General features: G+C 41.2%; 2 protein-coding genes across 3 annotated transcripts in view; both read right to left on the reverse strand.

The window, feature by feature from the left end:
• Positions 1-23930: 23930 nt before the first annotated feature.
• Positions 23931-59257, reverse strand: cdca2 (cell division cycle associated 2). 2 transcript variants are annotated; one of them, XM_078565500.1, is made up of 14 exons: positions 59141-59257; positions 55443-55524; positions 52997-53109; positions 52353-52413; positions 46825-46879; positions 45615-45959; positions 44695-44958; positions 42379-42497; positions 41447-41576; positions 40155-40396; positions 38856-38946; positions 36580-37286; positions 26891-27083; positions 23931-25547 (listed from the first exon to the last, which is right to left on the reverse strand). In XM_078565500.1, exons 1-14 carry the CDS (start codon positions 59224-59226, stop codon positions 24085-24087), a joined length of 3951 nt encoding a protein of 1316 aa, XP_078421626.1. In that variant the 5' UTR covers positions 59227-59257; the 3' UTR covers positions 23931-24084. The 2 variants fall into 2 exon arrangements, with proteins under 2 accessions (XP_078421626.1, XP_078421627.1); XM_078565501.1 differs by lacking the exon at positions 52997-53109 and having other exon boundaries at positions 23931-25550; positions 59141-59161.
• A 3156-nt stretch (positions 59258-62413) lies between these two features.
• Positions 62414-72089, reverse strand: part of ddx56 (DEAD (Asp-Glu-Ala-Asp) box helicase 56) — a 17108-nt gene continuing 7432 nt past the window's right edge. Inside the window, exons 11-14 of the mRNA XM_078565502.1 lie at positions 71409-71498; positions 71127-71232; positions 66645-66742; positions 62414-63256 (exon numbers count right to left, since the gene is read on the reverse strand). Of these exons, the coding sequence (XP_078421628.1) occupies positions 63185-63256; positions 66645-66742; positions 71127-71232; positions 71409-71498 (366 nt within the window). The 3' untranslated portion in view covers positions 62414-63184. The remainder of the gene's footprint in view (positions 63257-66644; positions 66743-71126; positions 71233-71408; positions 71499-72089) is intronic.

Below are 72089 nucleotides of genomic sequence, written 5' to 3' on the forward strand. Positions count from 1 at the left end.
ATTCTTCCTCAATTAGCATACCAAATAGGATGTCACAATTGAACCCAACCCAGTTTTCCTTTTATGACCCCGCACATACACTTTCAGCAGGAGTTGTTGGAGACTAATGAGATTCAGGAATCTTGGCTAATTTTTTTCCTCCCAAGTCAAGTGAAGCAGTACTCCAGTACTGCTGCAGCTAACAGTACCTAATTGATTACAAACCAGAAACCAAACTGGCAACTTTTCTGGTCGAGAGGGCAGAGTTGCACAGTATCCAGTCTCTTTACCACAAAACTAGGCAGCTTTTCAACAATCTTATATGCTTTGTTTTTATTCCTAGCTTTTTCCGTTTAAGTATTTTGTATGAATATTCCATCTGGCTGTGGCATTAGATTGCTTTTGGTAGCACAAAAACAACAAATACAAGGTAAACTGGCACAGCACAAAAAAATCTGGCATTGAACCTTTAGTTGAATGGGAAAATATACGGTGTTGATGAGTTCTACAGGTCACAAGGTCCCAGGGTTCAATATATGTGAGGAACCATCCTTCATTTATTTTTGGTGGTACAATCTGGGAAAGGAACTCCCTGCATTTCTTCAAATATAGGATGTTCAACATTCAACTGAACCACCAGAACAAGCAGATAGGCTTTCAGTTAAATATCTCACCTGAATGATGATGCCCACAGAAGTGCTGCTCAGTATCTCACTTAAATATGAACCAAACTTGCCTTCAGTTGGCTCCCGGTTAAGCAGTGCATTGATTTTAAAACTTCCATTCTTGTTTTAAAATCCCCTCATGGCCTCATCCATCCATATCTCTGAAAGTTGCTCTAACCCAACTACCCCTCTTTTCCCCCTCCCCTGCACACCCCCCTTCCCCGCCTCCGAGATTTCATCACCTCCAATTTTGTTCTCTTGTGCACCTCCTATTTTAATGACTCCACCATAGGATTACATGGCTTCAGCTGCCTGAGCCCTAAGCTCTGGAATTCCCTCCTGAAACTCCTCTGCCTCTCTACCTCTTACTCCTTTACGGGATGCCATAAACCCGTCTCATTGACCCAGCTTTTGGTCATCTAGCCCAATATCTCCTTATGTGGCTCAGTGTCAGTTTTTTGATAATGCTCAGGTGAAATGCCTTGGGATGTTTTGCGACGTTCAAGATGCTACATAAATGCTAGTTGCTGGTGCTCCACTGGAAGTTGGGAGAGACTGAAAAGCAAACACTCAGTACTATCACAGGGAAAGTATATAGAGGAAAACTGGACATGATATACTGAAAAGTTTCAATATAATAAGAATCAAATAGAAGAAATAAGTTCAAGCCAAATCAAGCCTTAACAGGTTAGAAACAAGGTAAAACAAAAATGTTTGAAGTGTTTTTTTAAAAATTGGGAAAATGTAAATAATTAAGAGGTAATCTGCGATGAAATGAGAAAATTGCAGAAGTAAATGTCAATTAAGAGTGAGACGAACAAAATAGAGGAAGGTATGAAATATCAACAGGGCCCCTTAAGAGCGAGAAAGGAAATGGAAGGGATGTCTGCAGAATAAAGAAACTTTCAAAATGAATTCACAATAATTTTATGGTTGAAAACATTGATGATATTCCTAGCTCAGTCAATAAAGTGTAGGAGGTTGGACTAGCGTCAAAGGAGAATATACAAACCAGCAATTGAAGCATCATTAAAAAATCAAAGTATTTCAAGTTTCCGTCAACATGTATCCAGATAAAATGCATGTTGGAAAGAAGTCTCCAGTTTCGCTTCCAGATCTGTGCCAAGTTAGCTGTGCTTACGCTAGTGGGGTTCAACACAATCTCAGCAGCCTTTCAGTGGGGGGAGCAATAAAAAGGTTACGTTATTCATGTTTCTGATTGCTTTTCAGTTGTAAGTATATGTGTGTGGAAATCCAATTTGTACAGGAGCATGTTTGACAGTGATGCTTCCACAGTCAAATAGTACACACCTCAAGACTAAGTGTGAAAAATGAGAATCAGGCAGTTGGATGAGATCCTGGTTAGTGGCCACCATGGATGAAACCCAACCACAGTATAGTCTACAGAGGAGGAGGAAAATAAAACAAAAAATTAAACTGAAATGCAGCAATAAGAATTTGGCAAATTTCGAACAATAAACAAGTGACAGAGAAACAAGAAGTGGAGTGTAATCAAGGTAGACGATGGACTTCTCATATGGTGGACAACCTACACCCAGAAATGGAGATAGGGAGAAGTTGAGAAAGCTAATGGTCAGAGATGGACTATATTGAAGGTGAAGAAGCATGAAAATTAGATTCAAAGTTGATTAAATTTTTCAGCTTGGGCAAGAGCAGAAATAGCAGTCACTAATGTACCAAAAAAAAGTTGTCAGGTGTAACGACGATGCCAGGGTTGAACCCAAGAGAGCAAATTCAAAGGGAGATAGATTAGATTGAGCGAGGGGAGCAGATAAATTAAGACAGATGTAACGCTATCGATTTCCAATGAAAACATCAAAAGCGTGAAAGAGGGTTTCTGAGAAAGAAGAAAGGATGGGGGTAGTCTCCTAGTCGAAGAAGTGGGCATGAAGTGAATTCGATGAAAGAAGAACTCACCACGTCAAGCTCAAAGCTCATTTAAGTAAGAATATGGTGGTGAGATCTTTATTGAGAACTGATCATTCAGGGGAAGAGAAAAATAATGAAAGTGTGACAAAGGATGAAAATAGAAGGAAGAATGGGGATGGAGGATTGTGAAAGGGAAGCTTGAAATCTATAACAAAGTGAGTGGGTACATACTTCGGCATGCTCACTGTTAACTCACTGGCAGTACCATCACTGTGAATGGCAACAGGAATTTCAATAACTAAAATTGAGAACAAGTCTGAATTATTTCTGTCAAGCATTCATGAGGCAACATCAATATTCTGCCCAGTCTTGAAATGAACACCAGATGTACTTTTGAATCCAACTCTATCCTGCTATCATGACAAAAAATCTCCCAGATTTAAAAAATGAATAAATCTAAACAGCATACTCATCTTGAAGTAAGTTGGGTTAAGTCAATTCCACAAAACAGTACATATTCTAGGCCAATAACTCAGCACATAATCTTTTGCCAACATAACAGTCAAAGCATTCAAAGTAACAGTGCATGGGCAGCATTTTGAGATGTCATCAGATGCTTTATAAGTACAAGTCTTCTGTTCTTACTGAGAGTGCAGCATCATTAAAGGCATGGGCCTTCAGGTGACACTTGAAATTAGGCTCTCCTGTTTGCCTACTCAGGTAAATATTAACAATCCAACAGTACCATTCAAGGAGCATCAAGTTCTCCCAGTGTCCAACATTCCTCTTGCCTTGACTAAATCCACCAATAAACAGAACAGTTGGCCATTCCATTGCTGATTGCAAGATTTTGCAGTACCTAAAATGACTGCTCAATTCGCCTAAATACCAACAGTCTTTGCATTCCCAATATAATTCTTTGTTAAAGTGCTTAGGGACCTTTCTGAACTGTAATAAGAGGCTATGCTTCATTTTTTGCAAGCATGCACAGGCCTCCTGTCTCGTTTCAAAAACCACCCATTTATACAGCAGATCAGTTTTGGAATCAATTTGGAGGCAGGTTGCACTTTGTGCAGTGTTCTTTTCCTGCTGTACCTTAGTGCTCACGAGGAAATCTTGGAGATTGAAAATGATTGGCTCTTCACAATGATTCTTTCAGCATTTTTTTTCTAAATCTCAGGTAATAGAACGAATAGGCATGAATTTCCTGCAGGCTTCAGTCTCAAATGGGCATCAAAAAGCCTGCACAATGTGGGCTTTCATGTGTCACTTTCTAAGGATTGGCCAATTGCTGGCCTGAGGCCAGGCTTCTTGTACAATAGAGTGCCCTCCAACTTGGAAGCAGAAACAAAGTGTCAAGGGAGACGACATCCCAAAATGGAGATGTCCTCTCTCCAACTTTTTCAAGTTTCAAGTTAGAAATATATTTAGCAGCCAGGCTACCACTGTAGTGGTGGTGGTAAAGGGGTGGGGTGGGGTGGGGATGCAATGTCTAGAGAACCTCTCTGCAGAGCGACCTATTGCTGCTAATTAACCAACGCAGGTGCTGTCTGGAGCACTGGTCCCTCAGCCTGTCATCAGGGAGTGGCCTACAGGTAGCTAAACTGTACTTGCTGCTTGTGGGAACCTGGAAGCTGACTGGAAAATTCCAGTCAGCCTCCAACAAGTGGCTTTACATGGCCATTGATTAGCTGAATTAGCTCCCTGCTGTTTACGGGCATCCTGCATTTCAAACATTCCAGCCAGCGTTGTCGCTGCTGCAAAGTGCTTTGACATGTCCACTGGTCGTGAAAAGCGCTATATAAATGCGAGGTTTCCTTTTTTTCCTTTGTCTCTCCAGGAAAATGACCCGGAGGTGAAATTGAAATGCGAAACCTGCACACAGCCAATGGCACTATTTTTAGCACCTGCCCACTTCTGTACCCAGTCTCGTCTGGGAGCTAAAAATTCTGCCCATGAGAAAGAAATTAATAGCAACGTGTATGAATGCTCATAGGAACGACAGAGCAACCAGGGTTGGCAGCGACCCTGGGATTTATGGCTACAGAATTTCTGAGTGAAATTGCATTTCCAAGTTTGGGGTTAGCTTAGGAGTCAAACCAACACCAAGTTTAAACAGAGAGCGATTACGAAGCTTCAAAAAAAAATCTGAAAATGTGCATATAAATACAATATATACTAATTGCTGAATTCAACTGTATTACTTAATTTTTAAAAATGCACTCAGCTGGCCTGTGCGTCACACCAAACCACAGAAACCAGAAGGTCCCAGTTCTCATTTCCTGGTCTGCATCAAGTCAGCTGATCTTAACTGGAATGGTAAGAAAATTCTTCAATTGGCTTCAGTGCCTCTGGGCTATGAAGGTAAAAAAAACAACGTTTGCACTAATGATTGCTGTACAGTAACTGGGTCAGCACAGATTATTATCTTGGCTCATGATAAAGAGAAGTGTTAAAAGGTTCTGGGTGCTTCGGGAACTATATTCCAGATTGACAGCTGGGGATTTCAATAGTAGGGGACGATCTCGGGCTGAATTGCGATGCCCCTCATTGTGGAATGGCACACCAAGCCACGGTTCCAATATGTACAACAGCACATTTTGTTACAATAGGTTTAAAGAGATCTGCAGTTTAGGCCTGGTTAACAATTGTCCAAAGGAATTAGTAACTCAAAAACTAAGCATAGATTTTGCCTGTGCATGCTCCCAATGAACATGCAACTGAAGGTGGAGCATCTAAATGCAAATATGACATGTTCATAGATTCTGATCAAATGTTGGAACAAATTACCTTCCTTTACTGATATTCAAAACAAACTCAACTCTTCACTGTGACAACAAAGATCAGAAACTCATCCAAAAAGGATGAGAATAGATAAGAAACAAAGACAGAGACAATGAAAAAAACTGAATGGAAGGAGGGCGAGAAAATGCGAAAACTTGAGAAGCAAAAAAGGCCATAAGGGATGAATGAGGTAAATGCAAGAGATCAAGACACAGAAAGAGGTTTGAGAGATACACAATATAGACATGGATGAGGCATCCACTCGAAAGTGTGTGAGAGAGAGAGCGAGAGCGTGGGCAAGCAAGAGTGTGAGCGACAGAGTGTGGGCAAGGAAGAGTCAGTGTGTGGGGATGTGTGTGTGTGGGAGAGAGAGTGGGAGAGAGATAGTATGTGAGAAAGATAGTGTGAGACAGCAAGAGAGAGAAAGGGCAGAGCCACCCACACATATTACAAAATCTGGCTTTCACAAACAAAGCCAGTAGAAACTTTTAAACTCAATGACCTTCCTGGGCAAGGCTGGATTCTTGTATATTTGCCAGTGTAGGAATGAACCCTAAAATATTCCATAAACCAGACAGTATGATAAAGTATAGTAGAAAATAGTGGTGGGACTGACCCTTCATTGTAAAATATCACCTCACTTGACATCATAGACTACCCCCCGTGCACATCCATTTATTCGGGAATGAAGCTCAATCTATGGTTAATTGCACATGTGGCTACAATAAGTGGATCTCTTGGTTTTATGCAAAAGTTTGATGTTGGTGTGTGAAGGCATCAGTCCCTCATTGCTGGCATGTTCAGATGGAAGCAGTAAAACGTAGCAGATTTTATTACCGTGAATGAGTGTGTGGGAGGGGCAGCCAGTGATTACTAATCACCCTACAGAACTTGTACTAATTGCTGAATTGTTAAAATACTGATTTAATTGATGGTTGATTGGGTAACCAACTGTATAACTGAAATATATTCACCAGGTAGATCTCAGGTTTGAACAGATGTGGTTTCAGTGTACCCGGTCGAAGGAGGCAAGACTCAGTCAGATTCTGCTCTAATGCTCCAGGCTCAGAAACAAGTGTGTGAATGGGAAATAGAATATGAATATAGTGTGATGACATTGTCATGAAAATGCCTCTTCATTTTGGAGAAATTATTTTTTGAAAAACTTTCAACTGACTGGGAATTCGATACTTTAAAAAAGAGACAGCAAACTGCTTTAAAAAGTGAGACCCCTTCCAAGTGAAGGTGAGGGAAGCAAACAAGAACCCCATTCACAAGGAAGTCTGAGAAGAGAGACATTTCAAAGGAAACCTACAGACATGAAAACCCAACACTCTAAGGAAGAGTTTAAAAAGTGCAGAGTGTTGAATTTTAATCAACAATAAAGACCAAAGGAACCGCCGAGCAGCCAGACACACCCGACAGGCACTCAAACCTCACTATGGCGGACAAAATAACCCCATCTCCTGTTGGTTTATGCTACCTTAAAAGGTGACAAAAGTTTGAGATGAAATATCAAAATTATTTGTCCTCCAACAAGACAATTCCTTTTTTGGGAATATACAGACAGGAGGTTTTAAGAACTGGTTTTGCCAAGCCAGACACAAGTAGTAATCAAGGTCATCTGGAAAAACTGCTGAAGGGAGCAGTAAGGAATCTCTCTGTCCAAAGTTAAGCAAAGCCCTATCGCTATAGCATAAAAATCCAACCCAAGAGATGGTGACTGTCCATCAGAAAGAACCTCAGGAGAAACCCATCAATTTCTGGGAGACCAGATCACGGATCCAGCAAAGTCAATTCAACTCCGGGATCTTAAATGGAGCTAGCTAACTGTAAACAGCTGCAAAATTCGACAATCTATGTCTCAAGGACAAGCAAAGGACTTAATCGTATATTCTTTAAACTTTTATTTGGACTCGAAATTTTCTTACTTGTGTGTGTGTGTGCGCGTGTGTGTGGTCGCATCTTTTATTTTTAGTAGCTAATAAACTTATTCTTTCTTTCTTTGACTCAATAAAACCTGGTTTGATTGCCTCCTTATTAAAAAGTTAATACATTTGGATTGGAAAAGCAATCTACGGGCAGAAGAAATTTTAAAATGTTTGTTGCAACCAACCAAGGAGGCTGAATAAAGGGGAACCAGTTTGTCCTTCCTCAACTGGTCATAACAACATCCACAATCAAATAACCAAGAAGCACTCAGTAAGTATGAAAAGTTAAGAATGATAACTTGAACCTAGTCCAGTGGAAGAAAGAAAAGGAGTCACATGTAGATCACTTAAAAGAAAGAGATGCAATCTCACCCAACATAATAACATACAAGGCTGAATTTTACCATCCAAGAGGAATTCCCGATCTAAGGCTGCAAATCACTTCATGTGGCCACGTGCGCAGGCGGCTGAGCAGGAAACCATTCAATTAACAGCAGACAAGGGAGCACCAGAGTGCAGTCAGTGGGCGGGCAGAGATGCAGGCCAGCTCAGATGGACAACTGAGAAAGAACCCCAGCAGGCACATTGAAAATGCTCGGGACAGTGAGATGAGCTTGATGGATAAAGTGCCTGCACGAGGCTCCAAAAGGCCCTGCCACACAGACTTCTCCCTCCAGAATCACTCATGGGTCGGCTGCATGCAGCTAAACTGCTAGGGGGGCGGGGGGATACAGAGGGAGGGCTCACAAAGCTTGCCAATGAAACTGAAAGACAACATTACACATTATTCAGTGAAAGCGAATATGTTTGCAGATTATAAAGTGACAAAACATGTTCAACCGTGGAAAAAGAGCGAGTGCAAGTCCTGCAGCTGAAATTGAGGTACCACATTTAAAGGGCAGGAGGCACTTGGATCAAAGTTTTCAAACACTGAGGAGACTGAAGTGAGGCCAAAGAAAGGAGTCTTTGAAGTAATAGTTGCAGATAGAAGGGTGGAGCCCAGATTCAGTGAAGACTGCATGGAGGTGCTCCTCCAACCAGCGTGGACATAGATGGAAATCCTCTGTCCAGTGGAGAGGAGGATGCAGCCAGCAAACCAAGCCAAGACAATATTACAGGAGATCGCAGAGGAAGTCAGCAGCTGCTGGGTAGTCATATGGATATAGTTGCAGTACCGCAAGCAATTCAATGATCTGACGTGGTCAAGCAAGGTAAATGGACTTTCCAATACCAAGCTCATAGCCCTGAATATCACAAAGGGTGCCTACGAAATATTAAAAGTTGCTGACCCAGGTATTGGCATGGCCAGACAGCAGCGCTCAATGCGAAACAAAATCTGCCTCACAGATGAGGCCCTGGTCAATCAGAATTCCTGCAGCATTACTGAAATGGGTGCTTGCAGAAGGCATCCCAGTGACACAGTGCTGGACATGAAAGCTGGCACAGACAGACAAGTGCAACTGGGCCATGAAGGACAAGTGACAATGTGCATGTCTATTTTTGCTGAAGACATCTCTCAGCACCAGGGAACAGCAGCAGACTGGAGATGAATTGCCATTTCTGACAATACCGACACCGATGGAAAAGAAAGAAAATGGGAGGGATGGCAGCAGGTCGGCCTCTCACTGAGAACGAAGTAGGTGTGGATGCGCAAGAGAAATTTACGAACTACGTGGAAGAGATCATGAAGCTTTCTGATGAGCACAAAGTATGGTCCATCTGTGCCCATTACTGAACTCACAGAGCTTCAGCAGTAGAGTCATAAGATGTTGAAAAACACAGTGCCCTTACGTCATTCTTATCTCCCTCATAGGTCAATCTGAAGAGAGGCACAATTGATGGCAGTCGTAGTTCTTGAGACCTGAAGAGGAGGCAGTGTCATTGCTTTCCCATGCATCCTCCACCAGCACTTAAACTCTCATGTGCGCTTTTAGAAAGGGTGGCACCGACTGGTGAGCAGCTAATAGATGCAGTGACACCATGCCGCCACTCTCACTTTGGAGAACTGTGGAATGGCACAACAATGCTCAACTTGAGGCCAATAGTATTCCTTAGGAGTCATCACCATAGTGGAGCGGCAGCATGAGATGTGTAAACATCTGTCAGTTACAAGGGGCTTTGGCTACTCATGCACAGATGATGGAGGAGTCCATCCATGCCAGAGAGTGGAACCATGTCTCTGGCATATGAGCATGTTGTTCCCCCATTGAGATAGTGGTGACCCTTGGACAGCCACATCCAGCATACCACCCAGTGGATGCAGGTGGCGTGCACTGAGATGAATACCATCACCTTATCCATAATCTGTATGAGCTAGGTGAGATGGGCCTTAACTGCCCAGATCTTTTCCCTGAAGCTTAGATAGCATAAAATGAGGCTATTTGGCTCATTGAATAGCTCTTACAAAGAGCCAGCTGAAGCACAATGTCCAGCTCGCTTGCTCTTTTGCCTGAACCCTGTAAGTGTTGCCTTTTCGGCACTGACGGGAATTCAATTAAATGATCCAGCTGAAGCTTAACTGCTGATTTATGGAAGGTTTATTATAACTTTCCTGGCTTTTGTATTCTATGCATGTATTCTATGCATCTATTTATTAAGCTTTTATTTCTATAAACAGCCTTCTCCCAATTCATGCCCAACTTGTCCTCTTGTCAAATAATTTAGGATATACCATCTTAATTAAAAGCATTGTATAAGTTAGCATTGTTGAATCCAGTGTCATTGCTTCAACTTTCTTTCCTGCAAACCCTAATCCAGATTTTGTTCACTTTTTGTGCAAAAGAATACTTTTATCCCCCTTCCATTTGAACTGCATGATAGGCCATCACTTATTACATGGCAAGTATTCCAAAAACTTGCTAATGCTCAGTAACAGAACTCTATTATCATCTGCACAAAACACAGGTCATGAGGAAGATGAGGACTAAACAGTATGTGAAAGGCAGAATCTAAGCTAATGAGATCAAAACAGCAAATAAAAACAGACCTCCCAAGAGAGGCTGTTGTCAGAGCTGCACAGGGTGCACTATCAGGCTGCAGCCTTAGCAGCTAATAAGGTGTCATGAGATTCCTTGAAGGTCTGTTATTATTGAGAAATCTTCATCATTTAAACCTGCATTAGGATTAATATTTGCATAGGTTTGGGACCAAGTTCATTAAATCCAATCTGTCTACTGTACATACTAAGATAATGTTCAATCAACAGCACAGTGGGTGATTTTACTGCCCAGTGCATCACTACCACGCAAACCAAGAAGGTCCCAGCTTCCATCCTTGGTCTGCGTTGACATAGTTGATCTCAAGGCAGCAATTAAGACACTGCAATTAGCCTCATCACTGCTGAGCTAGTAAGACAGAAAAAAAAATCAGGCAGTATTGCAATCACTATCCAGCAAGCTGCTGCAAAATGTGCATCCAAGGATTTTGAGTCAGGGCAGTACAGCCCCAGCTGTGACCTTATACCTCCTCATGGTCGAATGGCCTGCTGATACTCATTCTTTATGTGCACCTTGGCAGAACTTAGTGCCTTCAGGGACAATTGAAAAGAACACAAAAGATTTGCTGCTGAGATCCGACAGATCATGTGATACCATGTTTTTTTTCATTCATGTACAAGGTCTGGTGAACGGGTTCCAGTCCAGTATTTATGTGGTCACAATCAGCCTCAGTATTGTCTGCTGCTGTGCAGAAAATGTCTGCTTTCTTCTCACACCTACTTGAAAGTCACATTTTCTCTTTTTGGTCCTTTTTCTCCACACATTGAAATCATGCTCCAAGCTCTGCACATTATTGAGGCTGATGGAACAGCGCAGTGCTCAGGGAGCACTTCATTGTCAGATCAACTAGCCTAGAGACCTATGACCCCAATTTTAACTCAAATCTACCCAGCAAAAACAGGTCAGGATTGAGCCAGACAATTTACATCCTGTCCAATGTTAACCCCATTGAACTCACAGCATAGAATGTTGGTGGAGGTGGGAAATATGGCTTTGAACCAAAACCACTCCTCTCGCTGGGTTGGTTAAATGAAAATCATGGGCCTTAAATTCAGGTCACATCTTCCTATTCCATTGGTTCAGGTGGAATTTCAGACCCCATTTCAAGAACATAGAGTTCTTAAGGTATTTAGGTAAACATTCCTCTTTCAACCGCTGCCACAAGAACTGGTTATTAATCTCATTGGTATTTCCAGTTTCTTGTGATGCACAACGTGACTGGTTTTTGTTTAAATAGTTTATATCCAGAATTGAAAGTGTACTTTCCCTTCAGTCACCTCCCCAACTCTTCTATTTCCTGAATGGTGTCTGAATCCTCCTGCCCCTGCTCTCTTCAAGTCTCTTGGAACAAGTTACTACATTACATCAATAGCTCACAAGGGCAAGTTTCTATTTTTTGCAGTCAAACTGTATAATGTGAAAAGTCATCAAAATCCAAGGTTCAAATATTCAACATTCAATTATTCAAAGGCAAGGAGGAATGGGCAACAAATGCTGGCCGATTAGCGATGCCCAGATTCTGTGAAAGAATTAGAGATGCCAGCTTCGTCTCTACCCAATTTAATACCACATACAAATGATGGTAAAGGGAAAAACAAATTAAAGGGTCAAATACAACAAACATCCTGTGGCTCGATTTAACAGACTCAGTTTACCTCAACTCTAAGTGAGGTGGCAGATGGCACAGTCCCATTGCACTTTGTGACTGCATCTGTTACCTTTATTAATTACTTGCGTACTGTTGTACACATGCTACTTAACTGAAGAAACACTGTCTCCTCCTCCCCTCTTCCATATGATTTAACTATTTCTTTCTAACCCTCCACCTTTTCTCCCTTTGCTTCCATCTATTCACATTTGCACTGACCAGTTAGAGTCACTGGACAGTGATCAAGATCAGGAAAACTAGTTGAATTTCTCCTCCCTGGCCGAGAAGTGTTGGAGTCATCTGCAGTATACCTGCTGCTGTCCCAAACCACAGGCTGAGCCTTGGACCTTATGGCTCATTGCTGCTCTTAATCATTTAGATGCAGAGAGGCTGTGTGGCAAATTGATAAGAGTCAGTGGAAATAAGTAACACCCTCGATCCTGGCTCAAAATCTTTACTTTTATGAACAGTCTGTTATAATTAAGCAAATTTGCAATTTTAAAAACTTAATACTGAAAAACTTTGGCTGAAGGATCCACAATGCAAATGACACCAATGTCTAAAACCTTGAAGAGAAATAGAAAACAAAATAAAACGAACAACGATGTGGCAACACCAGCTCAGGCTTCAGTACTCCGTAGATTGTAGAAAGGAGGTTAAGTAACTTCATAGTTTTGCAGTCCTAAAAATAAGTTCAATTAGGAGAGAGTGCAGTCAGGTCTCAATTTCAGCTCAAAGGGTTCAGAGAAGAGCAAGGCCATCCAGGGTTGTAGGTGTTTAGAATGAACAACAGAGCAAAGGTAAAAGGAGCTTTGACTACTTATATGTGTCAAAACACAGACAGATATTGAGGGGTAAAAATTATACAAGGATCTCCTCCTTAGTTTTGCATGCAAGAACCTGTGTTTAAGGATGACTTGATGACACCTGATGGCCATTTCAAGGCACTGTCTGAGTGTGTTAATTGAGAATTTCTCCCAGACTCAAATTAAGTCAAAGAAAATCAACTTGGGGAGAAGATTGGCTGATAAATTGTTCCATGACATATCAGCAATCAGGAAAAAGGTTCACCAACTTGAGAATACAACACTGCAGCATCTAAATGGAACTGGACTGGACAGTCAAACCCATGTAATCCCATTCATAGTTCTAGTTAAATAAATAACTTGTGTACAAAATGCCTTTGTAATTGCTTGCCAATTAATCCTCGGTAATAATGCAGCAACATCGTCACAAAGGGAGTTAAACAGTCTCTCGTGAACGTCAGTGAGCACATCTCAGAGACCAGAACTCTCCTGACAATTGTAGGAAACAGAAGATCTAATTTTTTTCATTTAACAGTGTAGGTTAAAAAAAAAAGATACCCTCAAGACGTCCTCAGCACATCACAAACAGCTGTTGAGATGTTGAATAATGTTTTTATGAGAGGATGTACCTTCCAGGTACCTGTGGCTGAACAGTATTTTACAACAATCTTTATAAGGTTCTGAGGGGGAAATCAAATAGTTTGACCTTCTCTGCAGTCATTCAACACAAACATTAAACAGGAAAAGAGAAATCAGGTAGAATGACGAGGTGGACACGGGATCTTCACTTCTGTCATCCAAGCTTGAATTTATCCTGGACTAATCAAATGAGAGTCTCTCCTATTTGCAAGGAGTCTATTTGAAACGAGTTTATGTCATTTCAATCTAGTTCTTGATAGGCACCTACCCACAGGTGGACAACTGCTACTAAATTGCTTCACACAAAAGCCACAGCATTGCAGTTACAGGGAATGGAGATGTGTAACATCATGGTTATCCGTGAGGTTATCAGATTTGTGTTGATGGACTTGTTTGCTGCCTACCAATAACAAACATCTGCTACACGGTAGAGTGTGGTCCTTTTGGTAGCTGACAACGATATTCTGAAATTATGATGGGAGGGGTCCCTCAGTGATTTATTATTTGCAACTATTTGATAAGTATAGCTGTAGGCACGTTCTTGAGGCAGAGCAGCTGAAGCTTTACTTTGCATCCAAGCTGTACTAGACCGAGGAGTACAAAGCATTCACGTGTTATGGCTTCATTTATATGCCTCACCTTATCAGTACAAAAAAATGAATTCTTAAGTAAGGTACATGATCAGAGAAGACAAGAATCAGGGTATAATTAATAAAAACTATTATGTCGGGTGAAGCGGTGTCCTGGAGAAAATGGCATCTACCGGCCACCTGTCAGAAGCTCAAAATAGGCAAATAATTCTCAAGTTCATGAATAATACAAGAGAGTAAATAATGGTGCTTTTCCATTTTACAGCTGTAGAAGATAGGCTGCTATTCCTTCCAGGAACCACGACAGATCCCCTTGCCTCCAGACTATCTTGGGTGTTGTCAGCGATACAATGATCCACCCGAGCAGTTTAAATAATTACAATACCAGCAGAAACTATGGAACTAAATCTAGACCAGCCTGATTCCTTCGTACAAATGAAAAAATTCAAGTTAAGAAGCTTAAGCTGTGCCAGTCAGCTCATAGGATCATGGGCTGATTGCATTGGCTCCAATTAAGCTAAATTTGTAGCTTGTTCCCTGGTTTGAACATTTCCTGGGGCCTTTTCCTTCTACCACTTATCACTTGAATGGCAGGCTAAGAACCACCACATAAAGCTCTCTGAATAAATGGTTTGAATGGACTTCCCAAGAACTTCGAACTGGCATTGCAAAGTTAGTCTGACCAGCCCATCCCTTCATCTCTCAAGGTGCCCAAAACCCCCATGGAAGGGTACACGCCAGTAGAATTTCTTTTTTTGAAGTAATGTATGATTAACTGCTTGTTGGAGTTAGTATCTCAGAGCTAATAAACATGACTTAGAAACAATTCCTTTTTTGGACAATTAGTATTCACAGTTAATATTGTCATTGTAATTAGCTTAGGTGGTCAGAAGAAATGAAATGCTTTGAAAATAATTTATTACAGCTTAACACTCAATGCCCACTCTTGCACTGGGAGATTCCACCCTCGAACACATCAGAATCAGCTGTGCACACTGGCAGACAGGCAGCCAATTACATGCGCTAAATTAACACAAAGCTGTAAAAAAAAATGTTCAATCCAGTCTGTGCGAATTTCCCTGATCACTAAGGGCAGCAGGTGAGGCATTATAAGAGACCACTGGGCAAAGGTGTGGGGAGAAAAGCCAGCCAGAATTGTTGCACCTGCTCCACATCCACGCACCCCTGTTGGAAAGCATGCATCTGTGGTTGTCTCACAACAACGGGAATTGATTTCCTTCTACACAATAAAAGCCTGACAATTAGTGACTAGTTCCACTTTCTTACATGTAACTAAGAGTGGGAAATAAATGCTGGCCTTGCCCGCAATGCTCAAATCCAACAAACTAATAAAAAATAAATAAGTAATAGATCAAGGTAGAGGGGTAGGGGAGAGGGAGGGGGGGGGGGGGGGGGCGCGGCTCAGCAAGCAGTCAACATTTACAGGAGTAAAATGAAGAGTGACAATACAAATGACAACTGTATATTCTTTTATAAACACTGCTCAAATCCTTTTATTTGAATGGTGCACTCAAACAATTCTGTCTCTTAAGTGCATTTAAGAGTTGCTAAACTCAGTGCGGTCATGCAAGGGATAGTGTCATGAGATTAGCTTGTGTGTTCACGTATCAGGTTGCCAGCCTCATCCAACAAGTTACATGACCACTTATGTGCTGATGGCCATCAACAAGTGTCTCACATGGACATAAAAGTAGTATATAAACCACTGGATTATCATCATACTGACATGGATCGAAACCAAACAAGTGGCTGGCTCCACACCTGCAAAACTTGCAACCATTTCAAGACTTGGTTCTTCAACATTCCTGTCAAAAACCTGAGGAATATATGACCGAGGCAATGCTCTTCACAATTTCTGAACTTGTCCTTTGATAAATCAGTTTTAATTACAATTGCATAAGTGAAAGTGTCTGGGGGAAGGAGGTAAGCATGGTGAGGGATGAATATTTGCTGGCCACCTCCATGAAGATTTTTCCAGGGCTGCTTGCCCCTTAGGCTGAGGAAGAATTAGAATTAACTCTCATTTGAAATAATCAGTGTTCCCCTCCATATGCCAGTGGTGAAGTTGGACAGTAAACCAGGTTAACCTGAAACGCCTTTCACACTGCATCTGGATGTACTGAGCGTTTTTCAGACCTTCGCCAATACAGTTGTACGGTCTTTAAACATAGCTTTTTGATGGCGAGGATGTTGTCAATGATTTCCAGTGTGAAGTCAATGTGAGATCATGAAATTAGTTGTACTTCCCAACTTCCCAAAACAACAATGTTTCATCCTGAAGTTCTGTAATGCTGTTTATTTCCATAAATGTTTGCAATCAGACACAGCTATCAATAGAAACCCATTATATACAATTGTGTATAACTATACCTGAGGCATCCATGAAACTTTTGATCTGGAGCACATTTGAAGAGTCAGAGTACACATGCTGTGCTGCAATACAGCAGGCAACGAAAACAAATTTATTTTCAAGTCCTTCATGAAAATTACTACAAAATTGAATTGGATAAGCAGACCATACCACATTCTGATAAACTCTATTCGAACATATGAAAATGATGGCCATGAGAAGACCAGCGAGTGCATCTAGCTTTATCCACATTCAATACCTGGAGTACCTCCCTCAGAACTCCATCTGACAATTCGAGATCTCTCTCAAAAACTCCCCCGGTGCCACTGCAACCATGTGGAGTGAGTTCCTGTACCAGCTCAAACAACATACAAGCCACGCACTGTCTGCTTTCTTGCCCTTGTCTCCGATCAGCCTGGAATCCCACCTATCCATCCAGCAGAGGTCTCCAATGAAAGCCCCTCTAGGCTCAAGTCCTTCTCAGCAGCATTCAGGATTTGGGGTGGAGCCATTCTATTTACTTGTTTTTCTAAAAAGAAACAAGTTTATGATTTTCTAGGTTGCTTGGGATTTTTGCACCAATAATGTATATCATGTCTAAGTGGAGACAAAGACATTGCAGCCTTAACAGCATGCTCCTCAACTTTTAGTTGCATTCGAGGTTGACACTTGATTTTTGGCAAACCAACATAGAGGGGGTGGGCAAGTCAAAAGCTCTTTGTGCGTCGGTTCCTGGTCCAATTAAGGCAGCAATTTATAGGGTCAGGATGGGTTGGTTCATGAGGGTGCCCGCCTGCATCTCTTCAGCAGTATTCTGTGCCTTGGTGAGCAACATATGGTGTCTGCCAAAATGGTGGAGGCTTGAAGGGTAAAGTGTGCATTACAGACATGCAGAGCAACATGATCACTTAGTGGGCAAGATTCCCTTTCCTTTGTTGGGAATTATTTTTCTTTATGTACAAGTTCTTCTAAGTTCAGTTGACCATATGTTTTCTCTAATATTCATGGCTCCCAGAACAACAAATGAAAAAGAATAAGAGCTGAAGGTTAACCAGGAGATCATTCAGGCTTACAATCAGGTGGAGGATTGTGCCAATACTTCAATGATGTTCCTTCCATCATAAGGTCAGAAGTGGGTATGTTCACTCATGATTGCACCATGTTCAGCACCATTCGCGATTCCTCAGATACTGAAGCAGGCCATGTCAATATGCAGCAAGGCTTGGACAATATTCAGGTTTGGGCTGATAAGTGGCAAGTGACATTTATGCCACACAAGTGCCAGGTAATGACTATCTCCAACAAGAGGGAATCTAACCATCTTCCCATGACAATCAATGGCAATTACTATTGCTGAATCCCACACTAACATCCTGAGAATTATCCTTGACCAAAAGCTGAACTGGACCAGCCATATAAATACTGTGGGTATAAGAGCAGATGAGGGGCTGGGAATTGTGTGGTTAGTAAACAAAATCCTGACTCCCCAAAGCCTGTCTAATTAATATCTACAAGGCCCAAGTAAGGATCTGTGATAGAATACTCCCCACTTAACTCGACAAGTGCAGTTCCAACAACAAGGAGCTCAACACCATCCAGGACAAATCAGCCCGCTTGATTGGCACATCCATCACCTTCAACATTCACTGCTTCCACCGAGACACAGTGGCATCAGCGAGCCCCATCTACAAGATGCACTGCAGCAACTCACCAAGGCTCCTTCAACAGCCCCTTCCAAACCCACAACCTCTACCAACAAGGATGACAAGGGCAGCACATGTATGAAAACACCACCACCTGAAAGTTGCCTTCCAATTCACGCACCATCCTATTTTGGAACGATATCACTAATGCTTCACTATCAATGGGTCAAAATCCTGAAATTTCCTTCCAAAAGTACAGTGGGTGTTCCTACAACACATGGACAGCAGCATTTCAAGAAGGCAGCTCACCACCACCTTCTCAAGGGCAATTAGGGATGGGAAATAAATGCTGGTCCAGCTAGCGACACCCATATCCCATGAACAAATAAATAATAAACAAAGCAAAATATTGTGGCCATTGGAAATCTAAGATAATAGAAAATGCTCTGCAGGTCAGACAGCATATGTGCAGACAGAAACAGAGTTAACATCTCAGCTCACTGATCTTTCATCAGACTGGCAGACTGGAAAGTGGTAGGGATAGGGAGTGCTGGAAGAGAATAAAAAGCGAAGTCTGTAACAGGATAGAATACATTAGTGATGAAATAACAAATCATTACCAGCAGCTGACATAAAAAAAAATGGGGCCAGGGATTATGATTTAACATCATTCCAATCACATCTTCCCATGCAACTTCAGAAGATACAAAACCATCCCTTTCCCTACTCCCTTCCCAATATTCCAGGCAGCAAACATTACTTCCGAACCTAACTGTGGTTTACTAGCACTTGAAGTTTGTTATACTGCATTTGCTACTTCCGATTGTGTCCTCAAAACTGGGGAAGCCAAATGCAGACTACAGGGTCACTTTGCTGCCACCTGTGTTCAGTTTGCAAGCTTGACCCCAAGCTGCCAGTCACCTTTGATTTTCATTCACTATTCCCCCAACCTAAACTCTGCTCCTCCACTGTTCCAACAAAGCTCAACGTAAGCAAGAGGTACAGGAGCTCATACTTCGATGGTATTGCAGACTCACTGATTCCAACAATTTCAGATCATTTTAATCTGCCCCTATTTTTTCCAGACAGCAGTTGTTAGTTATGCTGTTTCCATTTACATCACCTCTCGACCCAACTTCAGTTTATTTATGTGTCTCAGGGCCATCTTCTTTTGCCTTGCACCATCACTCGATTATTTTAAATCTCCTGCCTTCCACTGAATCACAGACCTTTTTGTTTTTCCCTGAAAACACCCACCTGTCCCTGTCTCTTTACTTGGTTGAAAACATCACAAAATTGTTAAAGCACAGGAGGCAGCCAACCAGCCCTTGGTGTCTGTGTCAGCACTCCAAATGAGCAATGCACCCATTGCTATTCCCCCACCTTCCCCAAGTAACACTTTATGTTCTTTCTTTTCAGAAAATAAACAAATTTCCTCTTGAATGCCTCGATTGAACCTGCCTGCACTACACTTTCAGGCAGTGGATTCCAGGTATTAACCGCTTGCTGCATGAAAAAGTTTCTCATGGCTCCATTGCTTCTTTTGCCAATTACCTTTTATCTGTTCTGAAGTCATATTGGACTCAAAATGTTAACACTGTTTCTCTCTCCACAGATACTGCCAGACCGGAGTTTTTCCAGCATTTTCTGTTTTTATTATCTTAAGCCTGTGCTCTTGCATTCTCGATTCTTTCACCAGTGCGAGTGGGAATAGTTTTTCCCTATCTACTCTGCCCAGACCTCTCATGATTTTGAATGCCTCTATTCCCCATCTACTCTGTCCAGACATCCCATGATTTGGAATGCCTCTATTCCCCATCTACTCTGTCCAGACGTCTCATGATTTTGAATGCCTCTTCTCAAATCTCCCCAAGCTTTTGTTCAAGGCAAACAGTCCCAACTTCTCCAATTTATCTACGTACTTAAATTCCTCATCCCGGAACAATTCTTGTGAATGTTTTCCAAATTAATCCAGTTCTAACAAAATCTCATCAATTTGTTTCACTCTCCACGGATGCTGCTCGATCTCCTCAGTATTTATCAGCATTTTGGATAAATGTGAGGTGATGCACTTGGGCAGGACAAACAAGGCACGGGAATACACGATGAATGGTAGGACCCTGTGAAGTACCGAGGATCAGAAGGACCCTGGTGTGCACATCCACCAGTCCCTCAAGGTAGCAGGACAGGTAGATAAGGTGGTTAAGAAGGCATATGGGATACTTGCCTTTATTAGCCGAGGCATAGAATATAAGAGCAGGGAGGTTATGCTGGAACTATATAAAACACTGGTTAGGCCACAACTAGAGTATTGCGTGCAGTTCTGGAATCTGCATTATAGGAAGGGTGTGATTGCAGTAGAGAGAGTGCAGAGAAGATTTACCAGGATGTTGCCTGGGCAGGAGAGTTTTAGTTATGAGAGATTGGATAGACTGGGGTTATTTTCCTTGAAGCAGAGGAGATTGAGGGGGGGGGGGGGGTATGATTGAGGTGCATAAAATTATGAGGGGCATAGATAGGGTAGACAGGAAGGAACTTTTCCCTTTGGTGGAGGGATCAATAACCAGGGGGCATAGATTTAAGGTAAGGGGCAGGAGGTTTATAGGGGATGTGAGGAAGAATTTTTTCACCCAGAGGGTGGTGGGAATCTGGAACTCACTGTCTGAAAGGGTGATAGAGGCAGAAACCCTCATAATATTTAAGAAGAATTTGGATGTGCACGTGCGATGCCATGCTATGGACCTAGTGCTGGAAGATGGGATTAGAATGGTTAGGCACTTGTTTGACTGGTGCAGGCTTAGTGGGCCGAAGGGCCTTTTTCTGTGCTGTAGACCTCTGTGACTCTATTAATTTATATGTGGTGATTAGTGTTTGCTGATTTTGGGAAACCGAGTGTCACCCATACACACATAAATATGCCCAAATAACATGATTGCCTTTGAACCTATGCATTTTGAAAGCTGCTTTACATCACAATAAAAACAGTAGTACAACTGGGTTGTTGCAAAGTCATGAAATAGTGCCAAATGGCTGAGTCTAAACTGTGATGCACCCTGTCACTAGGAAAAATACAACCCATGTCATGAGTCAACCAGAACAGTTAAGCTTTTAAACTAATCAGTTTATGGGCTCAGTGCTGCATGGTCAGGGGTGCCATCCTTCGGTTGAGAAACAAAGACACAATCGGTTTGATCCAAAATTTGAAGAGCCGTTTTCTGAACAACACTGCTCCCTCAAACAATACCACAAAAAACTTAACATAAACAGCTCCAAATTGCACATGTAATCATGCTACAAGCTAAATAGCTGTCTTGTACGACACATCTTCAACTAAATGATTATACAAGAAAGGCTTTAACAATTTTAATAAGGTGTACACAATGCTGCCAATCATGGGTTTAGAGGCCAACTGCTGTAACAAGAGTGCAAACAACCAACGTTTAAAAAAATTCAGCGCAAGATTCAATTAATGTTGGTTCTGGATCAGCAACAGAGTCTTGGTTCTCTCGAAAAGCTTTCCCCGACTAACAAAAAAAAACTGATCTTGCTTGACACCTGGCTAGATTCTGGATCGGATCGTCACACCCTGTATGCCATGACGTTATGCTGCTGTGAATTGCCCAAACCAAATAATTTGGTTTCTGGAGTTTGAGTGTAGATATTTCATGAATGGTATAATGTTGCCATCTGGTGGTAGTGGTTAAGAAACATATGCATAGTTTGGGTCAGTGGAGAAAAAGGGAACTAAATATATATCACCTGATTGCATCTCAAGAAATCCCAAATGACGGATGTTTTTAAGAATATGAAAGAGTTTGATACAGTAGATGTAGAAAAGTTGCAGGTGACTCCAGAATTAGCAGTCATAAATATAGTTACGCATAAATCCAGTAAGGAATTCAGCAAAAACTGCTTCACTGAATGGTTAGCACGTGGAACTCGTTACGACAAGTAGTTCAGGAGAACAGCATAGACGCATTTAAGAGGAAGCTAGTTAAGGACCTGAAGGTGAAAGGACTAGAAGGATATGTTCATGAGGTCATGGTCATGGACCAACTGACCTGAATGGCCTGTCTCTATGCTGTAAATTCTATGCAATACTTCACATGCAATAAAGTACCTTGGCATGCAGTGACTGTCATTGTCTGTATGAAAGGCAGCCCTTTTGTCCACAGCAAAGAAACCACTTAAATCAGATTTTGGTGTTGATTGAAGGGCAGCATTCGTTAAGAAACAGAATAATCTATGGTCTTATCCACCAATAAGAAACTCCACTTCAAAAGACGTATCAGGCCCCAGGTAAAGTTATGAGTGAAGGACAGCACAATACTCAAATCTCAGCGTGCAGCTTTAGCACACAAACTTCAGGCTCAAAGCACTCTAGCACTCAACCTATATTTGTTTCACTGGTTTTATAATGCTGCCCTCATGACAACAATCCTGCATCAACATGATTAAATCCCCAGACTTGGAATGTCAATTATCTCACTTGCTCTGAGGAAACAGAGACTCAGTCATCCTCCAGCAGCTCAGCCACTCTGGTCATACCCACCAAGATAAGTGCAAAGTAATCAGGGCATAACTTTGCACCAGTAACTGCCAGCCTGAAGCGATTTCATCACATGAAACCAAACAGCTGGTAGGCTATGTACGCAGGAGGCTTACCTATTCAAGGTAGTCAGATATGAACCAGAAAACTTGTGTACAACGGAATATTGACTGGGGGGAAAATTAAGTATTGGTATGCTCCTTTATTTCATGAATTACCTCAATCATTTTTTCCAAATGACCAAGCAAGAGCAAAAATACTTTACACAAATAAAGTGTCAAATTTATATCACTTCCTTCAATAGAAAATGCATTTCAAAACGTTTTGTATTGTGCAGTAGAGTTAAACAAAACTATCTTTTGAGTTGAATTAGTTGTGGATCTGCTAATGTTGGGATTCAGTACCTGTTCCATCTTTCACACTGGTACACTGGCAGAGAATATGCAAGGAGCACGACCAACATCTTCTAAATAACCAAGCTGGGTCTCTTTCCAGTTGCTTCAATTTGAGTCATCTTCCTTAAACTGTTGTCAGGGTACTCTATGTTACACAATTTTCATTTCTTCAATTCCTTAAAGAGAGCCAAAGAATTTTATTTGACTCAAAGGTAAACTATACAATAATTTTAGGTGGTTCTATCAAACCTACAGCTCCCCAATGGACTTGTGGCTAAAGCAAGAGCTCAATATAGCACTCAGTATAGATGCTTGATTCAATTCCTGTTCTACGTTAATTAATTGACTGTGGCTAGTTTGGGGTTTTGCTACTACAGCTGGCCTCAGTGCCACTGGAGGCCAAATAGAGAAGCGTGGTGGTAGGTGGCGGGGGCTGCAAGTCAACCATGGTTCTTACTCTTAAGGTTTCACGGTCAGAAAATGTACATGAAGGTTGGGGACAAAAGCAAATTTCTATCACTGATAAGTTACCAACACAGTCTCACAAATGAATGTTTTTTTTGGAGTCAAGATTTCAAGCACACTTAGAACTCAAAGACTAAGTGCCAACAAGGAAATTGGAAAAATCAGAATGAAAGCAAAACAAAACCAATTGTCCCAATACGAATTAACATCTGAAAAATATTATTTTTGGCCCATTTCAGGAGACTGACCTGTATTCATTCATTTCCATTTATTACCGTGTAATGGAGTCAGTCCCCATCATACTGCTCATATGGAGTTTCAAAAGCTCAGTTAGTATTATTTACTTTTATCAATGCAATCATTGACCTGCCTTTCTTGTGCATCTGCTTATTGTTACTTCACTACTAATCTGTTGCTTTACATCATTGGGTGTAGACAAAGAACTGCACATCTGCACTCAAGCTAATATGCATCTTGTGTGTTCAACAAATTCACCCGAAAAATTTAATCCACCAGTGACAGACCTCTGCCCATCAGTACTTCGTACAGTCACAATACTACATCCAGACATGACACAAGTTTAAGAACAGAATCTATAATTTTATTGCTGAGTATTTTTCAAATTAGCAGAAAATGAAAATTTCACACACTTTAATAAGCCACACTAATATCCAAGTGAAACAACTTATTTTTCCAGATATATGAGAATACCTTTGTATTGTTGAAAGTCACCTTAGTTCAATACAATGCTTTTCTCAGGAGGTTCCTCCAAATCATCAATGGCAATATTTCTGTTACGCCTAAGTGACCTTCGGCTCAGTATCCTGATTCTTGATTGGGATTCAGTTTTGCTCCCAACCTCTTCTGTACTATCTGGTTTTCCCCATGGTTCATTGAGCCTGAAAGATTTTCTGGTTAACTTAATGCTCTTGTTTGTTTCCTCTAACTGTTCAGGGCTGGTCCTTTCTATCCAGCTCAGTCCTTCCATGTTTACAAAGCCAGACAGCCGGGCACTACGCCTCACCTTCTTCTTTTCAAGTACTGAATTCTCTGTGAAAACATCTGAATATTTTATTCCAATTTCAAACTGGTCAACAGTCTCAACCATATTTGTGTTTATCTGCTCTAAAGAACAGCAGTGGCCAGAATTATCAAGCAGAGTTTTGGAGTTGCTTTTTACTTGGATCTCACCAACCTTATTGACATAATTTTTATGACTGGGAACAATTCGTTTGGTGATCATCTTGTCAGAAAAGCTCTCTTCTCCTTCCTTTTGTGTCACATTCTCAGCTTGGTCTCCATTTTCACTGCTTGCATCTATGATGTGGTGTCCTCCAACATGCACAGCAGCTGCCTGTTCTGACTGTTTTTTACACGCCAGTTCTGCTGCACTGAATAATTTGCTATTTCTACGTTGAGATCTGCTATGAAACACTTCCCGAGCACCTGGAGGTAAAATACATACCTTTTGCTCAGGAATTGCAATCAATGACTCAAGTGATTTTACATGGGATTCTTCAGCTATATTATCCTTACTGACAGAGGTCAATTCCTTCCTTTCATCTGGCCCTGTTTGTAGTTGCACATCAGTCGCTTCAACAATATTTGATTTAAGTTCCAGAAAAGAACATAAGTAGTTGCGATCACTAGTTTGAAGTCTCTCCTTGATACATTCTTCAAATCCAGTTTCTTTTGGGCACTGTCCTTCCATTAGGATTTGTTCACCAGTTATTCCTTGTTGATTATTTTCCACCACAGCAAACTCTTCACAAACATCCCTCTTTTTTGAAGGTTTCCTTTTCATGAATGTTGGCTTGTGGTCATTGACAAGATTCTTACCACTTGATCTTTCCAGTGCTTTCACTCCACATGCTCTATCTCCTGTGCTTTCACATAAAACATTAGATGTTTCATTACTTCCACTTAAAAGATCATAATTTAAATTCTTGTTTAATTCCTTGGGCACATTGCAGCAATCTCTGACATTCCCAACAGTTCCTTTCTGAGTTCCACTTTTAACACATTTCTGAATACTCCGGTCCTCCTCAAAGTAGTGCATACTCCTCTTTCGCAGTCTTCTGGATCTGTGTTTTTTTTTCCCTGTGAACTTGTAAACTGTACTCTTAGCAGCTTGTCCTTCAGCTGAACATTCAGATTTGAACATGCTTTGTTGACTTTCTCCTCCAATATCAGTACCTGCTTGGCAATGAAATAAGACTATTAGGAAACATTCCAGATTGCTGTTCGGTGGTACAGTGCTGAATTACAGTTAGGTAACCCAGATGCGATAGCAATCGCAATGACTATTCAGACTCTAAAACAAATGAAATCAGCATTGAAAAATTATTTCAATATTATAAACAGTCAGTATGTTTTCTGAGGATATTTACCATCAATGTTATCACAGCTCACCCTTATTCTGTCTGCACCTGTCTACCCACACAACAATTTCTAGCAGAAGTAATTGAACAATGGCCAGTAACTGAATCTAGGCTGATTATTCCCCTTCCGAGCTAAACTAGTGAGCTTAACTTTGGTGCTCCTAAGTGCTACCCCAACTAGCTCAACTAACACAATGCAAAAATCTAACTATTACCAACTAATCCAGCAGGGAGCCAGTTTGTTAGTGATGTTTAATGGTGAAGGGAGAAAACAACCTCTTGCATGCTATGTATAATGGTACCATTTATTTCAGCTAAGAACATTCTTTCAAAGCTGATGAACATATGTGGCGCCATCCACCTAAATACTTAGCCAACTGTGTGCTGAATACTGGGGCTAAATAACAATGACTTTCCAACCCAGAGGAGCACTAAAATCCAAGTTAGGTTAGATACCTATCAAGCATCATGGAGCTGCCACAGGTGCCGAGTGTTCCGGATGAGAGCTGCACAAGCCCTCAGATTATCTTGTTTCAGCATCATACTATGACTATAGTTAAAATCTTAAAGCTGCCATAGAATTGGAAACTTCCAGGTTGTATCAGTGAGGCAAATGATCTGATTGGACAGTAATGGAATTAGGAACTGTGGAAGCAAATAGCTGTTATGGAGGCTTTTCATTTGGATCTTTCTCCCTTTGTACAAACTTGTTTCAAGATCTCAATTATATAAAATAAAACCACTATAAACAGCAGCAGGGAAACCACGAAGCAGTCTGACTGATGCTCTGGAGTCACTCATGAAGTTAGGGCTCCAAGTACAGATTTCTCAGTAAGCAGCAGGGCTACCTTTAGCCCAGTTTCAAGAAATACCCCTTCCCTTCTTTTACACTGGGCCCCTCTGGTATCCCCTGTAATTGGCACCACAAGATCAACCCAGTCAAAAGGGATATTCTACTGCTGCCAAAATATGTTCAACTCTTTTTTTTGCACAAGAATTGTATTCTAATATATTAAACAACGTGCTCTTCCCATTGAGACTCCTTGAACCAACTCCCTTGCAATATTTGATTAACCTCTTTCGTCTCTAGTAACTCGGGTAGGAGAAACCTTGAACAATTTCAAATTTATTTTCCCAAGAAAATTACAAGATGCTTACTCTCAAGACAGAGATGACTGATTCTCCTCGAAGGTGCGCATTCCAGTTTTCCATCACTATCAAGAAAATCTGCTGATTCAGACCAGATATCCAAGACCTCTGCGATTGGGCTCAGTAATGGCTTCCTTGAAGCATATTCACGTTTTCCATAAAGTTCCTTTTTGAATTTTTGTCTAAATTTGCCTTTAGTTACCTGCAAAACATTTTTGCTGTTGTCAGTTATATTCACCTTCATTTGCCATTTGAGACGTAGGCAATCATTAATTACGATTAACTCAGCAGCACTCTTCCCCCAGCGTCTCAAGGGTTGAGGGACCACAGTACTTCACACATCACTTACATTGATAATCAAGTGTACTACTTTGGTGCATTGAGAGATGCAATCCTTACTGTTGCTTGATGGACCTAGCTTTATGCAAATTACCAGTCACATCTGCCTACAAAATGATAGTAATTGTACTTAGAAAGCAATTTATTGGCTATTATCCACTTCAGAATATTCTGAGAGAATGTGAAATGTACGATGTACTTGGAGATTCTTTCCTTCTTGGTTTCAAAATTTTCACCCCTGTGCTCAAATCCTTCCACATCGCTGAACCTCCTCTAGCCCAAAACCTTCTTCGAGGTCAACGTTCCTCTAATTCTGGCCTCTTGTGCATCCCCAATTTCCTTCACCCTTCCATTGGTGGCCATGCTTCCAGCTTTCTAGGTCCCAAGCTCTGGAATTCCCTCCCCAATCACCTCTTGGTTCTTCCCCAAGATGCTCCTTAAAACCTGCCTTGAGCAAAACTTGAGGTCATCATGCCTAATATTTCATGAGGCCAAGTCTCAAATTGTGTCTAATAATACTCCTTGTGAAGTCTCTTGAAATATCTTGTTGTACAAACACAAGTTGTTGTTCATTCTTGCCCACCACTAATTGTTCCTCACATTTTGCAGGTCTCCTCAAGCACAAGACAACTTTAGAAGGACAAAATCTCAAATTGTGCAACTGGATAGCTTTCCCATTTCAAGTCTGAAAATTCAGACTAGACAAACAAGGGGAAAAATAAAAGAGCAACACAGCAAGTAAAAACCTACTGCAGCCAGGTCTAAACAGCCATTCTGCCAACAATGAACAAGACGTAACACTGCAACAGAATCCATAACACAACACTGAGTATCTTACGAAATACATACCATAAAGCATTCTCTTTACTGATTTTTTTGAATGAGTATGAACAACTGAGAAGAACCAAACTCAATAAACAGGTTTGCACATCTGCCTTTTCGTTGGCTTGCCACCTGCCAGAACTGATCAGTAGATTTGTTGGCTTCAGTTACAAAATCTCTCAACTTTCAGAACAGGAAATAATTCATGTCATCACACCATGCTAACGCCTTCAACTGAACCACTTGCTCATCTCACTGGAGAGAACACATCAATTTCCATGCAAAGTGTTCAGATTTGTTTGACATCTATCTCCAGGCTGCGAGAGGAGACAAGACTTCCAGCAGGCTAGGAGACTTCAAAGAGAATGAGAGGGGGCCAGGCATTCAGCTGGCCTGGTGGCTTAAAAAAAAAGCATGGGGCAGTGGGGGGGCAAGACTCCGAGCGGACCCAGAGGCTTCCATGAACTCAAGGAAATGAGACTTGCAGCAGACCTTGAGGCTTCAAAGAGCGCGAGACTTCCAGCAGACCCCGAGGCCTACAAGAACTAGGTGGTGGTGATGGGACTCAGTTCATGGACTGTCCATGTGATGTCACATGGAACAAGCTAAGTGGTTAGTTGGTGACTATTTTGCTCATTTGTCTTTGGTATAAATGGCAGTAGTAAAGATTTTTGGGAGTAGGAGGGCTTATTAAAATTAATTAAAATGTGATAAAATAATTAACACAATCAAGATGGCAGGGTAGGCGATGTGTTGCGAGTGTGGAATGTGAGACTCCTGGTCACTAGTGTGATCCAGGGCAAACATCTGCACTAGGTGCCTGTGGCTTAAGAGCTTCAGCTCAGAGTTATTGAACTGGAGGCTGAGCTGCAGACACTGCAATTTATCAGGGAAGGGGAAAGTTACCTGGACAGTTTGTACTAGGAGGCGGTCACAACACTTAGGCTAGGCAGATCTTTAGAGTTGGTCACTCATCAGGGACAGGAGGGTGCGACAGCGAGTCAGGCTGGTGTAGAGATCCAGCAGGTAATGATGGAGGAGCCTCAGCACCTGACTTTCCCCAACAGGTATGAGGTGCTTGCTACCTGTGCAGATGAGGAGGAGGATTATAAGGTAGATGAGTAGAATAGCCATGGCACCACAGTGAAGGAGTTTAGTAAAGTGGGGGGAGCAAAGAGGAATGGAGTAGTGTCAGGAAACAGTATAGTCCGTGGGGATACTGTTCTCTGAAGCCACAACAGGGAGCTCCAAAGGTTGTGTCCCCTGCCTGATACCAGGATGAAGAATATATCCTCATAGCTGGAGAAGACTCGGAAATGTGGTGCAAGAGGTGGTGGTGGTGGGGGGTGGGGGGGGGGGGGGTCTTCACATGGGAACCAATGATAGAGGTAGACCTAGGAATGATGTTCTGCAAAGAGAATTTGAAGTTAGGGTCCAAATTAAAATGCAAAAAGTCAAAAGTAATAATCTCTGCATTGCTTCCTGAGCCACGTGCCAACTGACATTAGGTCAAGCAGATGGATCAATGTGTGACTCAAAGAGTGCCGTGGGAAGATGGGGTTTCCATTCATGGGGCACTGACTTCATTACTCAGCGAAGAGTGAACTATTCTCTAGGGTTGAGCTGCACTTGAACCGGGCTGTAACCTGTGTCCTGCCAATCGTAAAACTTGGGTTCTGGACAGGGCTTTAGGGGCAGAGGTGGTGGTGGTGGTGGTGGAGCAAGGGTTCAGGTAAAGGGAGATTTAGCAGGGAGGAGTAGAGCAATGTGGTAAAGACAAGCAGAATAGGACAATAAGGGACAAATAGTTTAATAAAAATTGTACATCAATAAATAAAAGAAGTTCAGTGGCATGGAGTGCAGCTGGTGCTATGTGGAATTACAGCAGGTTTGGTGAGTAAGCGAGTTCGGTGTGGAGGGGAGGAAGGTGCTTTCTTTTCTATCTTTCTCAGGCTTCCAGAGACAGGAGTTGAAAAGCTGCACCTAAGGGCCGAGTTTGAAAAAATCTAACAGTGACATCAAAGGAGAAACGTTTATCGGTTGGTGAGAAACTGAAAAAAGCTGAAAATTAGAAAAACGCATTCTTCTTAAATCAAGTTTCTAATTGGATTTATTAAGAAACACAGTAAATGGGGAAGTAAAAATAAGTCAAGGCCAGGTAAAAGAAAGTATAAGTAAACGAAAGTAAAATAAACTTAACATAGGGGAAGAAAATTCAAGCCATGACAGGACAGCTTGGTTGTGTGGAATGTGAGTGCTGTAACATGTGGGAAGTCGTGGATGTTACCCATGTCCTAGTCTACCACACGTGTACTAAGCTGTAGAAACTGGAGGTCTGGGTTTCGGAACTCAAGCAGCAGCTGGAGTCACTGTGGCGCATCCGCAAGGCTGAGAGCTATGTGGATAGCACATTCAGGTGGTCACACCGCAGCTTAGGAGGCTGGAGGCAGAAAGGGAATGGATGACCACCAGGCAGTCCAAGAGAACTAGGCAGGTAGTCAGCAGTCCCCTGGAATCCTGCTCGCCAATTGGTTTTCCATTTTGGATACTGGTGAAGGCATTGGCTCCTCAGATGAGTGCAGTCAGAGCCAAGTTTGTGGCGCCATAGGCACCTCTGTTGCAAAAGAGGGGAGTAAGAAGAAACGAAAAGCAGTCATGATAGGGGATTTGTTAATTAGCAGGCGTGACTCCAGGATAGTATGTTGCCTCCCTAGTGCCAGGATCAAGGATGTCACAGAGCAGCTGCAGAACATGGTTCTCAGGGAGAGTGATCAACCAGAGGTCGTAGTTCACATTGGTACCAATGACTAAGTTAGCAAAAAGGATGAAGTCTTGAAAGCAGGTTTCAGGGAGCTGGGAAGAAGATTGGAAAGCAGGACCTCTAAAGCAGTAATCTCAGGATTACTCCCAGTCCCACACACTAGTGAACACAGAAACTGGAGAATTAAACAATTGAATACATGGCTAGAAAGCTGGTATCGGAGGGAGGACATCAGATTTCTAAGACATTGAGACCGGTTCTGGGGAAGATGGGACCTGTATGAGCCGGACGGTCTACACCTGAACAAGACTGAGACGAATATCTTCGCAGGGAGGTTTGCTTGTGCTGTTAGGGTGTAAGGGGGCGAGGGGAAGGGCTGTGTTGGGTTTTTTAAACTAGATTGGCAAGGGAGGGAACCTGGAGGCAAATTCAGAACAGGGAACGGGAGGTGGAAAATTAGTGACTGACTGAAAGACAGAAAAAGCACAGCTTAACAAATATACAGCACAGGAATGTGGCAGGGTTTGAAGATATATCTGCAAATAAAAAGGGTATAGCAAATAAAGCCGATGAGCTGAGGGCACAGATGGACACGGCAGCGTGATATCATCACTACAACAAAAACTTGGCTTAAAGAGGGGCAAAAATGGGAGCTCAACATCCCCGGATATAGGGTTTTCAGGCAGGATAGTGAGGGGGATAAAAAAGGTGGAGGCGTAATATTATTGGTTAAAGAATCAATTATAGTTGTGAGGAGCGATTATACGACTAAATGAATTATCAAATGAGGCCATATGAGTTGAGCTGAGAAATAAAAAAGGGGCAGCCACAAGACTAGGTGTGTACTATAAGCTCTCAAACAGTGGAAGGGAGTGAGAAGAGCAAATGTATAGGCAAATTTCTCTTAGTGCAAAAACAATAGGGCAGTGATAGTTGGAGACTTCAACTACCCGAATAACCAACTGGGATATGAATAGTGTGAAGGGCACAGAGGGCACAAATTTCTTGAACCGCATTCAAGAGAACTTATTTAGCCAGCATGTAACAAGCCTAACGATATGGGGCACAATTCTCGATGTAGTCTCAGGAAATAAAGCTGGGCAAGTGGATGAAGTACGAGTGGGGGACCTTTTTGGAGATAGTGACCATAACATGTTAGATTTAGCATCATTATGGAAATGGACAAAGATAGAACAGGAGTAAAAGTTCTAACTTGGGGGAGGGCAAAATTTACAAAGTTAAGAGGTGAACTGGTGAAAGTAGACTGGATACAGCTACTGTAAAGGAAAACAGTGTCAAATCATTGGGGGGCATTCAGAAGCGAGATTCTATGTAGAATGTAGACATATTCCCACAAAGAAAAAGCCAAATCTAGAGCCCACCCTGGTTATCCAGAAGTATACAGGTAAGATAAAGCAGAAAAAGAAAGCTTCTGGCAGTCAGAAAAAGCTTAATCCTGTAAAAAGCCTAGAGAAGTATTGAATGCACAGGGGTGAAGTATAAAAGGAAACTCAGAAAGCAAAGAGAGGATATGAAAAACTATTGGCAGGTAAATTAAAAACCCAAAGATGTTTTACCAGTACATTAAGAGCAAGAGAATAGCTAAGGAAGAGGTGGGGCCTATTGGAGGTGTACGTGGTAACTTACGCATTGATATAGAAGATGCGAGCAGGCTTCTCAATAAGGACTTTGTCTCTGTCTTCACAAAGGAGAGGGATGATGCAAACGTTCTAGTTAAAGGAGGAGTGTGAAATTTTAGATACAATCAGCCTAATGAGGGGGAAAGTACTGGAGAGACTGACATCCTTGAAGATGGATAAATCACCAAGACCAGGTGGATTGTATCCCAGGCTGTTGAATGAAGCCAGGGAGGAAACAGAGGACGTTTTGACGATCATTTTCCAATCGTCACTTGACACAGCCGAGGGGCCAAATGATTGGAGGTCGGCAAACATTTTACCATTCTTTAAGAAGGGTGCAAAGGATAGGCCAGATAATTATAGGCCGGTCAGTCTGGCTTCAGTGATGGGCAAATTAGTGTAATAATTCTGAGACAGGATAAACTATCAGTTAGAAAGCCGTGGATTGATCAGTGATAGTCAGCATGGTTTTGTTAGGGGGCGAGCGAGTCTTACTAACTTAATAGGATTTTTTGAGGAAGTAACAAGGAGGATTGATGAGGATAGTGCAGTGTATCTATATGGATTTTCTTAAGGCATTCGACAAGGTCCCACATGGCAGACTGGTCAAACAAGTTAAATCCCATGGGATACAGGGGAAGGTGGCGAATTGAGATTCACCATTAGCTCAGTCACAGAAAACAGAGATGGATATTTTGCAAATGTAAAACAGTTTCCAGTGGCATTCCACATGGCTCAGTGCTCAGGCCTTTACTGTTTGTTGTTTAACTGTGGGAGACATGATTGGGAAATTTGTGGATGACACAAAAATTGGCTGTGTAGCTGATAGTGAAGGGGATTAGCTGTTGTTTCCAGAATTATATCAATGGTTTGGTTGAGTGGGCAGAGAAGTAACAAATGGAATTCAATCCTGAGAAGTGCTTAATAATGCATTTGGGGAAGGCAAACCAAGCAAGGGAATACTTAATAAACAGGGAGATATTGAGAGGGGTTGAGGAAGTGAGAGACTTTGGAATGCATGTCGACAGCTCCCTGAAGGTGGCCCAACAGGTGGACAAAGTAGTAAGGAAAGTATACAGAATGCTTTCCTTTATTGGACGAGGTATTGAATACAAAAGTAGGGATGTAATGTTGGAACTGTATAAAACGCTGGATAGACCACAGCTGGAATTTTGTGTACGATTCTGGTCATCACATTACAGGAAGGACATAATTGTTGTGGACAGAGTACAGAGGACATTCACAAGAATGTTGCCAGGCCTTGACAATTGCTGTGAGAAAAGATTGGATAGGCTAGGGTTGTTTTCCTTAGAACAGAGAAGGTCGAGGGGTGACCTAATTCAGGTGTACAAAACTGAGGATCTTAGAGAGGGTAGACAGACAAGAACTGTTTCCCCAAGCTGAGGTGTCAACTACCAGGGAGGCCAGAGATTTAAAGTGATTGGTAAAAGGATTAGCAGGGACATGAGGAAAAACCTTTTCACCCAGAGGGTGGTGGGCATCAGGAATTGGTCGAATTGGTGGCTGAGGCTGAAGTACTCAAGTCATTTAAAAAAGGTACCTGGATTTGCACCTGAAGTGCTGTAACCTCAAAGGCTATGGACCAGGTGCTGGAAAGATGAATTAAACTGAGTGGCTAGTTTTTCTTAATGGCCAACACAGACATGACGGGCTGAATGGCCTCTTTCTGTGCTGTAACTTGTCAATGGTTTCTATGGCTCTATGAATGAATAAGGTCATTGCAGGGAACAGAAGTAAAAAAAATGAAATTAAAAGTTCTTTATCTGAATGCATGAAGTATCTGCAGTAAGATTGATGAACTAGTGGCACAAATAGAGGTAAATGATTCAAATCTAATCACCATTACAGAGACATGGTTACAAGGTTATCGACGTTGGGAAATAAATATTCCAGGGTACACAATATTTCAGAAAGACAGAAGATATGGTAAAGGAGGAGGGGTAGCCCTGATAGTAAAGGATGACACAAGGACTTTAGAAAGAAGGGATTTGGCCTCAGAAGATCATGAAATACAATCAGGATGGGTTGAAATGAGAAATAGCAAAAGTCAGAAAACACTGGTGGGAGTAGTTCAGAGGCCACCAAACTGGAGTTATACCATTAGACAGAGCATTAAACAAGAAATAATTGGAGGAGCTTATAACAAAGGCAACGTAATAATTGTGGGGGACTCAAATTTTCACAGACTGGGACAATCAAATTGACAAGAGTGGTCTGGAAGATGATTTTGTATCAACTTTTTGAGACATTTTTTTGGACCAATACATTTTGGAACCAGTTGGAGTTGACACTATCTTAGATGTAGATTGACACGTAAATATGTGCAAGGTTAAGATGGTAGGGAAATATAATAAAATGCAATGAAATCTATGCGCACTCAGGGATGGGTGACAAAATGGCAAATAATGTTCAATTCAGATAAATGTCATATCATGCATGTTAGTAGGAGCAACACAGCACACAATTTGCAGTGAACAACACACTGATTGAGAGAGAAAAAGGAAGACTTTGATGTTACAGTACACAGATCATTGAAGGGTCAAGGTCAAATTTGAGAAACTGAAGATCTGGCTTGTGCAACTCACAGTCTGTGGGCTGGGTCGTGGCCCGTCAAACTGCTGGACATTCAACTGACTTATATTTGACAAATGCTGTAAAGCTGCTCATTCAATCACAGGCTCACTGGAGAGCCTATCATCAGCAAATGCAGACACAAATCAGCCTGTGATTGGATGCATAAAGAATGGGAAGTTAAGTTTTGAAGTTAAGCTCCAGGGTGTGGGGGTAGGGGAGAAGAGGGAAGAGAGGGAGGGAGGGGCCAGAGTGGGTACACATGGGGTTGGGGGCAAAGTGGGTTGCTAAGTCTGGCTCAGTCCTAGTACCAAGGTTCTCATTCACCCTCACCCCCATTTACCAACATGCACTCACACAGACACACTCAATGGATGAGGGTGAGTGAATTAACACCCCAAGACTGGGAGTGAGCCAGACACACAAACTCAACTGCTCATCCTTATTTATTACTCCTTGTTCATTTTTGCTCAGCACATTGTTTCTTTTCATAACTCAGTTTTTTTTTAAATTCATGTTTAATGTTGTGGCAAACTTAACTTTTCTGAAATTCACTTATTGCCCCCTTGAGTGAAAAAATTTTTGAAATGTGCCCCACCCCCCCAACACGAAAAAGGTTGGACAAGCCTGCTGTAGATAAAGCAAATAGGTTACTGAGCTGTTTAAATGAATCCTTGAACATAAATTAAAAGACACCCTTTTAAAACTCTGTCGGGCACTGTTCAGACTTCCAAATGGAGTGCTCAATGCCCACTTTTGGTTGTCATACATGGTAGACAAACTCGTGACCTTGAAAAATGACCTAAGAGTGATTTCTAGCTTAAAGAACCTCAATATTCAGAAAAAAGCTAAGACCTTGGTTTATTTACTTGCCAAGCGTAGACATAAAAGTGGTCCCTACTAATTGATTATTCTAGTTTAGCAGTTTATGGAGAACCATGCGAGACTGGGAATAGTCTGGGCCTGACGACACAGTGAGTGCCTCAAATATATTGCTGAGTCTCTGTATAACTTCAAGAGGAAGCTGGGCCAATTTGCATCATATAGAATTTAAGTGCTTTAATAGATAAAGCTTGGTCCATGTGAACTCTTGGGCCAGTTTTGATTGGGATCAGAGATGAATTTTCCGCACTTTTTTTCCTTATTAGCCCTGGGCTTTTCCACCTTTCACAAGACGACCCATCACTGCAGAGTTGCGAAGAAGGAAGTCGTGTTTAGTCACGGTGTCTGAACTATCAGGGTGTGGAACAGTCTTGATGGACAAGTCCCTTCATTTCATATGTTCTTCAGCAGCTTAGAATGTTTTTCTAAGTTGCAGGTGCCATAAATTTCTTTTGAGAGAAACAGATTCTGTTCAATTATCAAAAGCCAAGGGAGAAAGTTTGACTTTGTCCAAAGAGAACTATACCCAAACTTAGCAGGAACACTGGCTCAAGCTGAATGCTGAAGTCAAATTCCACTTACTTATCGCATTAAAATTCATGACTTTACAAGCAATTGATTGGCTCGCTGAAAATGCTCAACATGCAACAAAGTTCCCTTACCGTAGTTGAGTTCTTTGAAATATTCTTCACCTTGCTCTTGTTCCGAGTAGATCTGCGGAGTTCATCTTTTGTGGACTCTTGTTCCCGACTTCCAGTTTTCACCTCTTCCTTTAATTTTGGGCTTACTTCTATACTTGATGATTCAATGTACACTGTTCTGTCTTCAGTTTCATTTCTCTGTTTATCAGTAACAATCTCAATACTGGGGCACATGTCTAAAATGCAAGAACTGTCTTGCTCTCGGTCACTGACCTGACTGTCACCATTTTTCAACATTTCATCGTGCACACAAGTCATCTGTTGCGCATCAAACTCAGCTCTTGCTGCTGCTTTCATTCCAGAAGATTCCATGTCACCAACTGTGGGAAAACCTTTGTCTGACTCTGTACCTATCATTGACAATTTTAACTTGCTAATGGACTCAGTTCTCTTTGAGCTCACAGTTCTGCAAATGACATTGTCGATCCCAACTTCATTCTCTTTTCCAGGGAGCCCGGGTGGACTAATTGTATCCAGTAGCTCCTCTTTCAGTTCTTGAACTTTCATTTCCAAAATATCACAAGGATATTCATTGTTTTTATTGTACTTCTTCTGAAGATTTGATTCAAATGTATATTCTGATAGTGGAGACAATAAATCAAAATTGATCTGGAATGGGCAATGTCTCTCTTCATCAACATGTTGAGTTCCAATATTTTCCATGTTATCTATTTAAAAAATTAAACTTTGAATGAGAATTATGCGATTGACAGATTTTTGCCCAAATTTCCCCCTTCACTCTGCTTGTTCCTTTCCATATTCCCAATATCACTCGCGGAAATCAAGTTCCACAGCCATTAGCAGCATTCCCAGAAAAGAGCATGCAACCATTCTTAATTTGTGAACCAAGAGAATACCAGTGGGCTATTCTATCTAGGGGCATGTCACAGTCCAGCCTTACATTTTCAGATGTATGCCACCTTATAGTAGGACACTGGACAATGATGAACAACCCTGACTAAATTATTCTCTCCCCCAGATCCAGGACTCTGAAATCATTGTAGCAACTCAATTGTTGTCATGGAGGAGATCAAACCAAATCAAATCCAAGAGTTACTGATGTGCCATGCCAAGTAGTCAAAATAACCGACTAGCCCAGTGGAGGAGCTAAAATACCAACTTATCAAATTCTAATATTTAAGTGATTGCAGCTGTCCCACACTGTGCAAAGATTTTAGTTCTCAACATGCAAGAAATATTCCTGAATGCTCAGTGATAAAAAACTAACATTTTAGGTCACTCCATGTCCGAGTTTCCTTGCAACTTGCCAGAAATGATCTCTGTAACGACCTCTAATAAATTTGTCCTTGAAGTCACTAGCCTGTTTTCACTATTCCTCCTAATCTGCCCAAGCTTTTTAAGATGGGAAAATATCTATCCTTTAATCAGCCAGGTTCATCTTATATTCAATCAAGGCACCTTGATTCATTTTTTTTTTTCATGATGCACTCTGGTCTGGCTTCAAGAAAATACTGCACACAAGCATTCAAGCCCAACCATGTATTTTTTATTAAGTCCCAATCCCTGATCTCCTGCCATGTTTTGTGTTCAAATCATTTTTTCTGATACTACCCTGAATCTTGCATGCGTTTATATCAAAGGTTTTTTTTAATTAAAAAAGAATAGTTAATAGAATCTAAGGACGCTACTATTCAGCACATTGCATCTTATCTAGCAATAGCTCCATCTTAGAGCTATGTATTCTAATCCCATATTCCACCTTCTTCCCAATACTGTAAAATTAAACAAAAGCACACATAATGAACAAGATTGGAAACAAATTTAACAACATTTTAACCCACCATGTTTTTTAGCTTAGTGAATAAGTCTATCATGTGGTGCAGTATTCAGCTGTGCAGACCAAATTTCATCTCTTAACTTCTGTAGCTTCTTTCAAACTCGGAAATTCTCCAAGAGATTCTTTAATAGAGCTTTTGGGGTGCCGCAATTAATCTTGGCCATAGCACCTCTGCCACAATTTATAAAAACAAAATACAACAAAACAATAAACAGTTTTAGGTTCTTGCTCTAGTGATCCCTGCTGAAAGGTGTGCCGTTTTCAACATCTGGTTCAAGATAGTTTCAGCGTCAGCTTTATCTTCCATGGTCCAACAGCCTGCAGACACTCACTGACCAGATTCACAAAGAACCCCTGTTCCTTGCTTGAGATAACAGAAGAGAACTTGGCCACAAAATAATAGATTTCAACAACAAATATTTGCATTGATTTTTCTTACCTGCCAATTTTCTCAGCAGATTAAGTGATGGGTTGTTACAATGGTCTTTCACAGGACTGCTGTCATTGTCAGTCAGTTTATTGGAGGTGAGCTGGTGAAAAGGAGTTGAAGTGATATGGTTACACTGCCGCAACTTCTTACTAGATGATAGTACCACAATTTTTTTTCAGTAACTTAAGATATTTGCACTATGTCTATCTGCTGACAGAACATCAAAAGCCTTTGCGGCAATTTTAAACTCCAATATGGTACAGATGGGATTGCTACATTGACAGAGGTGCTATCTCACAGCTAGAAAACTAAACCAACACCCCATCAACCTGCTTCCATGACAATATTCAAAGGCCAAAATCAAGCTATATGACCTCACCTTGAAATGGAAAACTGAAACAACTGACTGTTCCAAAGAGCCACTTCTAAACTACACCAAAACATATTTCAAACATGTGAAATCCTACTCACTGGATAACTGAGCGTTTGAGATTATTCAGCCCAATTTAGATCAACCACCAAGTAAAAACAGACAGATCCCACTAACCACTTCCAACTGGTCAATCCAGAATTTTCATCTGCACCATCTGACCTGGCACATCATTCCACATCTTGATCAGTCTTTATATGAACAACTTATTTCCACCAGTCCTCAACCTCTTCTTTTGTCATTTTGTCTGGTGTTCGATTGTTTTGTATCCATTTCAAGTACTTGAGTGGATTTTCAATTCACTACACAGATATCTCATCTTTCAGATTTGAAAAGCCGAATTTTGTTTAGTCTTCCTCATAGTTAAATTCCCTGGCATTAACCTCAATCTCATAACCCTCATCTGAGCACGTCCTGAGTGCTTTCTGGACTTCAATAGGCAAAATTGAGCACAATATTCTGATGTGGTCTGGCCAGAGCACTGTGGAGCATCAGCAACAAATGCTCCAGCTAATTGACTGGTTTTGCTGTGTAGTTCAGCATTTGATTCGTTTGCTTCTTTGAAGTGGCGTACAATCATTGTAGCAGCCAACTATCAAGTCGAACACCCAGGGTCTATTTTTCCCTCTGCTTTAGAAATTTCACATTATTCTTGTAGTTATTGCTATGTGACCATTTTTATTCCAACATGTAATACTTCACATTAATGGGAACAAAATCTCACCTAAAACTGGGCATAATATTCAGACAGCAGCCTTGCCATAATCTGTGCAAGTTTAAAATTACTTTTTTTGCTTTGCTACTCTATGCTCGGATGTATAAAACTTTGGATCCCACAAAACCTGTTCTCCCAACTTAACCAAATAACAGGAGTTTACCATTTTATCTTCCAAACTGAGTTGGGCCTTGGACCCTTGTTTTAGAGCGGAGGGAGGATCTTCACTTAAGATGATCTTCTGACATACTGGTGTTCCTCCTTTACGTAAAGGGGTGTTCGATGGTAGACTTTTATCAAACACCTCAGGACTCAGCTCTCCTCCAAAAGTCACTTTTTTCTTTACTGGTAGTTTACTGTCACTTAGAGGAAGGATATAGTCATGTTGCACTGCAGGAGTTGCACCTAAAATACAAAACTTACTTGAACATTTTGCCCGTTTATGCAGACTAACTGCTCAACAAGATAAAGTTAAAAAATTGAGTGGAAATCCAAAGCATGGATATATTCTTGACAAATAGGAACAAATTCACAATGACCTAAGGTCACCAACTTAGCAAGTTAACAGTTTCTCTCTCCACATTGGCTGCCTACTGAGCATTACCAGCTATTTTATGTTTCTATTACAAAGTCACTTTGTTCAGTGCCAATTTTATTTTTATCTCTAAACAGGAACAAGCAGTGTGCCAACCATACTGGCCGTGCTTTTTATTAATGTTAACACTCCTATTTCGGTGAAGCAAAAAGGTGGGTTGATGGAAGTTTGGCACTACAATTGCATTAGTTATGAAAAAATATCTTGCAGTCTTACAAAATATTTGGTTGTGGTGGGGGGCTGCAGGGAGGGGAGCAGCATTTCAAGTCAACAGTGAAGTACTGTGGTATACAGGCTTGCAATTTGCAGATCAATCTGTGTGGGTAAATAAGGAAACTATGACAAAAACCATGTCTTGGAATAGTGAAGCTTCAATGTTAAATCAACAGAAAATGTTGGAAACACAGATCATTCAACTCCTGTAAAAAGGCAAGATAGGTTGTGACATTTTGGTCAATGACAGCACATATCTGCCCAAGGGATGGTGGGGGTGGGAAGATAACAGACAATCCTTTTTCTCATCAGGTCATGTGTGCACTTAAATTGGACAATGATCAAAAACCTTGCATAATTTGTTATCTCTCAGTCGTGCAGAGGCTCTGATATCAACAATACCAGCTGCATTATTAACTCAGCTGAAATTAGCTGAAAACGCAAACCTAAATTTAATTCTTATTTTCTGATCTGTATGACTCAGTGAAACAGTAGGTGGTGGATTTACTAAATGAGTCATCAGCAGCCAACACAATTGAAGACACTGTTATGTACAGATAACGTGTGAACATTTATGACTTCACACAGATCCTAACATCCACTGCTGAATAACTGTGCTCATGCCATGTTATGCATTACATTCCTACCAGCTTGTTGCAAATCAGAAAGATGCATGAGCTCTGGGGTGGACATTTTCCTCTCATTCTGTTCTGAAACTTGAAACGTGTCCATGAATCCTGCCATCTTACTCTTCAGCATCGCAGCTTTTTGGGGTTCCTGAAAAGATGTCACGCAATCAATAAATTGTCAAGGTCCTTCAGGTTATTGAACACAAGGTTCTTTAAAAACTCTATGTAAGTGTATTTGGGGAGCCAGGTAGCACAGCAGGTCAATGATTAACTATTTACAACTTGAATCAAATCAAGCCAGACTGACGGCTTTTAGATTCTTTGAAATGAATTTGGGCACTCAAATCACTTCATCATGGTCATAACCCGAGGGCACACAACTGGTTCAAATTGGCACTCTTCACTCTGAAAAGTCATAAGACATCAGGTGTATGAGGGAAAAAGACAACTTGTATTTGTAAAACCAAGGCAGAGATATCTTGCTGCGGCACAGTAGATGGAGTTTAGATCGCCATCTGGAGGTATGAAATATGCTCCATTGCCCAGCATGAGACACCCCGTGCCTCAATGAGCACAAAACAAGTGCCATATAACAATATAACATACAACAAAATAATTTCTAACTTTGCTTAAGTGCCTGTTTTTCTTCGAACCAAACAATGAGCAAAACATGATATTTTACCGTATCCAACACTGGATGAGTCCAGGGCGCAGCACGTTTATCAAGAGTGGGAACCCTAATTGCCCCAGTCCAGAGGCACTAAGGTCAAATGTAGCACCGAAGATAAATTTAGCACTGCACTCCTGTTCAAGCTCAGATCAGTTAACTCAGCAGAGACCATGGATCAAATCGCAACATTCGAGAGGGCATTTATCTTCATAACATTTGGTACAACCTCAATTGTAAAGACATAGTCTAAGCATAAACAATGTCACTTTCTGAATTATACCTGTGGCTGCATTCTCTGTTTGGCTATGTAGCGGATAAGGCTATTGGTCTCTGGGGATCCTCGGGCTCCAACAGAAGATGCTCGCCGAGAAAATCTCTTCCTCTGTGTACAGAAGTTTTCTGCAATACAAATTTAAGGAAATATTATACACATCATCCATCTTGTTCAGTCAAGTGCTGAAGCAATCATGTCATTTTGATGCTCTTTTGGAAACTACTCTCTCAGATACGGGTTTTCAAACGTTAAAGGGAAGGAAAAGTAAAGAGGCAGTACTTCATCAGTGATATCACTGAAGTGGTCTCGATACAAGGAGACGTGGCTTCACAGGTTACCTCGGAGGTTAAAACAAAAAAAAATCAGCATTTTACTTGTTAATAATGCAGCAATGCCAGTCAGTCGTCCCAGCACAGAATCTTGATCAATCCAGAGTGAATTAAATTATCAATCTTGGACAACACAGAAAATTGGAGGGTAACAAATCAGGTACAGTTATCATGGTTACAACACAAGAGGCGGCTATTCAGTCAATCTTATCAGCTCTCTACAAGAAGAACTTAACTCGCCCCACGCCCCTGTCTTTTCCTTGCAGTCCTTCAAATCATTATACAATTCCCTTTTAGTACAGAATTTGAGTATTGCTGAAAAAAGAGACATGCTGTCAAAGCTTTTCATCTTGCACTCATCAGGTCAGATGCAAGAATGTCAAATTTCAAATGAAACAACAATTTATACCGCATTAGAAAAAAGATTGTTTCTAAGTCAGCTCTGATCAATCGAGGCAAATGCACCAGGGAATGATTGCCCCTCATTCTTCTGTTTATTCAAAAGAAGTGCAACATCCGGACGTATTCCTTTTACCTGAAGAGGACAGATCCCTGCAAATGATATGTAGCTTCCAGCAGGCATAAGTGGAGCCCAACAGATTGTTATTTTTAGTACATTTGGGACATTTCAGCAAGTGTTGCCCAATCGCGGAATCACATGTAACATTAGACATTATGACATGAGTTTCGTAAGTCTCTATCACTAATAGAGATCAGGAATAGCACTGGTTCTAATACCAACCCATGAAAATATAGTCCTTGCTCCTCCCTTTCCACAGCTAAACTCAACTTTCACTGCCCCATAAATGTTCTCCAACTGGCACTTCATCCATTAGACCCACCTTATTCCACAGAGCCAGATTCAGCAATGCCTCCTTCAGCGTTGAAGTGGAAACACCCTGACCTAGAAAATTGTCTTGAACCACTTCAAAAGCTCATTTACCTTCTAAGCCATTTAAACTACTCCTATCCCAGTCTATATTTCCTTGCAAATTTTTCCCCTCTATAACTTTACTACTTGTTGGTAGCTTATAGAATACACCCTGTAGTCAAATGGTACCTCTATTGTTTCTTAGCTTTCAGAAATTCTGTCTTTGACCCATCTAAGGCATCCTCTAATGCATGATATTATCCTCATATCACTACTTCTGTTTTAAAACCAGCAGACACAACTATCTCTGTACCTCACTGTCCAATATGGCAAAAGACTCTATGGTGGGAGCTCCAAATTATACCCCCTGTGTATCTATTAGTTTTTTGTGAATAAAAACAATGAGCAAAGTTAACAAATATGTCCTTTGGAGTTTCTTTCCTCGAAGTTAAATGCATAGATAAATGTTGACATCATAACATACCAATCTCAGCATTATTTTTGTGTGGAAACAGTAACATTGGACAAATCCAGTACATTAATTTATCCAAATTTAGTGAACACCAGAGCTGCAAATTAATTCTACTTTATAACATCAGGGTGGGGATGATTCTTTGCATTCTTCAAATTGCTTTTTGAAATAAAATGTTTGTCTTACTTTAAAACTAGTAAAAGAAAATATCCTACGCCTGAAATGTCTTCCTCAAGATCAAATTTTATACTGTTTGTTCTTCACTACTTAGCCAGCTGAAAACAGGTACTATGCTAAAAGTAAACTGACTATTACTCAGGTACAACTCCATAGGTACCCGTTCTCTCCACCACCACCAACCCCCAACCCCCAACCCCCCAATGTCTTGCTTCAGTGACCATTTTCCAAGCAAGGTTTGACAATGATGGTTGAGCAATCTGCTAATGAAGGTTGACCCAAGCTCAATCATTTCCAAACATTAAGCATGCATACACATTTCCGGCACCTTGTGACTGGGTTATGGCCAAAAGTAAGAAACTTCAGATGATGTGCTTGCTCTGGAGCCCAGGGAGAGCCAAGCCAAGTGCAGTACCCCAACAAACACAATTTAAGGACGTGAAGTTTGTCCACTTGGCTCAGTTACACGTTACCTGCTGACTTCAGGTGAAACATGTCTGCTGCGACTCCCAGTTGGTTTTCAGAGCTCATTGAAGAAGCCAGTGGAGTGGAGGGTGTTTTTGCAGTAATTGAAACTGCAGCATTGGCTTGATCTTTATCTACTTGCATCTGTCGGTCTTCTTGTTTATTTGTAACACTTTCACCAACAAACTTGCTGCAAGGAGCACAATCACTAGGTGTTGCTAGGAATAAAGCCCTCCCTTCACCACCTCTACCAATGCTTTGTATTGTTGGGCCTATAAAAGGGGGAGAAAAAAAGAGCCAATTCAAATGAAGGAATACAAGTTTAGTCCACATGTGTATTTAGATTCACAGATTTGGTCACAACTGCTAACAAGTTTCTGGTTTCATACTGCAAGTGGCGTCAGTGCCACAGGGTTCGGGAGAATTGGGAAGTAATCATAGTTCCTACTACTAAGCGTTGTTGTAAATCCTTCTGCCAAGTGTGTCACTTTGGTGAGAGAGAAACAATTAAAGTTAGCATGAAGGTACAGCAAGCAATTAGGAAGACAAATTGCATATTGACCTTTATTGAAAATCTAAACGTTTGATGAGAGAGACATTCGCTGCTGAGATTTACATGCAAAGCTCAATACTTCGGTAAGGGACTGGAGAGCTCATGGAGCACATGGAACTGTAAGCCTCTAAGAGTCAGCAAGGTCAGAAAATGACGAAACAAAGAAGTGAAGAAAATGACTCATCGTCCAATTTCTTTGGACCAATTTATTTTCAGGATTTGCACCATTGGGTGCTCTCACCCACACCAATTGTTCAAAGTTGCTAATTAGCAAAAGCACTTGATATTATAATTGTGTTCTAGTATACCCATTATCATGTTGAGAGTCCAGGCAAACTCCCAAGTATTGGAAATACAGTGACAGTCATATGTTACCTTTACTTTCTCGAGCAACAGGTCTCCATGGCAATCCAACAATCTGAGTTAAGTCCTCAGGCTGGAGGTCCAGCTCGAATGCTGTTATTGGCCTATCTACAGTTGCATTTTCACGAGCTTCATCTGATCCTTCTTGATGGATAGACATTTCCTGTGCTCTGGACCAACATTTCACTAATTTGTTGATTTGCAATGTTTTTTTCCCTTGAGAAGTTAATGGTACACGCAGTCTATTATTTGCTTGTAATAACTGTCTGCAAAATAGCTGCTTGGTGCTTCGATATGGGTTTTTGACTGATGCGATTGTCATTTCACGTAAGGGATCATCTCTCGATTTCCTTTTGCCTGTTAATCAGAAGCCAAGTTATTTCTTCACATCACCAATTGTAATTAAAGCCAGTAGTCCCTATTTGTTCAAAGCTACTTTAATCTAAATTGCATGCTTTCTGAATTGCTCCAAACAGCATGATTGGTATTTATTTAGTGCCTTTAACTTACTAAAACATCCCAAAGCACTTCATAGGGGCGCTATAAAGCAAAATTTTACTTTGAGCACCATAAAGGGATAAGACATGAGTTTAAGTGGGGTGGGGTCAGGCAAGGTTACAAACTGCATCCCTCCTCCCTCCATCATTGCTATTTGTTTCCCACCCAACTTCCTCGTACTACCAACTGGAAGTCATCTTTGCAAGGGAACAGTCAGAGAATGACAAGAACTTCGATCACACAATTGCAGAATATATTCCAATACCCACAGATATAAGAAGTGCTCCACACAATACCCACAGAATGAAATGCTGTGTTCCAGGACTGAATACTGAAGTGACAACAGGGTTGAACTTCAATACTGCTACCTAAGGTTATGTTTTCAATAATAGCAGGAGAGTGCACACAATCTAGACTGCCATCACAGTGCAGTACTTAAGAAATACTGCATTTCGGCAATGTCGTCCTTCAGATATGATGATAAAATATATGCCTCATCTTTCTGTAGACATGAAACATATGACACTATCCTGGTCAGCTTTCCTATCTTAACAGCAGCAGAAATGGATTAAATTGTTATTATTTCAGCACATTTGCCCACATATAAAAGAGTGACTGCAATCCAAAAATTATCTACTGCATTAGAGACTTAACAAGGCACTGAAAAATCTATTTTTTTTTTTACATATATTGTATATAAAAATTAGAAACTTTTGTTCTTTACCAGGTGCATTCCTTCTTGCCTTCTTGGGTAAATGCTCTTCCAACGCGAGATTCTCCTATTGTAACAGGAACTCAGGTGTAAAAATGCATTCCAAAACAAACAGAATTTACACAACCTGATGTCTCAATAGAGTATACCTAATATCACTGGCGGGTTTTACAGCTACAATAGTTCATATCCCAACCTTTTTCTATCTGTATAAGGTGCAAGAAACAATTGTGTGGGGAATTGGAGTGGTCCAGTGGGTTAGACACTAAATTTCCTCAAATCTAAACCTGGCTTAAATTATACAACGCAGGTTTCTTCTATCTATAGACAAGGGTGTTGCATGAAACTAATATAAGACCATAAGACATAGGAGCAGAAATTAGGTCATTTGGCCCATCGAGTCTGCTCCGCCATTCAATCATGGCTAATAAGTTTCTCAATCCCATTCTCCCGCCTTCTCCCCATAACCTTTGATCCCCTTATACAGCCATATTGATCAAGTCCCTAAGAAGAACTGCCATTAATTCTGTCCAAATAACAAACTGAAAATCTCGCTCTCAATGCCTTGTTTGGGAATAGAATTAATTTTGCTATGAAACACAGAGTTAAAACTGAAGCACACTGCATAAAGCTTTACTCTGGGCTCAAATTCTAACAAGTGTCTGCAATGGAAAGCATTCCATTCTACACCGAAGTGCATACCACTCAAGGAAAATCTATTTGAGGCAGGTTAGTCAGTGAAATGGCACCGAAACTCACTGATTGAATTTAAGGGGATTATTTCTGTGGCAGCAGACACCATGATCTCCAAAGTAACATCACATCTCACAAACATCTCAGACGAATGGACAATCTCGGACCTATTCCTACAAAGTAGTGTGGTGTTAACATTAGTCGATAGTGGGCAGCTACTTCAATAATTCATAATGGTCTTAAAGAACGAACTGCAATTTAAAATAAAAAACTTCTCAGGAGATACAGCGCGGGGAATCAGTTATGACCTCCTGGGGGGTACATTCAACAATCAGGCTTCACATTACAGACAGAGTGAAAGAGATGAAAAAAGACAATCCATGGAGACACTTATTTCTCAAGGGATGGGATTCAGTTTTGGGGCCTAAAGAGGACGCAGGGCAGCCCTGAACTAAAGAGATGATTACACTCCCAGTGCTATCCTAGCCTCAGGTCGACCCTATGCATGTTTGCTCTCTAATAAGATGTTCCACAAGTTTTTTTGCAAGGGTCTTCATTCAGTTTTAGAGTTCCTTGAAGTCAAAGTTGGGTGAGGACAAGTAGCAGTAATTATAGGTTCCAGGTATCACTGGGCACAAAGTCAGGTTTAGCAGGATAACAAGGCCCTCAGGACATAGTCTGTGAAGCTATATGTTCAGATAGCCCTCTTTTCAAGTTTATTCTGATAACCTGATTTCATTTGAGCGTCATTTGTCAAGTAGGGAACTTGTCCAAATGGAGCAGCCATACATACCTCGGGGAGGTGATGGCATATTGGTATTGTCGCTGGACTAGTAATCCAAAAACCCAGGGTAATACTCTTGGGATGCCGATTGTTGTAAAAACCTATCTGGTTCACTGATGTCCTTTAGGGAAGAAAATCTGCTGTCCTTACCTGGCCTACATATGAATCCAGACTCACAGCAATGTAGTTGACTCTTAAATCCGCTTTGAGATGGACTAGCAAGCCACTGAGTTGTATCAAACCACTACAAAGTCACAAAAAAGGACTGAAACTGGACAGACCGCCCAGCATCAACCTAGGCACCGGAAACGACCCTGCAAAGTCCTCCTTACTAACATCTGGGGGCTAGTGCCATAATTGGGAGAGCTGTCTCACAGACTAGTCAAGCAACAGCATGACATAGTTATCCTCACAGAATCATATCTTACAGATCATGTTCCAGACACCACCATCACTATCTCTGGTGTGCCCTGTCCCACTGGCACCCCAGAAGAGGTGGCAGCACAGTGGTATAGTCAGGAGGGAGTTGCTCTGGGAGTCCTCAACATCAGCTCCGGACCCTATGAAGTCTCCTGGCATTAGGTCAAACTTGGGCAAGGAAACTTCCTGCTGATTACCACATACCGCCCTCCCTCAGCTGATGAATCAGTGCTCCTCCAAGTTGAACACCACTTGGAGCAAGCACTGAGGTGGCAAGGGCATAGAATGTACTCTGGGCGGAGGACTTCAATGTCCATCATCAACAGCGGCTCGGCAGCACCACTATTGACCAAGCTGGCCGAGTCTTAAGTGACATAGCTGCTAGGCCGGATCTGCGGCAGGTGGTGAGGGAACCAACAAGAGGAAAAAACATACTTGACCACATCCTCACCAACCTGCCTGCCGTAGATGCATCTGTCCATGACAGTATCGGTAGGAGTGACCAACGCACCGTCGTTGTGGAGATGAAGTCCCACCTTCACATTGAGGATACCCTCCATTGTGTTGTGTGGCACTACCACCGAGCTAAATGGGATACATTTTGAACAGATCTAGCAACTCAAGACTGGGCATCCATGAGGCGCTGTGGGTCATCAGCAGCAGCGGAACTGTACTCGAACACAATCTGTAACCTCATGGCCCGGCATATCCCCCACTCTACCATTACCATCAAGCCAGGGGATCAACCTTGGTTCAATTAAGAGTGGAGGGCATGCCAGGAGCAGCACCAGGCATACCTAAAAATGAGGTGTCAACCTGGTGAAGCTGTAGCACAGGGCTACTTACCTCCAAAACAGCATAAGCAGCAAGTGATAGACAGAGCTAAGCGATCCCACACCAACAGATCAGATCTAAACTCTTCCAGTCCTGCCACATCCAGTTGTGAATGGTGGTGGACAATTAAACAACTCACTGGAGGAGGAATCTCCATAAATATCCCCATCCTCAATTATGGAGGAGGCCCAGCACATCAGTGCAAAAGATAAGACTGAAACATTTGCTACAATCTTCAGCCAGAAGTGCCAAGTGGATAATCCATCTCGACCTCCTCCAGAGGTCCCCAGCATCAGAGATGCCAGTCTTCAGCCAACTCAATTTACCCCATTTGATATCAAGAAACGGCTGAGGCACTGGACACTGCAAAGGCTATGGGAGCTGACAATATTCTGGCAATAGTACTGAAGACTTGTGCTCCACAACTTGCCATACCCCTCCCAAGCTGTTCCAGTACAGCTATAACACTGGCATCTACCTGCCTATATGGAAAATTGTCCAGGTATACCCTGGACACAAAAAGCAAGACAAACTCAACCCAGCCAATTACCACCCCATCAGTCTACTCTCCACCATGAGTAAAGTAATGGAAGGGGTCATCAACAGGCACTTACTTAGCAATAACCTGCTCACTGATGCCCAGTTTGGATTCCACCAGGCCAACTCAGTTCCTGATCTCATTACAGCATTGGTTCAAACATGGACAAAAGAGCTGAACTCCAGAGGTGAGGTGAGTGATTGCCTTTGACATCAAGGCAGCATTTGACCGAGTATGGCATCAAGGAGCACTAGCAAAACTGAAGTCAATGGGAATTAGTGAAAAACTCTCCACTGGTTGGAGTCATACCTAGCACAAAGGAAGATAGTTGTGGTTGTTGGAGGTCAGTCATCTCAGCTCCAGGACAACACTGCACAAGCTCCTCAGGGTAGTGTCCTCGGCCCAATCATCTTCAACTGTTTCATCAATGGCCTTCTTCCCATCATAAGGTCAGAAGTGGGAATGTTCGCTGATGATCGCACAATGTTCAGCACCATTCGCGACTGCTCAGATACTGAAGCAGTCCATGCCCAAATGCAGCAAGACCTGGACAATTTCCAGGCTTGGACTGACAAGTGGCAAGTAACATTCACACCACACAAGTGCCAGGCAATGACCATCTCCAACAAGAGAGAATCTAACCATCATCCCGTAACGTTCAATGGCATTACCATCACTGAATCCCCCGCTATCAACATCCTGGGGGTTACTATTGACCAGAAACTGAATTGGATTAACCATATAAATACTGTGGTTACAAGAGCAGCTCAGAGGCTAGGAATCCTGCAACGAGTAACTCACCTCCTGACTCCCCAAAATCTGTCCACCATCTACGAGGCACCAGTCAGGAGTATGATGGAATACTCCCCATTTTCCTTGATGAGTGCAGCTCCCACAACACTCAAGAAGCTTGACACCATCCAGGAAAATGCAGCCTGCTTGATTGGCACCACATCCACAAACATTCACTCCCTCCACCACAGTCGCAGCAGTCTACAAGAGGCACTGCAGGAATTCACCAAGGGTCCTTGAACAGCACATTCCAAACCCACAACCACTACCATCTGGAAGGACAAGGGCAGCAGACAGATGCGAACACCACCATCCAAGTTCTCCTCTCCAAGTCACTCACCATCCTGACTTGGAAATATATTGCCGTTCCTTCACTGTCACTAGGTCAAAATCCTGGAACTCGCATCCTAACAGTACTGTGGGTGTACCCACACCACATGGGCTGCAGTGGTTCAAGAAGGCAGCTCAGCGCTATCTTCTCAAGGGCAACTAGGGATAGGCAATAAATGCTGCCCCAGCCAGTGAAGCCCACATCCCGTGAATGAAGATCAAATTAATTTTAGTGCGTGCACCCATGTGTTGATAATTGTGCATGTTCAGTCACAAAACTCAGCACACACTGGACTCAAAAGGGCACATAATTCAGACGGAAAATAACCGTTCCCAACGTACCTCTCCACCCCTCTCCCAAGCCCCTCTCCTCAGCCCTTGCTGCCTCCCTTGCCATGAGTGAGGTGGTGAGCATGTTACAACTACTTCTGTTCGGTGCCAGGAGTCAGTGATTCAGCAGTTTTATTCAAAGGACAAAACGACAAACATGTATGGTCCTGCTCAAAATAAATTCAATACATACACAGGTGTGGGCTTTTAATCTGAAGATTACACATTAGGAAAACAATGCATCTTCATTTTCACATGAAATAACGCATCTGCCCATTTTCAAGAACACATTAGTGTTACATGAGGATCGCTGTAATTGCTAGTAAAATGTTAATTTTAGATCTTCACTGCAGAAAAGTTTGCAAATATTCATGTCAAGATTTTAAAGAAAGCCAAATGTCATCTGGCTCTATACAATTTCTATGGATAGCTTCAAATTAGTGCTGACTCCTCCTCAAACAGTCCAGTGTCAATTCACTATTTAGCATCCAGTAAACATCACCAGGTTGTTCAACCAGTTAGAATCAGAGGCAAGTCTAAGCCTGTCCTAATTTGATCCCCCACATACAAATTTTTCAGAATCTATTCGTGAATAGTGATCAACTGGCTATTTATTTTCCTCTCACTAGCCTTGGTGCTCCAGAGTCATTGTAGCACCTCATCTAGTGTCCTGGCTGAGATCAGCAGGTTCAAAAAGCACAAGTTATAAAATTGGAGACCCTTTGTTGTTTATAACTCAAAACCATGCTTGTGGTGTAGTCACCTCGTCGCAACTCTTATGATTAGTCAAGAATCGTGATAAAATATTCAATGACATACTTGTGCTGTTGCATCCTTGGTAGATAATGAAGCGTGGGTTTCCAAATCCTGGTTCTCGAGCCTGTGGATTAAATCACACAAAGATATGTACCTGTCTCACAAAATTAAAACCACAAACCTTAGTTGTAAAAAAAATTGACTACTGCTTACAGGTCAAGACACAATTTTTGGATTCTGCATGAAGATCCAACAGTTTTAGCAGATTCAATGAACTCACTGCGGGGTGTGGCTTTGGACCAAAACAGAGGTTTAAGATAGTAAACTGCCTAACCTGAGAAATTTACAGTTCCACAGATGATACCCAAATGACTGTCAGACAACAGGTTTTGGCAACCTTTTCAACCATTGAGGGCATCACAGCTGAGCCAAATTCTGCCATCTCTTGACAAACATACACTTCGCACCAATGGTCTCTGGATAGCCATGAGAAGCAACTTGTTTGGTCACCACAGGACACAGGCCATTGTAGCCTCCTTATTATGAAACCAGCTTATGATCAGTTAATCAGAGAAGAGAATGAATCCATCAGTTACCTAGTCTGTTATGCCTTTGTAATAAATAAGTTCATTGAATCAAGTCAAAACATGTAATTTATATCTTTAAACAAAATCAAGAAATGGTATGGAAGGAAAGTACAAAATTACCTGACAGAACCATTAAAAACTGTAATATCACACTGTTTCACCAAATTTCCATCAGATACAGATTTTCCATTTAACCAAGCAGATGCAGCACAATTTTGACTTTTTAAAATCACCTGAAAAAATTGAAATATTGCTTTAAGTCAAAGATTTAATCCAATTTCAACATAATTTGATATTTCAACCTAATTTGGTATTATTTGAACATCCTTTGAAGACCCCAAAGAAACCCATTTGTTCTACAAGGTATTTTCTTTTTTTATGACCACACGTACCTAGTAACTGCCTGTAAGTATCAACTCAAGCAGTGTTACGGATTTTTATTTCCCAATTAACATTTTATTCAGGGGCTTAAAATTATTGCAAAATGAACAATCACAAGATGCAGGTCAACTCCTGATACTGCTCCACATGGTGACCTTCGTTTCCAATCAATCCACAACTACCAAGGAGATGCAAAAGCGGGCTGTCAAAAAATAAACTGCATTACTTAAAAGGATTGAGGGCAGAGGTATAAAATTTGATGCCAAAACCCAGAATACCAAGTGGTCTTTTCTTCATCCTTATTTTATCTTGCGACACTGAAGGCCAAACAGAAACTCAATGTTCATGTGCACAATGGAAGAAAAGTTAATTATATTTTAAGTGTTCATTACAGGGAAACAATTAACATCCATAATGACATTTCCCCATTGCCCTAAAAACATCAAATAAAACCTAGAGATAAAAAAGGGACTTCCCTATCCCAGAAAATGCTTCCAAACACGCTTTAAAAACCATGCCAAATCAGCACAAATTGCCAGGGCTCCATTCAAAATTCTTAGAAATATGAGTTTCTGCATTTTCATATGTAGATTTATGAAATCTACATAAACTATCCCAAAACACTCCTGCTTTAAAACTAAGCTCTTAATATCTGTGCATATATGAAACATTATGGTCAACATTTTTAACTGAGGTGTTAACTTGATTGTTTTAAATGACATGGCGTCTGTAAATACAATAGTATTCTAAGAATCATGTACCACACAATCACAGATATTTATTGCACAGTAGGCCATTTACCCATTGATTCGGGGTAAATTCTTCAGCACTTAGAGGTTTATCCAAAACAGAACCAGGTGCCTTGCGCTCTCTCCCCATAACATACTGAATATTTTCTCTGTTTCAAACTGTTTCTTCGAGATATAATGCTTTCTGCCACTACACCCTGTAGCAAAGCATTGATACTCGTTTTTCTGCACAAAGAATTTAACTACCATTCTCATGACTTAATGTCTTTGAATTGATGACCCCACATTACAAAACTCCATCCAGAGAAAATTTGTACCTTAGCACCACGATATTAAATACTTTAACAGCAGGAGTATTTTTTTGCACCATGGTCACTTCAAATCTAATACCTAGATTAACTAGTTTCAAATTGGGATTATTTTTGGAGGTCATTTTGAGCTCTATAACATAGTGGTGAAGCTGTGGCGAGTAGAAAATTGCCCCAAGAATAAAAAGAAAGATTTGCATTTACACAGCGCTTTTCACAGCCACCATAGATCTCAAAGCTCTTCAGCCAATAGAGTACTTCTGTAGTAAAGTCACCGATGCAGCACAACAAACATAGCAGCCAATTCGCACAAGGTAAGCTTCCACAAACGGCAATGTGATCATGACCAGATTTCTCTTTGTAATTTTGATTGATGGATAAATATTGGTTGGGACACCAGAGCTAACTCCCCTGCTCTTCTTTAAATTAATGCCATGGCATCTTCTACATCTAACCAAGTGGGTAAATAAGGCCTCAGTTTAATGTCTTATTCAAAAGATGTTCCTCAATCAGTGCAGCACTCCCTCAGTTTTGCCCTCAAATATCAGCATAGATTTTTGTGCTCAAGCTCTATAGTGGAACTTGAACAAGGAACTTTCTGAATCAGAGGCGACAATGCTACGAACTGGGCAACAGCTGATAATGGGACAAATTTGTGATAATTAATTTATGGTGCCACACTTCATAACATACACGAGTTGAAGTATGCTTTTCCTCCTATACCGTGTTAATCCAATATTTTAAGCAACTGCACTGCTGGATCACCCTTGGAAGCTTATGTCTAGGACTTCTTCAAAGTATACAGCTGCACTTGTAAATTTAACATTGCATGTGAAAATAAGTTGCTTTACATGTTAATGCCTAGCAATTAATAAATACAAATATAATCCTGTCTATGTTGCTGCAGAAAATAGCATCAAGTAACAATGGATTTAGCAGCAACCTTCTGCATTGAGCAAGTGAATGAATAAAGCAGCAAAATGTTAACAAAACGACTATCTGTAATGGAAATAAGCAGCAAGACTAGAAAAGTCTCCTTACAATTCAGTACATTTTTGGGCTGGCAGTATATCACAGACAGTCCTGAATGAATTCACCCATCATGGACACAGTTACTGCAATACTTACTTGCTTCTTCTGACACACTGCCAATCGACAGTGCTTCATTGCCACATCAGGGCTCTTGGTGTCCAGGTCAACTTTTGGTTTTCTGAACAAAGAAAAAAATGTCAGATTACAACGGTAATTCACCTGCAATTCACAATACGTGGTCACTGAAGTGTGGCTACTCCAAGAAACCCAACAATTCTTGACAACGCCACAAACTTTCATTGCTAACATTTTACCACGTTCACTGTCAAACCTGCACAAACAGCTTCTACAAGAAGAAGGGACGAATTAATCATATAAAATCACTAAAAGCCAAAAGTGGCGAGTCAATTTAATTACCTACTGACTAGAAGTACACTACTTTTTCACCAAAATCTCAGTTTAATTCAAGTTAAGCAAGTTATATTTTGCACCTTAAGAACAAATAGAAGCATAAGAAGGCTATTCAGCTTCTCAAGCCTGCTCTCGCATTCAGTATTATAACTGACCTCCTACCACATCTTCATTTGGAGCCAATCCGTATATGCATTTATTCCCTTTATGTACAACTATCCATCAGCCTTCAATGCACTTAATAACTGAGCATCCACAGTTGGAGAAACCCAGATTCACAAGCCTGAGTGAAGAAATTTCTGCTCATCTTGTTGTGATTCTTGGCCAGACTACAGGATGTGGAGAGAGATCCAGTTAGGGACCAATCATGTTTTGTTTGAAGTAAATATAGTTTCAGAGTTAAGATGCTGACTAAGTGAATAAAGCCACAAGATTTCACAGGTTTGGAGCAAACAAAAATAAATTTTATTATACAAGTTCAGAAAGATAAAATACTTTACAATATCTAGCTTATTCTCTAACATTCATTCTAAGTATGATGTAGATGTGAACTAACAGGCAATCTGCGATCGAACACACCACACTACACAACACATGACAGATGCAACCAAAACAGATTCCACGAATTTCTCAACAACCCAACCAGACTTTTCTCACATCGTGATCCAATCTCACTGAAACTTGGTCTTTCTCACAAGGGTTTCCTATCTCATGTCACCTTTTTGCCCACACAAATAGTACCATTAACATTTTATCCATCCAAACTTAGTCTGCACAGGGTGACATTCTTCAGATAAGGTTTTAAACTAGACTGTAACAGTCCTCTCCAGTGGTTCGGGTGAACTTAAAATTCCATTATTTTAGTATCATGAAGTTCTCCCAGTGTCACAGGCAATATTCCTCCCACAAACAACAGGAAAAATTCATAATTAAACTCAGTGCTACTCATGTGATCTCAATGATAGTTATCCCAAAATAGCAATACGCACGGAACTTCACACCAATGCACCTACAGGTGAAGCATTTTGTGAGATATTTTAGACATAATGGTAAAATGCACAAATGCAAGTCTTCGAGCAAGAGGTGGTATTTCTGTCAGAAAATGTATTCAATTTTATCAGAATGGCAATTGTGATACCGAACAGCAATCATGTGAAGTTTTAAAAGGCAAAAATTGTACTTATTATTTGCGTCCCAGTGACAAACAGCTGTCCTCTCTCCAAAATAGTTCCCAAAGACTGATGGCAAATAAAATCAGTGAACATTGGTAAATATATTCAATCAACATCACATTGTTAACAGATGTGTCGGGACCAGAAACTACAAGTGTTTGAAAAATTTACAGTAGTTGCAGACTAGAGATAGCCCAAAATAACCAGCATAGATGTTTATCTATCATTCAGTTATAGCCAAGACAGATGTGCAGATCTTCTGCTACCATCCGCACTCCACAATATAAATAACTTAATGGTAAGAAGATAGACAGAAGAGACCTATGAAAATGTCAGCCTTCCAATGTGGCAGAGTTAAGGGAACTGGTTTCAGTGAAAAAGAAGTAGTGGTGCTCATATTTACGCTTTACCACTCCACAAGCAACAGCACATTCCAGTGTAACAGACAACCAAGCTAAATGTAATAGCTGAACATGTAGCTCTTTCTGGGCAGTGATCATAAGTAATAGCTAGTGTGAAGGCACCTTATGCTTCAGAGCAAGGGTTAATTCTCACCTGTGGGCCACAAAGGAATGCAATATAAACCACACTTACACTCTAACGAAATAATGTGGGAGTGTTGCATTTGCAACAGTGCCATCTTTAAAAGACATTGAACTGAAACCCATCCTCTCAAGTGGGTGGAGAAAATCCCATGGCATGATTGAAAAAAAAGTGGCGATTTCTCCCAATATCCTAGCCAATATTTTTCTTGCAAATAACAGCCATAAATCAGAATATTCACTCATGTGCCACCTTAATGGGCATAAATTGAGTCACAACAATGACAACACTTCAAAAGCATTTTACTGGTTTGCACAGCACTTTATGATGCCCCGAAATTGTGAAAGGTGCGAAGTGTAAACCCATTCCATCCCTTGATTAGCTTAACTGAATTAAATTCAACAAAGTAACAGGGGGTGTATGAAGGATATGCAGTTGACGTTGTATTGATAGACTTTGAAAAGGTACTAGACTAAGTGCCACATCATAGACTTGTCACCAAAATTGGGGCCCAAGAGATTACAAAATTAGCTCAGAGACAGGAAGGCAATTGGATGTAGCAGTTCAGTAAGGTAGCTCACCACCACCTTCTCAAGGGCAATTAGTGATAGGCCAGTGACACCCACATCCCATTAATGAATTTTTAAAAAGTAGTCCTAAACAATTATTTCCGAAACTGGAGGCAAGTGCAGAGTTGTTATTCAGACCACTGCTCTTTGAAGTATATCAATACTGGGCTTGGGTATGGAGGGCATCATTTTAAAGTCTGCAGAGAAATGTTGCAAAGAGTGAAGGGGATAGTAGCAGACTTTAGGGTTCAGGCAGACTGGTGAAACACAAGGCACATGGGCAGATGAAATTTAATGCAGAGGAATATGATGCAATTTAACTTGGTAGGAAGGATGAGGAGAGGCAATCAAAACTAAATGGTACACTTTTCAACAAAGTACGTCAACAGTGAGACCTGAATAAAAGCAAAATACTGCAGAAGCTGGAAATCTGAAATAATAACAGCTCTGAAGAAGGTTCATACAGACTCAAAACATTAACTGTTTCTCGCTCCGCAGATGCTGTCAGACCTGCTGAGCTTTTCCAGCATTTTCTGTTTTTACTTTATATTAGTGAGACCTGGGACTTGGCAAACAAATCATTGATATTGAGGAAAATTTTTCAGCTGTTAAAAAAAAGGCAACAAGGATCCTTGGTTACCTTAGTGGAGGTAGAGTACAAAAGCAAGAAATCACTCGTTTATAATCACTGGTAACGCCTCAACTAAAGTTTCTCTATCTAATTCTGGGCACCACACTTTCGAAAGGTCCTGGAGAGGGTTCAGATTTAACAAAATGGTACCAGGGATGAGAAACAGTTTCTCATGCTCAACATCGATGGAAAGAGAAATAAAGTTGACATTTCAAGTCCATATGACTCTTCTTTAGAGCCTGAGTTATTCCAGCATTTTCTGTTTTTGTTTCAGATTTCCAGCATCCGCAGCATTTTGCTTTTACCTCTCTCAAGACTGGACAACAGCACAATGGGACGAATGGTCTCCTTCCGTGTGATTTGATTCTATAATTAACTCTGTCCTAGATTTGCACCTATCCTTGCAAATTGCACAGTTACACTTACAAAATACCTTCTTTTTGAATCGTCTATCAAATATTTACAAACCTTCCTAATGATGGCCTCGAGTCCAATGGAGAGGGAAACTCGTTGTTACAGTTTTCCATCCATGTTAAACCCCCATTATGATCCATGTTCACGTTTGTAATCTTGAAAACAAAACAAATTGACCATTGTTTTAAATGTAAAAGGGGGACCAGTTGGTGACAATAACGGTTGACAAGAGCAGTCTAGGCTATGTCAATAGAGGCTCTAAACGGTTCTTAGCCCAAATCCCATGCAATTCCAAGCACTAACAATCTCTTGTATGTCAAAAATCCTGCATCTTATGCATTTGCGAATAATGCGCCAGGGGTAAAAATAAACCCCAACTCAATCAGATGGCTTTTGAGTTTGAGACCTGCCCCAGGCACCTGAGCAGACAATCCGAGCTGACACTCGTGAACCACTGAGGAGATTCTGAGGAAGGTGAAGGAAGGGGAAGCCCAAGGATAACATCAAAGCCGGAGCTCATGGTGTCTCTCAGTGATTCACTGAAATGCAGGCACAATCATCCAACAACAACAACGACCACACACACACACTCAAAACGTTCAGCCCCCAAATATTGCCCTTCTCCCCCCCCCCAATTCCATCCCATCCCAAGGAAAACAAACTAAAAGTGGGAGGTGAATGAAATTTAAAAAAAAACAGAAAACGCTGGGAATACGCAGCAGGTCTGGCAACATCCAGGGCAACAGGACCAAGAGCTGACGCTCCGAATCGAATGTGAACTCTTCTTCAGAACCGATGGAAGTGGTTCTGAAGAGGAATCCGATTCGGCGGCTCGGCTCCTCTCTGCACAGGAGCTGCCAGATACGCTAGGTAGTCGCAGCGCTTTCTCGCTTTATCTCAGCTTTCCAACAACCGCAGCGATTCGCTTTTGCTGTGAGTTACCACATGAAGCTTTTTTTTTGACACAGAGAAACAAAAATCGGCCGTTTATTCCCAACCCGACCCGCTTTCCCCAGCACTAAACAAACCACCCACCGTCCACTCAGCCACTGCTCAGGTTCCCGTCGGACAGGAACGGAAAACCTGGGGGATGGAGCCGGCGGGATTCGAAAGGAGCCAATGAGAAGCGGGGCTCCGAGGCCACGTGGCGGGCGGTCCCGACCAATGGGGGCGCGGGATGGAAACGACGGTTGGGGCGGAGGGGGTCACGTGCTGGGGTTTGAAATCTGAACGCGCCGCCAGTCCCTGTCCGCCCCGCGTCTGCGCGGCCGCCTCACCCCACCAAGAGCAGTAAAAGGTGATAAAAGCAGCTTTTCGCTGGCTCCATGGCGTTTGGTATAACGGTCACTCACCTCGCAGTAAACTGACAAGAAATGGGAGATTGGTTGTCTCTCGGTCACATCTTCTCATGGCTATTGAAAAAAAAATCTCTCACCGGGTCAGCGAGATGTCAACTCACGTTTTCAGCCGCCGCCCACTTGGTTGACTCTTTTGCCAAAATTCCAGAAAATTACTTGCATTAAACAAAATTATTTTTATGCCCCCCCCACCCACCCACCCACACCACACCTCCTGTCACCAGCTCCCGAACAGCTTTCCAGCCCAGGACTTTGAAGCGTGCTGAACCTTGCGATGCTTGACGAACCTTGCAGTCTCCAATTGACACACAGCAAGATCCCACAGAAAAAAAATCTGACACAATTGACTCCATTTTCTGCCCACTGATGTTGGGTTAGAGATAAATATTAGCCAGGAAAACTCCTCTGCTTCTCAAATAAAGCAATCGAATCTTTCCTTGGTCCATATGATCCAGTATGAAGGACACTGCCAATGCATTAGACAGCATCCTGTGGAAACAGTCATCGAGCTGAAACCTTAGCTATGTTTTTCTCCACAGATGCTGCGTATTTCCAGCACTTGGTGCTTTCAAATTTCCAGCAGCTGCAATATTTTGCTTTTGTCTGCTGCCAATTGATTGCCAGGCTGATTTCTGTGAGGAAATCAAATTGAATGCCAGCATCTGATGCCATTAACTGAAACCCTTTGGACTCCTTAATTCTTTCATGCACGTTGGCATCGCTGGCAAGGCCAGTATTTGTTGTCCATCCCGTATTGCCCTTGAACTGAGTGGCTTGTTAGGCCATTTCAGAAGACAGTTAAAAGTAAACCACATTGCTGTGGGTCTGGAGTTATATGTTGGCCAGATGAGGCAAGGATGGCAAATTTCCTTCTCTAAAGGATATTATTGAACCAAAGGGGTTTTAGCGACAATGAATGCACCAACTATCTTTATATTCCAGATTTATTAACTGAATTCAAATTCCACCAGTTGCCATGGTAGGATTTGGAACCACATTCTCACAGCATCAGATGAGTCTCTGGATTCCTCCTCTCGCTGTATTCCCTCTATGCCACTGTTTCCCCTTGAGATAGTAAGATTCTGGTGCTAACCAAAAAAACTTGAATTTCATGAGTTGATTTCACAACCTCAGGATGGCCCTTAGTGCATTATACTCAAATTCTTCTGGTCGTTTTTGAGATGTTGGAAGCACAGCAGCCAATTTGCATAGCAATTTCCCACAATCAGCAATGGGATTATGACCAGATAATCTGTTTCAGTAATGTTGGATGGGAGAGGTCTTATGGCACAGTGTCTTGCTCTGGACTAAAAACTCAAGGTTCAAAATCTACACATGGATAGCTATGGATATATAACTCAGCCCAACAGGTTGATTGTGAATCTGTAATTCCTTCCAATATACTGATGGCAGGAAGAGGAGACTTTACTGCTCAGCCATCTACAGAAGCAAACAGCAAACCACTGCATTATCTTGCGAAGAACCACCATGGCAATCTGAACTCCATGGTCGCTAATGCCCTTTAAAGGCATAGGACCTGGAGAGAGAGAGAGAGGGAATGTTGCTTGAGGAATAAATAATAGCCAGAATACAAGGCGTTCAACTCTCTTTTTCTTCAAATAGAATACTGTCTTTGGACTTTTTCCACATCCACCTGTGGGCTAGATGGTGCAAACACCTTGCACTAAACTGGCAAAGACTGTGCTCAAGTTTCTGGTTCTACCATCTTTTATCAGTAGAGGGAGACATTGCTTCACATAAAATACAAATGAGTTTACACAAATCAATGTCACCATATGTGGCTTACGCATGAGATGACAAAGCAAGGTTTAGCCACAAACTACAAATAAAATTGTTCAAAATCTATTTTGTAAACTGGTCACATCTTTTATTTGAAGTAAAACAGATGGTCACACCTAAATTCTCAGGTTGCATTCTCATCATCTCTGGCAGATGGAAACAGAGCCACTTTTTATTTAAAAGTATTTTTATTGGAATTTTACTTTATTTAGAACTTATAATTTACCTCTTCATAAGTAAAGCACAATCTTTTATGCAACCATGTGTTTGAAAGGGCATTAAATTTAAATAATTTAGTTGGAAACCAAAACAACAGGGAAGATAAAGAGCCCACAGACAGGGTGACTCTGTTCCTGGATTTTCTGTTCTTGAACTTGTTTTGTGAAATTTGAATAGGATTTTCTTTGTGCAGGAAGCCATAGAAAAAAGTCCACCCTCAGTTTATACAACATGAGAAAAGCGAACAAACACAGCAATCTGGAATGTATTCAAGTCTAACCAATTAAAAACAAAAAGCAATTGTATTTATGTGTGGCATTTATTGTTGGGAGCGGGATGGGAGAGGACAGGGGCAGAGATAATTAAAAATGCCATGGGTCACTTACTGAGCCAGCAAGGGCAACAGTTTAAAACTGGTCTATTTGGGGAATAGACTAAATAAGGCCTAAACTCAACTGCATCATTGAAGTGTAAAATTACAAGAATTTACTATGTATGGAAAGCTCACGTCTCCACATAAATGGACAAACATTTCAATCAAGGCCACTAACAACAGTGACTCAAACTGGAGAAATACAAATTGCACCATTGCCTCGCTGTCAATTTTAGACTCCTCCAAGTGTATCAGGACCTCAGCTGGGCCCAAATATAAGGCACATAGATACAACAGTCTCTGATTCTGCAAAGTTGAATCTTCTTCTTTGTGGTCTCAGGCTCTGCTTTAACTAGCCCTCTTGGCCGCCTTCTTCCCTTTGTACGTGAAATGCTTGAGTGGGTTCTGTTTCATGTTTGGCTAAAAAGGAAAAACAATCACCTTTATACTGATCTTCCATAACGCAAACAGCACAATCCACCATCTTTCATTTTTGTCCTCTCAATTGCCTTGGATAAAACCAGATGTCATCAACTGGTAACATTCATTGACATGGCAAGCATCTAACCAGAAAGGGTCGCATGAAGTCCAGCATTTGCTCCTGAGAGCTAAATGGAATATCAATTACTGGTCACTTGTGACTAATTAATCATCAGGTGGTTTCTCAAATGGATTAAGGACATTCATTTGAAAAATAAAGCTTACTTTGAAGGGAAGATGAAATTAATGTAGAAGTTCAGCCACAATATTACTGAATGGTGGTGGTGGCTTGACAGGTGGTGTGACTTGCTGCTGCTTCTATTTCTTATGTCTGCATCGCCTTAGATGCTGATGTACAAGGTAAATTAAGTTAAATCTCATCACTTCATCCTATGATTGAATTTTACATTCCATTTGAGGGAGAGAAGAGTGGGTCCAAGGCGAGTATTTTAAACTTAAAATAAAGGCAATTACGAGGGCATGAAAGCAGAGCTGGTAAAGTGAACTGGCAAATTAGGTTAAGGGATAGGTCAATAGACATGAGGTGGCAGACATTTAAGGGGATATTTCAGAATACACAGAATAGATACATTCCAATGCGAAAGAAAAATTCCAAGGGGAGGACCCATCATCCGTGGTTAACCAAAAAAGTTAATGATAGTATCAAATTTAAAGAAAAAGCATATAATTGCACAAGGATGGGTGGCAGATTGGACAGAACATAAAAAACAGCAAACAATGATTAAATAAAGATTAATAAGGAGGGAAAATTTGGAGAACGAGAGAAAGCTAGCTAGAGATATAAGGACAGCTACTAAGAGTTTCTATAGCTATTTAAAAAGGAAAAGAGCTAACAAAGTTGCTTGGTCCTGTACAAAGTGAGTCTGGGACTTAATAATAGAAAATAAGGAGATGGCAGGTGAATTGAACAGGTATTTTGCATTGGTATTCACAAGAGAATACAAATAAAATCCCAGAAATAGCTGTAAATCAGCAAATGAAAGGGAGGGAGGAACTTAACAAAATTACAATCACCAGGGAAGTGGTACTGTGCAAATTATTCAATCTGCAGACTGACATCCCGGGTCCTGAAGGACTTCATGCTAGGGTCTTAAAAGAAGTGGCTCGTGAGATAGTTGATGCGTTGAGATTTTAATTTTTCAAAACCCACTAGATTCGGATAAGGGTCGATTAGATTGGAAAACAGCGAATGCAACTCATTTATTCAAAAAGGGAGACAAAAAACAGGAAGCTATTATTAAACATGTTATAGCAGGGCACTTGGAAAAATTCAGGCAGAGTCAACATGGTTTTGTGGAAGGGAAATCATGCTTAACCAATTCATTGGAGTTCTTTGAAGAAGTAACGCGTGTTGTGGGTAAAGGGATGTACTGTATGTAGATTTCCAGAAGACATTTGATAAGGTGCCACATCAAAGGTTACTGCAGAAAATAAAAGTTCATGGTGTAGGGGGTGACATATTGGCATGAATCAAAGATTGGCTAGCTAACAACAAACAGAGGAGGCATAAATGGGTTATGTTTTGGTTGGCAAGATGTAACAAATAGTGTGCCAAAGGGAGCAGTACTGGGGGTCTCAACTTTTTACAATTTATATAAATGACTTGGATGAAGGGACTGAAGGTGTGTTTGCTAAATTTGATGATGACACAAGGATAGGAAAGTAACTTGTGAAGAGGGCATAAGGAGGCTACAAAGCAACATAGATAGGTTAAATGAGTGGGCAAAGATCTGGAAAATGGAGTACAATGTGGGGAAATGTGAAATTGTCCATTTTGGCAGGAAGAATTTAAAAGAAGCATATTATCTCAATGGTGAGAGATTGCAAAGCTCTGAGATGCAGAGGGGTCTGGGTGTTTTTGTGCATGAATTGCATAAGGTATAGGTACAACAAGTAATTAGGGAAGTCAATGGAATGCTATTGTTTATTGCAAGGGGAATTGAATACAAAAGTAGAGAGATTAGGCTTCAGTTATACATGGCTTTGGAGAGGCCACATCTGGAGTACCGTGTACAGTATTAGTCTCCTTATTTAAAAAAGGATGCAGATACATTGGAAGTATTTCAGAGAAGGTTTACTCGACTATACCTGGAAGGGGAGGTTTGTCTTATGAGGAAAGGTTGGACAGGCTAGGGCTTATAAAAAGTAAGAGGCACCTTGATTGAAATATATCAGATCCTGAGGGGTCTTAACGGGGTGGATGTGGACAGCATGTTTCCGCTTGTGGGAGAATTGAGAACTAGAAGTCATTATTTAAAAATAAGGGGTCACCTATTTAAGACAGAAATGAGGAGAATTTTTTTCTCTCAGTCGGTACAAGTCTTTGGAACTCCCTTCCTCAAAAGGCAGTGGAAGCAGTCTTTGAATATTTTTAAGGCAGAGTTAGATAGATTCTTGATAAGCAAAAGGATGAAAGGTTAGGAGTAGGTGTAAATGTGGAGTTGAAGTTACAATCAGATCGACCATGATCTTCTCAATTGACAGAGCAGGCTCATGGGGCTGAGTGGCCTGCTCCTGCTCTTGTAAATCATGTGAGGACACATCTCAAGGCAAACAATCAAGCGTTCCAGGCAGATAATCTTTACAGTGCACTTTCATACACACTTGCCTTGTAACAACCAAAATTATGGGAAGATTTGCTGTATCTCATCTGCAACTAACATATGCTTTGCAAATCATGTGTGTTGGACGGTAACATGGAGTCAGACAGCCCCTTCCTGTCTTGACTCTTGGGCTCTGACTTTCTTATGCAGGAAGATAGCCCTTCATTCACATTAGCTGTCCATGCCTGCATTTTTTGAAATTAAAATAGAAAATTCTTAAAATACTCAGTAGAGCTAGCCGAGAAAAACAGAGTTCATATTTCAGGTTGGTAACTTCTCATCAGAACAAGAAGTCTGAAATGTTACTTCTGTCTATTTCATCACGGATGTGGCCAGACCTGCCGAATATATTCAGCATTTTCTGTTTTTATTTCAGATTTCCAGAGACTGTAGTGCATGCTGGTTAACGAATCCTCCTGCTCCCCACTCTTCTCTACCCAAACCACCCACTTTACGTATATGTTACAACGTCAAAGACAATAAGCTATGTGGACAATATCGTGCGATAATTTCACAACGCAGCTGTGCTCTACTCGGACCTAGCACATTTAAGTTACATTACATGGGTTACAAGTGTGGTAAAGAACCTAACAGGTTGTAGCAAGAGGGTATAGTAGAGGTGATGAAGAACAGAAGAACGTTTTCCCAGTAAGAAAACAGTAGGTCACTAAAGTTGTCTCTTAGGTTCCTCATTATTCTCTCACCTTAATTTTTTTCTGTGTATTTCTTTCCAGGGCCTTTCTCCTCCACCTTTTTTTCTTGCTGATGAGGGGGTTAGCGACTCCTCGTAGTGATCGGGGAACTGGCAGGATTAAAATAAAGTCACTTTAACGTTCTTACCACCGAAAGCAGACAACAAATTTAATTAAAATATTACTTTTCCAGCTTCATGAATGCAACAAGAGGCACAAACAGCTGCAGGTAGGAACTGATCTCGGATTTAGATTAATCGGCACCCTTTACTTCGTGATTGGCACTCTTGCCAGGTACGAAAGTCATGGTTTCAAGTTCCAGACCAGAGATTTCAGCATATAATCAAAATGACTCAGCAGTGCAGTAATGAGCGAGTGCTACACTGTTACTGTCTTTGATAAGATGTTAAACCAAGACCCTCTCAGATGAACGTGAACAATTTCATGCCAGTATTCAGCGAACAAATTTTCCATATCCCAGCTAATCTGTATTCCTCAACTGACATCACTAAAACTAATTAACTGGTCATTGATCTTATTTCTGTTTGTGGAACCTACAGCCAGTCCTTCAGCAAGAATGCATTCAACTTAAAAGAAGCTGACGTTTAAAAGCTAACAACCAAAGTTAACATGTGAAGTCTTGGCTCAACAAGAACAGGAGAAATTGGTTTCTAAGTGACTGATACTCAGAGGAGTCGGAACATCAGTGATTTGAAGTGGGGGGGGGGGGGGGGTCGCAACAACGCTTTCAAATTAAAAGACGACAACATTTGAAAGCCCAAAAGAAGGTCCTGCAAAAAAAAGGCCATTCGAAAGAGAACTGGACCTAAAAAGTAACTTGAAAAACAGGTATAAGCACGATAACTGACTTCCTCGATGCGCTAGTTATAATCAACATATATTTTTATTTCTGTTGGACTGTTGGTAAGAACGTATCTTCTCATTTTCTGTTGGACTGTGGTAAAATTACAATGCCTGCAGGTTGAAAGACATGTCCACTGGGACAGGATGAGATATATACACAATGTTGCAGTCCTGGAGCAGAGTGCCGGAAAGGAATCCTGGACCAAGGGAGCTGCCTGGCAACAGCATTTTAATTGGCTCCTGACCAGGTGACCAGGGTTTTGTGTGACAGCAGTGCAGAAAGCGCCTAACCTGAAAGGAACAAGACATAAAACCTCTTTCTCCTGTGTGTGGGCCAGTAATTCCACAGTAAAAAGCTCCTGGCTTGCAAAGGGAAAACATCTAAAAATCTCTCTCTCATATCTCTATAAAGTCTTTAATAACCCGTGTGAAAAGGAAAAGGGGGAAACACTTAGGGACATAGAAAAGCAAGTTCTCAACCAGTGAACTAAATACTGAACGTGCTGGAAGACCACCTCATTTCATCAACGAGAACTGAAAGGAATTTGGAAGACATCGATCAAAATCAATCCATCGAATCCACTACCCCGGGTTGGTGCTTTTGAACTGTTTTATCCCACCCTTAAAATCCATGTTTTGTGTGTCGTGGGGGTGTGTGTGTGTGTGTGTGTGTGTGTGTGTAGGGATTTAAGAAGAGATAGAGTTTAAGTTATAGTGTTAGAAGTTAGCAACTTATATTTCTTTCTTTTGCCACTAGTTAAAGACAATTCATTCAATAGACAATTATTTAAGTTTACAAACCTGGTACTTGTATTCGGTTAACCTAAATTAAACAGTTAGGCAGAATTGGTGCAATCTGGTGGTTTGATCAAACTTTTCACATTTCTTGTGGCTTGGAGAACAGTGGGGCTTGATATTACAGCGCACCATCCCCAGTGAGTTGTGACAAAGTTTGGGGGATCGGGTTCGGGATATTTTGGAACAAAAGACAACAATGATTTGGGTGTAGATTTAGTAAGTAATAAAAGCCAAAAGGAAATTAGGTCTGAACTATCAAAACTAAGATGGCACTGGAAACTGCTAAAGCATTGCTACAGTGGAAGAGATGTCCCTGACGATTTTACAAAGGACCCCAAAAGCCAGGTTAATTGAATTGCAAGTAAATTATGAGCAGGATTTCCTGCTAAAGCTAGGAAGGCAGAGATAATCGAAGAGGTGGCACAGCATTTGAAACTGGAAGGAACACCCGAGAGACCAAGCCGGTTGGTTCATTGGAATGGGCTCAAATTCAGTTGCAAATAAAAAAATTGGAACGAGAGGCAGAAGAAAAAGAAAAGGAAAAAGAGCATTTCAAAGGGTACAGGCAGAAAGGCAGGAGAGAGAAAGACAACAAGAAAGGGAATAAGAAATGGTGAGGTTAGAAAAGGAGGAAAGAAAAAGAGAGAAACTGAGAATTTTAGCTTAGTGAGTCATCAGTCAGTGAGGCAGGACTTATTTCCAGATCAGAATCCAGGGAAGTGTTTAATTTTGTACAGGCTCTTCCAAAATTTGGGGAAAGGGATGTTGAAGCATTCTTAATTTCATTTGAGAAGATAGCTAAACAGGTGAACTGGCCAAAAGAAAACTGGATATTATCCATGCAGAGCAAATTGACACATTCCTCATAAATGCTAATCACACAAAGTGTCATTGAAGCGAAATTGACTTCACCAATCTGATGATGCCAATTAACCAGAATCTTCCCCATTGAAACACCTTCATATGTTAATGGACGACCCAGGAGCTGAGATAGTTGCAGTATATGAGAAGATAATCAAAAATGGGAGGGATGTGGCAATCATTGTCACAGGAGTGATTTTTGTACTTTTTAACAAGCGTGCATTTAGCAGCAGTAGCAGCAGCAACTTTTCAAGGTTTAACAGGGTGACTGCAGCTTCAAAGTTATGCCAGAGTTTGTAAGTATAGTACTGGTTTAACTTCAGGGCAGCAGGGTACTCATGTTTCTAAGTTCATCCATGTTACTATAGACTGTTAAAAAGAGCTGTAAGCCTTGACTATTTTCTCCACCAAGACGGGGTCAGGCTTAACCTGAGAGTTAAAAGTCTAAGAGAGGAGGTGCAGGTTCACCTACCTGCAAACCCTTCTTAACATAAATTGGTTGCTTCCCTATATTACAAGTGACTTCATTTTAAATACTACATTGCCCCTGAAACACTTTGGGATGTCCTGAGGTTGCGAAAGGTGCTACATAAAGGCAAGGTCTTTATTCTGTGTTCATAAAAAATGCTTGCTCCTCAACCCAACGCGGACACCCATTTAGTCTCCTGAGGAAATGCTCCTGAACTCTTAAAACTAATCTGCACTCGCAGAACACCACTATTCAATCCAAGCCGGCAATATTCTTCTTTCTCCAACAGCATAGGAACTTAGCACAAATCCTCCACCTTAGCTGCTAATAGGGTTTGCCTTCCTTCAATTCAGTTACTCTGAATCATCTTCTTACACTGAAATTGATTTGCCATTCCTGTGTCTATCCAACTGACTGGTCCAATTTGTCTCAACACTGTTGATTTTATATGACTCAGACATAATTCTAGATGAGTCACACTTCACCTTCCAAGTCAAATAGCTAAACAGATTTTTTTGCATTCTCTTCTGCCCCAACGTTTATGAAACAAAAAAACTGCCAACCTAACTTATTACAACATAGGGTAGATAGAGTATGTTCCACCTGGCACATGCATTGCATGAGTAACTGTAGAATTACATTGCAGGTATCTACATTTTGATAGATTCGGTAAGGTACATCCGATGTGGAGTACTGATAAAATACTCAGAAAAGATACAGATTATCTCTGCTTGTTCTGACTTTCTTTTCCCCTGCATTTTGTCTCTTTTTATTTTAAGTTCATCCTGACTTTATTTCTAAAGAGCATACTGAACTTGCTTTCTGTCCACAGATTTATTTTCACTCTCAGTTGTGCCTCTGCAGTCGCAATGTCCAGTCTCGTGCCAAGGCTGACATGGTACAAAATTAGACTTGGGGTGGTTGAGAATCATCTGCAAAGCAATCAAGAGTCATGACCTTGAGACTGAGCCGGCCATTGAAATGAGTGCAATAATCCCCAGGCTATTAAAGTGAGAGAATGGATGCTCTGGTCAATTAATAAGCTGTCTCCACACAAGTCGAGTGAAGTGGATTTCATTAAGTAGATTATCTCAGAGTTTTCCAGGTTTAGACAAGTTTTAAACTGTGAGATGCTCATGCCCCCCAGGTCCATGCATCAAAGACCTGGGGACCACTATGGCCAGGATTTAATAAATGAAAGAGAAAAAAAAATCACACACAGGGTCTGTGTAATTTGACAGTCTACGCTTCCAGCATGTGCTGGCAATGAAGGTGTAAAAAAAATTAACCCTTAAATATTCTCTTTACTGGTAGGCTGCACAGCTTCTGTGCCTTCATTTCAGTGCATATCACACGTAAATGGCATCTGTACACTCCAGCACAGATCACTCTGAACAGTTCTATATTCTGGAGTGACAATGTCTTCACTCCAGTGGAATCCACATACCACAGGACACTGCATGCCCATACATACACTGTAGGTCATTGCACATGTTACTCACTCAGGTAATCCGGTACGTTCTTCATATGCGGCTTCACAATAGCTGGGTGCAGAGGATTATCGTGTCGCAACAAATGAAGGTCTCTGGGATTGTCCTCAAAATAGGTCTTCAAAAACAGAATACCCAGGTCATTGAAAAACACTACAAAAAACACAATTATTTTAATAAACTAGCTTAACCCTCAACTTTACTTTTCCTGGAGCTTCTTCTCGATGTTATGCAGACTACTATTTCAGTTATTTCAGTGTTTCAGAGGTTGAAGAGAGCACCACTGTTCCTCACCTTCAATTTCTCGGAGTTGAGCAGCTCCTGTTTGATTTCTTTGAGCCGAGCCTCTTTAATCGATTGTTTTGTAACTGAACGCATGGCATCCTGCCAAGAGATGTAAATACATTAACACTAACAGCACGGGCAAATACAATATCCCTGAATCAAATCTCAACGTGAATGCCAGAACCTTCCTTCAAAGAACAACTTATATTTACATTGTGCCTTTAACATAATAAAACATCCCAATGCGCTTCACAGCTTCAATTATCAAACAAAATTTAATGTTGAATCACAGAAGAGATATTAGGGCACATGACCAAAAGTTTTACCAAAGAGTTAGGTTTTAAGGAGGAAAGAGGGGGAAAAGAGGTGGAAAGGTTTAGGGAGGGAATTTAGGGCCAAGACAGAGGCCAGAGGGCCAATGATGGAGTGATTAAAATCAGATGGTCAAGAGCAGTGTAGCGATCTCAGATGGTTACCAGGCAGCGGGACTTACAAAAGGGGGCAGAAAGGATGTGGAGGGATTTGAAAACAAAACTGAGGATTCTAAAATTGGGGCATTGCTTAAGAGCAGGGAAGTTCTCCCCATTGTCCTGGCTAACGTTTATCCCTCCATCAACCCCAGTAAAACAAATTCTGGTTATTCTCACATTGTGGGATTTTTGTGCATGCAAATAGCTGTCACACTTTGTA

The sequence above is a fragment of the Cetorhinus maximus genome, chromosome 20, assembly GCF_964194155.1.
Source record: "Cetorhinus maximus chromosome 20, sCetMax3.hap1.1, whole genome shotgun sequence".
Lineage (NCBI taxonomy): Eukaryota > Metazoa > Chordata > Chondrichthyes > Lamniformes > Cetorhinidae > Cetorhinus > Cetorhinus maximus.

Coding starts and splice junctions, on each gene's coding strand:
- cdca2 (XM_078565500.1), bottom strand. CDS start 59,226: ATGGATCATAATGGGGGTTTAACATGGATGGAAAACTGTAACAACGAG. Junction 46,880..52,352: donor CCAAGGATGCAACAGCACAA/GTATGTCATTGA, acceptor CTGTTACAATAG/GAGAATCTCGCGTTGGAAGA. Junction 44,959..45,614: donor TGTTGCTCGAGAAAGTAAAG/GTAACATATGAC, acceptor CCCCTTTTATAG/GCCCAACAATACAAAGCATT.